Source organism: Nicotiana tabacum, chromosome 19 (genome assembly GCF_000715075.1).
Source record: "Nicotiana tabacum cultivar K326 chromosome 19, ASM71507v2, whole genome shotgun sequence".
Lineage (NCBI taxonomy): Eukaryota > Viridiplantae > Streptophyta > Magnoliopsida > Solanales > Solanaceae > Nicotiana > Nicotiana tabacum.
Window position 1 is genome coordinate 135,350,511 of NC_134098.1, and position 72,089 is coordinate 135,422,599.

The following is a 72,089-nucleotide window of genomic DNA, read 5'->3' on the forward strand; positions in this document are numbered from 1 at the left end:
TTAAAAGTGAACGGAGGGAGTATGTAGGAAGTGCAATAAATTTAATAATAAGATTTTAAATATTGGACTCATCAAACTTAAATTCTGAACTGACATGGTTACATGCATGAGAGAATGTTGGTTTTAGAATTACTACTCCTCCATTTCTTTTTCTTCTTTTAGATTTTGAAATTACTCACAAAAATATATATAGTAATATTAGTTATAAACATTTATGCATCTCTTTTCCAAATTTTAATTTCAGAAGCTTAATCTCCTGATTCCATGTAAGTGTTCTTTGAATATGTGGACGAGTTACATTGCGCACTTACATTTGGCGTTACCTTACAGCTTTTATTCTTTCCCATAAATTTTGTAGACCGAGTGATTTATTTATCTTTTCGTTTAAGCAATGTACTTTAACTTATCCAAATCTTAAATGTTAGTTTCCACAATTAAGTTCTTCGTAAGTCAAAAGCACGTTGTACCGATATTTTAGACTGGAATAAATATACTTAACGATATTTTAGACTGGAATAAATATACTTAACCCCCTCAGAAAATTTTCAAAAGGTTAAAAATGAACCCTCGACTTTATGGATTATAACTTTTTTACTAAAATTTAAAATAATTACTCCTAATAAGGATGAGTAATCCAGTTAGCTTCTTTAATCTTTATGAGTATGGAAACAATACTTCTTCTGTTTGAAATCGTCTTGGGATAATATCTACTGTGATTTTCAAAATTTTGATTCTTTTAGAAACTACACTCCTATCACCTATGACCTATGAACTCAAAGTAAAAATTCATACTGTTACTTTTATTTTTTAAACGAAAAAGGTCCAAATATATCCTTGTACAATACGAAATTGAGCACATTTGCCCTTTGTTAATACTTTAGCTCAAATATGCCCTTACCGTCACATAGTTGGTTCATATATGCCCTTAGAGTTACATAGTTGGCTCATATATGCCCTTTTCGAAACGGAATCCACCTAAACTAATTAACTCTTTCGTTAATTGTATTAAAGTGTATTACAAATACTATTTTCTTTTTATTAGTACTTTTTTTTCTTTACCTTTCTCTGTTCTTTTTTTTTTTTCTCTCTTTTTTTTCCTTTTTCTTTCTCCCTTATCCGATTTCCTCCATTACTTATATCTTCTCCATTTTCGTCACCAATTTCACTTGACAAAACTCATGAATTTCAATTACTAAGAAAATTCTCTCATAATAATATTTTTATAGATCATATGTTTGTCAATTTTTTAATTTTTACTGAACATATATTTAGTTCTAAAAAATTTAACAAAGTAAGATTGAAATAATATTTATGTAACAAAAAATTCAAAAAATTCAACAAAACCGAACAATCCAAACCGATATAATTGGTTTGGTTTGGTTTTGAAAAAAACTTAACCAACCCGTTCCATGTACACCCCTAATTTACATAGTTAATAAAAAAAATAGAAAATGTCCGGCTGAAAAAAGATGAAAAAAGACTAACAACTCAAATTTATAATATTACAACTTGTACTCTAGGCTTTTAATCATTAAATTATCTTTGTGGAAATAATTTAAATATTTTGGTCTTTTGAATATTGTTAAATGTTGAGATGTTTTTATTATTTTAAAGTTTAAACCATAATTTTTGGATAATTTAATTTCGTTTATTTAGAGGGCCAGTGAAATTGGAACTTGATTACTTTATGGGAGAATTTTCTTAGTAATTGGAATTCATGAGTTTTGTCAAGTAAAATTGGTGACGAAAATGGAGAAGACATCAGTAATGGAGGAAGCGGATAAGGGAGAAAGAAAAAGGAAAAAAAAAGAGAATTAAAGAAAAGAAAAAAGAAGAAAGAAAAGAGAAAGGTAAAGAAAAAAAAGTACTAATAAAAAGGAAATAGTGTTTGTAATACACTTTAATACAATTAACGAAAGAGCTAATTAGTTTGGGTAAATTCCGTTTCGAAAAGGGCATATATGGGCCAACTGTGCAACTCTAATGGCATATATGGACCAACTATGTGACGATAGGGACATATTTGAGTTAAAGTATTAACGAATGGCAAACATGTTCAATTTCGTATACTATAAGGACATATTTGAAACTTTGCCCTTTTTAAATAGTTACTGATGAGAAAAGAGTATAGTATAAGATCTTATGGTAACATTACAAATTCACGTTTCACGAGCACTCACAATTGTCTTCCTTCTTGTATTACGCAGCGTTGTATGCCTTTTCAGCGTTGTATGTGTCTTAGTTAACTAATAGTGTATATGCTATTTTATACTTTCAAGATAAGTTGACCTACAAAAGCAATTTTTCATAACAAACATGACAAAGAAACATAAAAAATAAAGTAGTAACATATTATAGCCACTTATATTACATTGTTTGATAGTGTAGTTTTTTTTACATTATTAGTATTATATATAACTTAAATCCCTTTTATGTAAAAAATACACACAAAAAAACCTCCGTCAAGAAATACTTCTTTAATTTATAAGAATGATCTCTATGTCAGTTTGCACATATCTTGATTAATCCAAAAATATTAAGTAAATTTCGAACATATATATATATATATATATATATATATATATATATATATATATATATATATATAACCTTTAATTAATTATTATGTTTCTACTCAAGCTTGATAATTACATCAACAACTTTACCAATTAAGGTAGCTCACTGAACTTTACAAATACTCCGAAAAGCTAGAAACCTTAGCAAGCCCTAGACAAGAGGAATAAAGCATTCAAATAAATTGTCATTAACCTATTATAGTATATTTTAGTCTACCATTGTGTAAAACACTTCAATAACACTTCATAAAATTTCCCAATCATGCAACTAATGCAAGATAACACAGTCATATATACCTTAACTTTGCATAACATCATTGTACCAAAAGTGACAAGTTTACTTTTTTAGTAGTCATATATATATATATATGGTCAAACGCATCTTTATAAAAGAGTAGCTAATTGATATAATGATCATCTACATTAACTGACTTAAAATCTTGAATCAAATTGTATTCATATTATTGCCAATGCATCTCTCTTCTTTCTTTTTGTCTTCACAATTTTTTCTAAAATATAGAAACAAAAGACACACACACACACACACACACACACACACACACACACACACACACACACACATATATATATATATATATATATATATATATATATATATATATATATATATATATATATATATATATATATTTTTTTATTTTTTTTATTTTTTTTTGGAGAGGGAAGGTTCAAAATACAATGATATCTCCTTTTCAACATGGAAAAGAAGCCATAGGAGGATTCTTGAATTAGAAAGGGTTAATACGTAAGCTCTTTTGACGCTGCAATTCCACAAATACAAGCAATCTCCATTCTCCAATGGTTTTAAAAACCAAAAAAAAATAAAAAAAAATGGCAGAACTTGTTTTGACTCCCAAAAAGAAAAGATGATTCGGGTTTTGTCAGCGGTAACGGAGGACTCGGAAACTCCAAAATCCAATTAAGATTTTTATAAAACCAACATTTTACAGAGTTTAAACCCAACTCGCACCTTGAGCACAACGATCATCACGCGCTGAGAGTTATGGGTCCAGATCTTGACCCGAATCATTGACCCGGTTACCCGTATTTAATTACAGGTTGTACCCACACCAACAACCTTTTGTTTAGAATTCAGAGACTAGTTAAAAAGGTGGGTCCTACAATTGTTTTTCTGGGGGGGAGTGGGGCCCAAGGCCAAGACCAGACAAGACAGGGAAACGTTTATGTTTGGGAAAAAAAGGTGGGACCCAAGGGGGGGAAATAGCAATAATGAGTTAATGATAAGGAGGTGTCACTCTATCTTTGCCAGACTTTTGAACGACAGCTCACTACATCAACCTCCCACCCCCTACACTTTACATTTAATTCCTTTATCCGACAATTTGAAAAGGATGAAATCAATTCTGTAAAAGGAAAAAAAATTTAAAAAAAGAATGTTACCCTTTTGTCTCGATCTTGGATATAACTTAACCCCAAGAATTATTTCATAAGTTGAGAATCATATTCAAGATGATTTAAGGAGAGGAAATAATCCATTGTCATCGATGTGTAAACTCAACACCCACCGCACACGCTTAGTTCTGAAGATTTAGAGCGTGAAAAATATAAAAAAAATGAATCAACATCGAGTAATAATTGAAATGAGTTGGACTCCGAAATACGTTAAAGAAATAAACGTTGGACTTAACTTTAAGTCATTCTCAATTTTAAGCACTAACGTGTAGAACCATTTCCTTTATATAAGTTAAATTGAACATGTTTTACAATAATCATCTCATGTTGAGGCACTATAGAAAACGATTGCACCATTTTGTTCTTTTTTTCATGTTTCAAATTTTTTTGTCAATTATTTTTTCGTGTTTTTTTTTTCAGTGCTCTCCTCTGGTAAAAAAAGATATACACTAACTCAAATGAAATAAGATAAAAACCTCTTTTTGTTATAAATTTATACTATATTAAAAGCACGAATACACTTAGCAAAATATCGTTCGCTTTTTTTTACCCTTTAACACCGAATTTTACATTGGACAAAATTGTAATTTTAGTTATTTTTTTTATATTTAGGACTTTAGAATCAAATAAATTTTACTTCTTAAATCTTTCCTTATTGATTACTATGTGAAAGCCCTAATATTTAGGATATTAAAATTACTATACTGAATTAATAAATTGTAATGCTTATATTTCAGAATTGTCTATTAGGACAATTCCTTCAAATTAAATTTGAGCTCTTCTTTTTCATTTGGTAGTATAATAAATTCTTAACCGAAAATAGAGTCTCTCCGTCATTACAAACTAGGTTTGAAACTTTTATAAATTTAACTTTCAAATTTTCATGGCGAAATTGTCTTTTTGTTGAACATAATTGAATTTGTTTGACCAAAAAATACAAACCTTTGATTAAACTAATTAATTTTATATAAAAAGGGATTAAACCTAGTTAATAATAATGTCCCCAGATTTATAACCAGTCAACTCAAATAAAATCGGACAGTGTTGGTGGAGGATTAAATGCTAGGTACATTCAATGTTTCAAGATTATTAATGATAGAAGAATCTCGGGCAATAAATAATAATAAATGACATTAACGTAAATAAGGAGAATGATTCACCCAATATTGAATGGGGTGGACGATTCTTCCTTCTGACAGTGATGAGTGATAGGCAAATGCTATAACATTGGAACTATTCTCGGATCTGACGGGAAAGTATGGAATAATATATAATCGAATCTTCTCAGAAAGGTAACGTTTATATCTTTTTCAGAGAGAAAGTCTTCTTCTCAAAAAGTGTTCTTATCAGAGAATGTTACATACCTATTTTCCCTATCTTTTTTTCTATTTATATGGGACATACTCTAATCAAACCTAAAAGTACAGACAGCAAGAATATTCCATGAAATTTTCTCTTGAATATCCTATTGCAAAAACTAGTCGTTAGCATTGCCCTTGATGCTGGACCTCAGCCGTTATTGATTGCTCGGCTATGAGCCCCGTTATCTACTAGTCAACCTCGACCATATCATTTTTCACGATATCGCTCCATGCTAAATCCCATTGAGGCAGATTTTAACTTATACAGTTAGTCCCTCCGCTTATTGATGTCGACCCTGGGCGACCTCGATGAGCGGACTCTGTGAGTTAGGGTTGAGAAGTTTTATTCGAGCAGGTCGAGTAGTAGCGCCTCGGATGGGATGGAAACGTGGCCTTGTGTGAGCCGCAACCTAGGGTCACATCATTTCAGAGTGACGCCATGTCATAATACGTCATTTTATGTATTTTTTCGATACCCTGTATCGTTTCCCGCGCCTCTGCCATTTTGATTCTTGTGCTGGGCAACGACGGTTTGCTTCCTCGATATTGACGCCCTAACTCTTATAAATAGGGATACTCAATCCTTTGATTCACTCTTTGCATTCTAAAAATCAAATTTTCATATCTTCTTCTTCCTTCCTCAATCAGAATCTCTGTTTTCTTGACCTTACTTCATACTTCTGCCTTCACTGATTTTGGTGGCTCCTGCTACTCTTGACACTTCAGTGTTTACACCCCCTCTATTCATAAACCAAAATGGTTAATGTGTCTTCCAGTTCTGGGGGGTACCTGACCCTGTTCCTTTGGCAGTGCACATGCCTCCCCATGACGATGGGGCTGCCATTGTTGCAAAAGATGAAAGATTTCCTACGGTGAAGGAAATAATTTCCCGGAACGAGAAGGCTCGAATTTACTTCTCAAAGCTACCCGAGGATGACCCTGAGGTCGTGGAGTCTGAGATGGACGCGACTGCCCTTGCTAATTTCAGGGCGAAGTTCAAAATTCCAGTCCACATCGATCTGGTCCCGGCTGGACGCAATGTGGTGCAGATTCATCGCCCCGAATATTGCGCGTTCTACGCATTCTACGTGGGATACTCTTTTCCTATTCTCCCATTGGTAGAGGAATTCTGCCGCTATTATGGCATCGGCTCGGCTCAGCTTTCTCCTTATATCTACAAGCTCATCCTCATGTTGACGAAGTACGCAGAATTAACTGGCCGCGGGGTCTCTCTTCACCACCTCCATAGGGGGCGATGTTGCACCTTCGTCACCGTGGAGGCAAAAGCTTGGTAGTGAAGATGGACGATAAAGGAAATCGTCGATTCTGGTTTAATTACTTCTACGTAAAGACTGAGGACGTGGTAGCGAACGCAAATGGAGTTCCTGAGGCGTGGAATTACTCCCGTAAGTATATTTACTAAGTGCTCATTTTGCTCGTTCTGGTCGTAGCCTAACCGTTATGTTTTTTTTTCGTTCAGCCGAGTCCGAGCCACCTCATTTGTTCGCGGATATTCACGATTGGGTTAGCCAGGTCTTGCCTCACACAATGGGGATTCATGGGTGGCCGACCTTTTTCAAGAAGTTCGGGCCCAAGCTTTCAGCGACCGGTGAGTTTGTATGTCCGTACTCATATATATAGTGACTTTTTACATATGTTGTCCTGACCTTGTGGTTGCATGTTCGTTATGACTAAAAGTTGACATTCTAATCTCTTTCGCAGGCCGAGGGTCTTCGAAGAGGTAGAAAGCTCCTGCTCCGATATTCCGCAAGAGGAAAGTCATTTTTGTTCCTGCTGCTACGGTGAGACGTGCTCGGTCGTCGACTACTGCGGCGGGTGCTTCCACTTCCCCTCTGTGTCATCTAATTGACGAGGACGATGAGGAAGGATCATCGTCGAATGATGACAATCTGCTTCCCCGCAAGAGGCGATCTGTCGGTATCGGCGAGGGAGATATCCGCATGGGGAGTTCGGTAATGGAGGGCTTTGTCATCAGAGAAACGATGACCATAGATCTCGGAGATGATGCCGGGTTGTTGTCCATGATTCCGCCGTCGTCGGGGGTCGAGGGATGTATGTTGTTCCCTATGGTCAAAATGGGTTTTGAAGGGTCATCGGCGCGAGTCCCTGACGCCTTACAAGGGGGCAAGACATCAACCTCGTTACCAGCAGAGGATCCTTCCTCTCGGGTTGATATCAAGGGCAAAAGTGTAGCCGAAGAGGATTATGAGACGGGCTCCGATATGGATGTCGAGGAGGTTAGGATAATGGGGGAAGGACTCACCCGGCTTGAGGTGAGGTTGGAGGGGAGCACGCGGACTATTGCGTTCCCTTTGGACCGAGATCTATTAGTTGACACGGAGGACGTGGTCCCTTCTCTTGGTCCACTCTGTTCCGTTGTGGAGGGTAAGACCCTCGAGAAGCTGAAGGATTCCACCTTGTCGAAAAGCATAGACAGCCTTACTCTTAGGGTAAGTTTGGTATTCCATTTCCATATTCATTTTTCATGTCGACTCTGACTTTGTTCTTACTCGCTCTGGCTTTCTTTTCAGATCGTGATCTTGGAGATTGAAAGTTCCCATCAAGAAGAGAGGCGTAAGGCCATCTTCCAAAAGATGGAGCAGAAATATCGCGAATATCGTGATAAGCACCGTGAGCTTTGCCGGCGACTTGGTGGCAGTAGCAACTTCCGGGCCCTTCAAAACGAGCTAAAGGAGAAGGATGACAAATTGGTGAAGGTCATTAGAAAATGTAGTGGGCTCGAGGGGGCATTGAAGGACAAAGAGGAGGAGCTCGAGGTGAGTAGGGGGGTCGAGGCCCAATGCGCCGACCTTCAGGCCCAAGTGGTCTTGTTGCATGCCGAGCTGGAGGAGTGTCAACTTCGAGCGGCCATTTTGAGTGGCGAGGTCGTCGAGAAGGTAGCGGGTTTGGAGAAGGCGGAGTCGGCCCAGTTATTAGCTGCGCGTAAAGCGACATCTTTAGAGGACACGATCCGTGTTATCCATTCTGAACGGGATTGCGCCATGGAGACGGCTAGGCTTAGAGAGGAGCGGATTGATGAGCAAATAGGGGAGTTAGAAAAAGATGCTGCGGACCTTAGTGATCAAGTTGTTGCCCTCGAAGCCGAAAAGGCACAGTTACTAGCTCAACCGTCCTCATACCGCACTTCTACTTTTCCTGATGTTCCTCGGTATCTGTATGAGGAATGGATTCACACCGAGGCCCAGCTAGATATATTCATTGATCTGATGGGGACGGGGGATGTTTCAGAAGCTGACTTAGAGAATGCACGTGTTAAGGCACGTGAAGCTCGATTTGCTTGTGGCTATGACCCCGCTATACCACAAGCTGGTGATGATGAGGAAGACGTGGAAGGGATTGAGCAGGATGCTTGGTACGAAGATGAGTATCCCGACGGCGATGGCGATGGTGGAGAGACGGGTGGGGATGGTGCTGCTGAGTTAGGTAGTGCGTAGTTGCTTTTCTTTCTTTTGCTTATAACTTTTGTACATACTTTTGCTGGCATCTGCTTTAGCCTTTGTAAGGAATATATTTTAAGTATGAAATGTCATTTTCGTTGTTTCGTATCTGATTCTTTTCTTTCTGTTCGACCTTGCACACTTCTTTCTTTCGTTTTGTCCTTTGGTTACTTCAATCATAAAAATTTGGTTTTGGTCATGGCCGGGGATTAGTATGTGTTAATTCAAACGAGGTCGAATGTATCCTGTATTGAGTTGGTTCGAGCGAGGTCGAATGTGAGTTAATTCGAACGAGGTCGAATGTTAGTCAATTCGAACGAGGTTGAATGTTAGTTAATTCAAATGAGGTCGAATGTTAGTCAATTCGAACGAGGTCAAATGTTAGTTAATTCGAACGAGGTTGATTGTGAGTTAATTTGAACGAGGTCGAATATTATTTACTTAATTATGGCTGGGGGCCGAGTAGATATTGAGGGAATGTTGTTCTGGCAAAAACATGGGCGAACTTCATACATTTGTGTTTTGCTCATATACTTGGAGAAATTTACATGTGTTTGGGGCTGGCATTCCAGTCTCGGTCTATCTAGTCCCTTCATTGGGTGACCTGGAGACGTGTTGAGAGGTTGGGCAATGAATTGTAATGACCCGACCGGTCATTTTGAGCTTTAGCACGTTGTTCGGCGGTTTGAGGCTTTGAGTAGCTTTACTTCAAGTATTATGACTTGTACGTGTGGTCGGAATGGAATTTTGGGAAGTTCGGAGTAGATTTAGAAAGCAAATTCTAATTTTGGAAGCTTTGAGTTGGAGAAATTGACTAATGTGTGACTTTTAAATAAACGACCTTGGAATCAGGATTTGAAGGTTCCAATAGGTTCGTATGATGATTTTGGACCTGGACGTATGTTCGGGTTGAGAATCGGGTGGCTTGGGAGTATCTCGGTGCTTATTACGGAAGGTTGGTATTTTGAAGGTTTAAGAATTTCTTAAGTTTGGGTTGGAGTGGATTTTGATGTGATCGATGTTCGTTTGGGATTCTGGGAATGGTTCCGTATGGTGATTTTGGTCTTAGGAGCGTGTTCAGATGTTGATTTAGAGGTCTGTAGGTCATTCCGACATCAATTGGCGAAACTTGGAAATTAGGATGATTTTTGAAAAGTTTTATCGGGAGTAAACTTTTTGATATCGGAGTCGGATTCCGATTCTAGAAATTTGGAATAGGTCAGTTATGTCATTTATGACTTGTGTGCAAAATTTGAGGTCAATCGGACATGATTTGATAGGTTTCGGCATTGAATGTAGAAGTTGGAAATTATTAGTTTTCATTAGGCTTGAATTAGAGTGCGATTTGTGTTTTTGATGTTGTTTGATGTGATTTAAGGGCTCGACTAAGTTCTTAAGACGTTTTAGGATTTGTTGGTACATTCGGACGGGGTCCCGAATGGCTCGGGTGTGTTTCGGGGTGAGTTTTGAGTGAGACTGGTCATTTTGGCGCTCTGATGTTGTTTTGGAACTTTGGAAGTGCGGGGGGGCACATTTTGGAGTGCTGAGGCAGAGGAAAAGTGCAGACAGCAAAGGAAAAGTACGGACCGCAGAGGAATTGTGCGGACCGCAGAATTTCTCTCGCGGCCGCAGAATTTAGATTTCTGCAGATTCGATGGTCTGACTTCTGAAGCTTATATATATTTTAATCTACAAGGAATTTGGAGATGATTTAAAACGAAAGTTGTAGCCCTTTGAGTCTAGTTTTCAGAAAGATATACCGTTAATCATTTGGGCATTTGTACAGAAAGTTATGGTCAATTTACTAAAGCCTGGTAGTGCAGAGCTGCTGAAGTGCGGCCGCACTATTTGGATTGCGGCCGCAGAACCTGGGATGTGCGGCTGCACAAAACAATGTGAGGTCAGCACAATGAGGGATCAGATTTTTGTACTATATGAATGAGGGTTTCATCTCATTTTGCATTTTTGGACTTTGGGAGCTCGGTTTGTGGCGATTTTTCGTGGGATTTTCAAGAAATTTATTGGGGTAAGTAATTCTAACTCGTATTTGGTTAATATACATGAATATATCATTATTTTCATCATTTAATTAGTATTTTGAGATGAAAATTTGGGGAAATTTATAGAAATTTCATAAAAATAAATTTTTGGGATTTGAATGTCGATTCAGAGTCGGATTTGAGTGAACCTAGTATGGTTGGACTTGTAATCAAATGGGTTGTCGTATTTTATGAGTTTCGTCGGATTTCGAGATGTGGGCCCCACTGCCAACTTTTCAAGCGGAGTTGGAAATCTTTATTAATTGTTAAATTTTAATTATTGAAGTATATTTTGATTAATTTGCACGTTGTTTGACTAGTTTCGGATTGAATGGCACCAAGTTGGGGCTTTAGAGCGAAATTGTGATCGGAAAGTGGGCTTTGAGACGAGGTAAGTCTCATGTCTAACTCTGTGAGGGGGAAACTACCCCTAGGTGATGTATATGATATGTGTTATTTGTTGCGGGGGCTACGTACGCACGAGGTGATGGGAGTCCGTATGTAGCTAGATTCATGTTACTGTCCGGGTAGACTTAGGTTCACACGATGCTATACTTGTACTATAGGGGTTATCTTTTCTCGTTTAATTCCTTTATTTCACGTTACGACTTGAGACTAGACGTGCGTAAAGTGATAGACTTGCTATTGTAGAGATTTGACGAGTTTCATGATTAGCCGCGGAATTATTGTGTTCCTCTTACGGATTTCTCCTGCGCTATACGTTTTCATCGAAAGATTTTCCTTAAAATTATAACTCACACTTTTATCCGTGAGTGTGGTCAAGGACCCGTTAAAGCTTCTTATTCTAATAGGATCGGGCCGTTCGCCTCGGCAGGATTATGTACCACACTCTCATGAGAGCGGGTTGTTCGCCTCGGTAGTATAATAGATGCATCTATGGTTCGTTCCGTTCGATCCTCGGCAGTGCACAAATTATAATGGGATCGGGCCGTACGCCTCGGCATTTTTATAAAATACTCTCATGGAATCATACGTAATATTTGACAAGAAGTCAGTGTATCTATGAGTCTTCCTGATTTGAATTATGAACCTATCTGGTGAGGTCCATTATATATATATTCTCCGGTTGAGGAGGTAATTGCTAATTGAGAGCTTGAGCCTATTGTAGAGAGGAGGATTGTATCACGTATTTACATTTGTTTATTTCGTTTGTTTACTATGCTTCATATCTGTCTACTTCTTATTATAACTGTCTTATTGGACCACTAGTAAGTGTCGATGTCGACCCCTTGTCACTATTTCTCTGGGGTTAGGCTAGATACTTACTGGGTACGCATTGATTTACGTACTCATGCTACAATTGCTATGTATTTTTGTGCAGGTACATATATGTCGGGTGGTCTTTTGGGCGCAGAGGCGCGGCTATTGCAGAGACTTGCCGTGAGCTGCATTTCATGTTACAATCCGTAGTCTGCAGAGTCTCCATCAGAGTTATTTATATTCTCCTGTCTAATTTGTATTCCAGACAGATGTTGTATTTTATTATATTTCCTAGTTGAGGCTCATGCACTTGTGACACTGAGTTTTGGGGGTGCTTACGGGTTGTTCATTATTGTAGTTATGAAATTATTATCATTTTCCCTGTAAGTTCTATTTCTCACTATTTAATGATAAAAACTATGATTTCAAAATACTAAAATGAGTAATTAAGTTAATCATTCAATGTTGGCTTGCCTGACGGCGGTGTTAGGCGCCATCACGACCTTTAGTGGACTTTGGGTCGTGACAAAACTGATCGTCCGGTGTCTCTTTCCGTTCGTATATCGACTCGAAGTGTCCCCATTATCGCCTCATTAAAAACCTCATTGAGAAAACCCAATCGAGACAAAACTCAAGTGAGGGAAAAAGAGTACGACTTGGAGGACGATTTTTCTTAAAAGTTGAAGTACTTGAGGTGGGCAACGTTCCAGTTATTTGGTAGTAGTTTTCCTTCCATTATTGCTAGTTGGAATGACCCTTTATTTGCTGCTGCCGTGATTTTGTATGGGCCGTCCCAATTCGTCCCTAGTTTGCCTTCTCACGGGTCTTTGCTTGCTTGTGTTTTGGCCTTGACCATGTAGTCCCCGACTTTAAGTGGTTTGATCTTGGCCGTTTTATTATAATAGCATTCTGCCTGCTATTTTTGGGCGATCATCCTTATGTAGGCCATATTTCTCCGTTCTTCGGCTTCCTCGAGCTCTTGCCTTCTGCTTTCATCATTCCCCGGCCCGCTCTCATGGGAGTATCGCAAACTAGGCTCTCCAACTTCGACTGGTATTACCGCATCAGACCCATAGACTAAAGAGTAGGGCGTCTCTCATGTGCTCATCTTTGGCGTTGTGCGATAGGCCTAAAGTGAAAGTACAAGAGGGGGTGAATTGCTTATTTTAAAATTAGTTATTATAAGTTAACTAGTTTACCAATTAATCAACTAGAAATAAGAGCGAGATAGTAAGAAGTACAAAATTAAAATACAGAAGTAAAGTACAGGAATTAAAGACACCGGAGTTTTTATACTGGTTCGGATTCAATGTGAATCATAGTTCAGTCCCCTTGGGTTGCAAGGGTGTTCTCTTTCAGTGATTGAGTTTCTTGAGTACAAAGTGAATGGTGTAGTTTTACACCAACTACTCAGTTTCTATGTCTCTCATCTTTTCTTGATACAATGCCTCACCAGTGATTTTATCTCTTTCTTCTCTAACTTGTTACACAGCAGATCTAGTAGAACTACAATGTTTGTTTGAAGTAGAACAAAGAGAGAGTAAATGGTTTAATCAAAGTATGTCTCTTCAAGTATGAAATAATCGTATATATACTTTCCAGGAGGCCTTAGAGTCTGGAGAGATTAGCGAACCCAAGAGATTTGATCCTTGAAAGGAATCACAGATTGATTCTTTCCAAGAATAAGGTTGATTCCCGTTATACTTCCTTGATGAGTGGACTTTGATAGCTTTCCATCTTTAAGCCTTGATATCCGCCGGATTTCCAGTGTTGGCTATGCCTTTGACGAACCTTTAGTACTTCTTTCCTTTTTATTGTTGATAGCTTCAATCATCTTCTGATTGATATCTTCCTTCAGCTTTGATTTCTCTCCTTGATGGCTTCAATCATTCTCTGATTGATATCTTCTTTCAGCTTTGATTGATTATCTATTTCCGGACCTTTATTGCTTCGCTGATTCATTGATTGCTTCAGTCAATCTTTGATTGATACTTTCCTTTTTACTTTGATTCTGATTGATTTCCTTGAGTCCCTACATCAAACAAAATTATATTATTTTTTCATCTTTCGCATTGTGTGTTAGGTCCAAAGCACTTCTGGTAATAGCTCCGGCCATAATCCCTTGGCGTCCTCAAGCTTTTTCTTCATGATGTTCAGTATTGATTTATTGGAGGATTTTGCTTGCTCGTTACCCGCGGGGTGGTATGGTGTCGAGAGTATTCTTTTGATATGCCACTTCTCAAAACATTCAGCGACCTTTTTTCCAGTAAATTGGGGTCCGTTATCGCAACTGATCTCTTTGGGGAGGCCGAAATGGCACACAATGTTTTTCCATATGAAGGAAATCACTTCATATTCGCGTATTTGGGCGAATGCTCCTGCTTCTACCCATTTAGAAAAATAGTCATTTAAAACTAAAAGAAATCGTACGTTACCTCGCCCCGCATTGAGGGGGCCGATGATGACGATGTCCATTCCCCATTTGATGAAAGGCCAAGGGGAAGTGACCGAGTGGAGATGCTCGCCCACTTGATGGATCATTGGGGCGTATTTTTGGCATTGCTCATATTTTTTCATGAAGTCTGCGGCCTTTGTTTTCATGGTAGGCCAGTAGTAACCTGCCCGTATGAGACATCTAACCAGAGCTCGATTGCCTGAGTGAGCTCCGTAGTGGCCTTCATGGACTTCTTCTAGGACGCGCCGCATTTGATTCGGGCATAAGCATTTCGCTAGGGGGCCACCAAATATCCTTTTGTATAGGTCGTTGTGAATGATGATGTACCTGGCCGCTTGCATCCGGAACTTCTTGGCTTCCTTCTTATCATCTGGGAGTACGCCGTCCTGCAAGTATGTAACAATAGGGTTGCACCAGTCCCAAGTTAGATTTATAGTCCTTACCTCGATTTGATCTATCGATGAGTGGAGGAGGGTGACCATGTTTCCTTCTCTGGTTATTCTTTTAGTTGCTGCCGCTAATTTGGCGAGGCCGTCTGCTTCGATGTTTTGTGCTCAAAGGATTTGGTCGAGCGGACATTCGTCGAACTCGGGCATTAGTTTGCAAATCTCGGCCTGGTATTTTGTAACCTTTGCTCTTTGATATGGAAAGTTCCTGTGACTTGGTTAACGACGAGTTGAGAGTCGCAGCATAGGATGACCTGCATCGCTCCGGACTTGAGTGCTAGACATAACCCTGCAATCACGGCCTCATACTCGGCCTCGTTGTTAGTCATGCCCGGGCACCTTATGGACTGGCGAACAATTTTGCCTATCGGGACTTAGAGCACAAGTCTCAGTCCGGGCCCCGACGCATTCGAAGCACCGTCGATGTTCAAAATCCATAGATTTGATGTTCGTGGAGAAGCGTGGGCGGCTTCTTTTTCAACTTCGGGCATTATTTTTGCGCTGAAGTCAGTGATGAAGTCGGCAAGGACTTGTGATTTTATCACTGTACGTGGTCGATATGTGATATCATGCTCACTTAATTCTATGGCCCACTTGGTTAACTTGCCCGATATCTCGGGCTTATGCAAAATACTTCGCAAGGGGAAAGTTGTGACTACCGAGATAGGGTGGCACTGAAAGTAGGGTCTAAGATTTCGTGAAGCAACGACCAAGGCCAGGGCTAATTTTTTGAGGTGGGGATACCTCGTCTCGGCGTCGATTAAGGTTTTGCTAATGTAATAGATGGGAGATTGCGTACCTTTATCTTCTCGGACCAGGATTGCACTCACTGCTACTTCAGATACGGCGAGGTAGACGAGAAGGCGATCCCTCGGTCTGCTTTGGAAAGCAACGGTGGTGACGAAAGATAATCCTTTAATTCCTTCAGGGCTTTAATACACTCGGAAGTCCATTAGAGGCCGTTGTCTTTCTTGAGTACACCGAAAAACTTATGGCATCTGTCAGATGATTGCGAGATGAATCTCGACAGGGCGGTGATACGGCCGGTCAACCTCTGAACCTACTTTTTGCTGGTTAAGTGCTCTGGTATTCCTTCTATGTCTTTAATTTGGTCGGGGTTGACCTCGATACCTCTTTGTGATACTAGGAAGCCCAAGAATTTTCCTAAGGTCATGCCGAATGCACACTTTTTAGGATTTAGCTTCATTCCGTACTGCCTGAGTATATCGAAGGCCTCTTTCAAGTGGTTGATGTGATCTTCTTTCCTTTTGGACTTGACCAATATATCGTCTATGTAGACTTTCATGGTTATGTCGCCCCCGCATTTTTCAGTCCGAAGGGCATCACCCTGTAGCAGTACGTTCCTTGGTGGGTGATGAAGGTGGTCTTCTCCTGGTCCTCCTCTTCTATGAGGATCTGATTGTAGCCCGAGTAGGCATCTAAGAAGCTCAGCAGTGCATGCTCGGCCGTTGCGTCAATGAGCTAGTCGATATGAGGTAGCGGGAATGAATCTTTGGGGCATGCTTTGTTTAAATCTGTAAAGTCTACGCACATCTGCCATTTTCCGTTCTTCGTTTTCACCATGACCACATTGGCGACCCATTGGGGGTATTTTGATTCCCTGATGGAGCCATTTTCTAGCAATTTTTTTACCTCCTCGCGGACTGCATCGTTTATTGTGAAATTGAACTTCCGCCTAACCTGCCTTACCGGGGGGTAGAACGGGTCGATGTTCAACTTGTGTATGGTGACCTCCTTCGGGATACCTGGCATGTCTGCATGGGAAAAATAAAACAAGTCTGCATTAGTAGTTAACAATTGACAGAATGTACCTGGTTCTTGAAGCTTGCAGTCGACGTAGGCTTTCTTGTTGTGGTCGTTATCATCTAGTTGGACGGGGTCGAGATCTTCTACGGTTGATCCAGTGGCATCTATTGTTTCGGGATCTCTGATGACGTCTGCTTTTTTGTCACAGCTCGACCTCGACCCTGTTAATTACTATGCATCTTCTGCTTTGCTCTTCATTTGTTGGGTATATGTACAATCCTGGGCGATGTGATAGAATTCTCGAGATGTTCGTTGTTCTCCTCGTATGTTGAATACTCCTCACGGGGTTGGAAATCTGATAGCTTGGTACAAGCTGGAGGGGATAGCCCTAATGGCGTGTATCCAAGGTCGACCTATTATGGCGTTGTATGTCGTATCCTGGTCCATGATATGGAATGTGGTTTCTAGAGTGACACCGCCGGCCAGGACAAGGAGTGTGATTTCCCCTAACGTTCGTTTAACTGCATTGTTAAAACCTGTTAGCGTGATGCAACATGACACTATCTTATCCTCGAGTTTCATTTGTTCAAGTACCCGAGGGTGGACAATGCATGCTCCGCTCCCATCGTCCACCATAATGCATCTTACATCTGTATCTAATATTCGTAAAGTGATAACAAGGGCATCATAGTGAGGGAAAACCAAACCGTGGGTATCTGACTTATCAAAGATGATCCTTTCTTCGAGTTCGTCATACCGTTCATGAGTGATTGACCGTTTGAGCTTGTGGGTTATGGTGAACTTTACGTTGTTGATCAAAACGTCATCACCGCCCTCGATGATCATTTGAATGGTGCGAGTTGGTGAGGGTGGTTTCAGCGGTTTCACGTCCTCGGGCAAAGTTGGTCCTCCCTCGGTCGCTCAACAATTCTTTGAGGTGTCCTTGATGAAGCATGTTCACGACCTCCTGCCTTAGGGTGATGCAGTCCTTAATTTTGTGACCTCGCTCTTGATGGAATTCACAGAGGGTGTTTGACTTTCTAGTGCTTGGATCTGACCTCATCTTTTGTGGCCACTTTACTTTTCGTCCGAGTTTCTCCAATGCGTAAACTATTTTTGAGGGCGACACACAAAAATTATGAGCGGATAGTAAATGGGGCATACCTCTCTCGTTCCGGTGAATCCCTGTCCTTAGCCTAGATGGGCCTTCTTTGTGGCTGGTGGGGGGCATGATGGCGCTTCTGACATATTGCCGATGCTTTTCTCGGTTGGATCGTGTAGCTGCAAGATTTCTCCTGGCATCATTTCTTCGATCCTTCCTAGTTTCGGCTTGTACCGAGGTCAATCTATGGGTTGGCCCATTCCGGTCGTCTTCGTCTGCACAGACCTCGGCACAATTGGCGTTGTGTATTTCATCCCAAGTGGTTGGAGGATATTTCATAAGCCGACTTAATAATTTTCTGGTCGCCTTTGAGCCATTCTTGTTCAGCCCGTTCTGGAAAGCTGCTACATCCATTCCTTCCGATACATTTAGTAAGGTCATCCTTACTCTGTTGAATCGAGCGAGGAAGTCCCTCAATCCCTTTCCGAGTGATTGTTTGATGGCAAATATATCGTCCACTCTTACCTCTTCCTTTTTAGCCCCAGCATGGGCCGTTACGAACTTGTCGGCCATCTCTTCGAATGTTTCAATGGAGCGCGCGGGCAGTTGTGAATACCAAGTTAATGCTCCTCCGGTAAGGGTCTCGCCGAACTTTTTCAACAAGATGGAGGAGACTTGTTCTTTGGCGAGATCATTTCCCTTTACCGCAGTGACATAGTGAGTCACATGATCTTCGGGGTCGATCGTACCGTCATATATTTTCAGATAAGGCGACATCTTGAAGGTCTTGGGTATGGCATGTGAGGCGGCTTCATCGATGTAGAGTTGCTCAACGAACCGACCAACGTCTCTTTTTGGCAAGAGTTTTGGGGCACCCAGTATTTTGTCGACTCTTTCTTGGTGCTCTCTCTTTTGTTCCCGAAGTATTTTGTTTTCATTTTCCATTTCTTCCATTTTTCTCAGAATGGCCGTGAGGGTGTCATTACCTGTATTATTAATATTGTGAGTGATACCTGTTACTGGAGGAGAAGGGCCGTGCCGCTCGACCGTTGCTGGCGTAATGCAAGTCCTTGCATTTTCTCTAACTGCCTCCTGAGCGGGCTTGTTGAGGATGTCGGTCAGCGTATTTGTCAGCCAAGCCTCAAGTAGTTTCTTCACCGCTGGTGGCGCCTCTTCCGATGTGGACGTAGATGCTCCTTTACCACGGGATGTTGTGATACTGCTGTGTGGGAGGGGCGACCCACTTCTCCAGGGAGAGGCATTAGGCGTTATGTCTTCGCCTTCTGTTTCGGAGACCTCATTGATGGTGTTTAAGAGGTTGGTAGTGAGATCGGCCACTGCCTTTATTCTTTCTTCTTCATTGCCTGCCATGTCAGATCCGTGTGTACAAGGAAGAAGGAGTTTTTTTTTTTTGTGAACTGTGCTAGTTATAGATCTAGAAGAAACTAAAAACTTAACTAGGCAATCCCCACAGATGGCGCCAAATTGTTTGACGAAAAAATACAAACCTTTGATTAAACTAATTAATTTTATATAAAAAGAGATTAAACCTAGTTAATAATAATGTCCCCAGATTTATAACCAGTCAACTCAAATAAAATCCGACAGTGTTGGTGGAGGATTAAATGCTAGGTACATTCAATGTTTCAAGACCATTAATGATAGAAGAGTCTCAGGCAATAAATAATAATAAATGGCATTAACGTAAATAAGGAGAATAATTCATCCAATATAGAATGGAGTGGACGATTCTTCCTTTTGACAGTGATGAGTGATAGGCAAATGCTATAACATTGAAACTATTCTCGGATCTAACGGAAAAGTATGGAATAATATATAATCGAATCTTCTCAGAAAGGTAATGTTTATATCTTTTTCAGAGAGAAAGTCTTCTTCTCAAAAAGTGTTCTTATCAGAGAATGTTACATACCTCTTTCCCCCTATCTCTTTTTCTATTTATATGGGACATACCCTATTCAACCCTAAAAGTACAGACACCAAGAATATTCAATGGAATATTCTCTTGAATATCCTATTGCAAAAACTAGCTCTTAGCATTGTCCTTGATGCTCGACCTCAGTCATTATTGACTGCTCGGCTATGAGCCCCGTTATCTACTAGTCGACCTCGACCATATCGCTTTCCACGATATCGCTCCATGCAAAATTCCACTGAGACAAATTTTGACCTATATAGAATTGTTAGTATCCGTTTGGACACATCTGATTATGATGGATCAATATTAACTTTTCTTCTTCTTCTTATAGTTGATGTTCTATATCTCCAGAAGGTGAGATCTCATGCATTCTCTTTAAGCTCGCTTTTTTTAAATAAATAAAAAATCCAATTTGCTTCTTGTTTCTTGCTTATGGTATATATAATAGAAAGAATTACAAGAAAATATACATGACTTCACACCATAACAAAAAATAGCTCATATTTTTAAGTTTTACCCGACCTAGCCCATATTGTACATATTTTGAAAGCACTAGCAAATTCAAAATTTGTGTTCTTACAACCATTGCTTCTAAAAGCTATAGAGTTAAATTTGTGTTCTCACAACCATTGCTTTCACTCTCTCTTCTTCTCACATCTTCTACATATGCTTCAAGGGGCCGTGTATTTTCTACTCCCCCTCCCCCCTGTGTCACCTGATTGCAACGTAAGAAAATTGAAGAGTAGAAATCCATCATTGAAGGCCATTCAAAGCTTTGTTTTCGAAAATAGATTTTTTTGAGTTTGTTAGTTGTTTGGATTGAGTGTTGTTCCAATTGATTGAAAATATCAAAATAAGTTCAAAATTTAAATTTAAAGTGATTTGGAGTAGATTTGAGCAAGATTTGAGTTAAATTTCAGAAAAGACGCAAGGAAGAAGACGAAATCAGTTTTTTTGTATAATTATGTATAATCTTATATAATAGTGTATATGAGTGTATAAACACATCTTATACAATATTATACACCTTTATACAAGCGTCTGTAGACGAACTTCTTCCACGATTTTTAATTACAATTCTTGTTCAAAACCAGTCCAAATCTCCATTAAATGACTTCAAATTTTATATACAACCTTCTTATACTATTTCTAATAAGTCTAAATAACACCCCACTCCAAATTTCTCACAAAATCAAATTCAAAATTTAAACCCACATATTTAAGCTTATTAAAAATCTAATTTTTACCACCCAAATGGATTTGGTTTGTTGAACTAATATTTGAGTTACAGTTATTGATTCGAAAATTAATTTAAAAGTTTGAGCAATCTTTTTTAAAAATTAAATAGTAATTTCGAGAACCTATTGGAGTTGGATGTTGAATCTTAGCCTATTATTTTTGGGCTAGTTGGTTGTAAATTGAAATGTGGGCTATAAAATTAAAAAGTATGGAGCCGAGTTGTTCTAGTATGAAATTTTCCCTATATAATATGGTTTGATTATAGTTTAGGTTTAATCTTGCATAGAAAATAGGTTGTTAAGCTTTAATTAAAAAATCTGCAGGCTATGCGTAACATAGGTGGTTGGACAAGACACGGACCAAGTAGCTTTTTAAAAAGTTGCATTTTAATGTAATTCTTTTTTTTTTTCCCTACACAAACACTAATTCAAAGTCGTTATTCTTTTATTTCATGATCTACATATATGTATATTCATATGATCTAATTTCCTATGTAATTTGTTAAATTTTGTTTCTTTGAGTCATAAGTCCTCCATCAGCTCATCTCCTTCCTTTCATCTCTATTTACATCTATAAGCTCAACATTAAGTATTGATCCACCTTTTTTAGCTTTTATAATTATAATTAATCATTTATGTTTGGTAAAATTAAAATTTGGGACTTTATCAGTTACGAATTTGTTACTTTGATATTCCTTTAACTTTGGTAATTAAGTTACACTCTAAGTTGGGTAGAATTATTCTAACAAGTTCGACGAATAAAATTAAAACTCTTCAATATGTTCAAGACATAAAAGAAATTAGAATTCAACGGAAGGTATTTGAGTTTAATGGAATTCATATTAAAAGGAAACCTAATTTATTTGTTGGTAGAATTCTGACTGAAATTAGAATTTTAAAGCTATTGCATTCAAAATACACTCCCCGTTTTTGGTTTGCATGCTTTTTTCTTTAATTAGAATATATATTTGAATTTGGAACTAGATACTTTTCAAATTACGAGAACAAATAAGTGCAAAAATCTAAGTACTATTAAATCACTTACCATGTGTATGCGAAAACGAAATAGTAAAAAAAAATCTAAATACATCTACTGATGATCGAAAACTTCTTCTTTTTTTTTCATTATTAAGTTAACTATATAGGATCAACAATCATCTGGTACATACATCTTTATTTTATAACTCAAAAATTTAACTTTTTAATATTATATTTATGCGATTTTTTATTTTAGAAAAAGGGTACACGCGCAATGCGCGTACGTATAAACTAGTCAATAAAAGAAGAGGGAGAATATTGCAGAGAAAAATATGGAATAAAACCACTCTATTTATAAGGAAAAAGTGACTCCCACAAAGCAACAAACTCTAAAATATAAACATTCACCTTAAATATAATTCTATTTATAACATTTTTTAACTATTTGTACAAGAACTCTTTCCATGCTATTGCTAGCTCGCAATCTTGCCGATGAATCTAAGCCAGTTTTGGCGATGAATAACATGGTGTTCCGAGCAGTTTACTCACCTCAACTATTCTATTGAATACTTGCAATCTTCCACTAGAACAAATACCAAATAACTTTATTCATCAATTAGCCTTTTTTATCTCTGCAAAGATTTCTTGATCTCCTGTGATTTTCACCCACTTCTTAGATGAACCAAACCTCTATTGTTAGAACAAAACGCCTTGTATTTATGCTTTTGATTATCAACCATGATATCAAGCACAGATAGCATTTTATACAGTCAAAAACCAACATCTATATATAAAGTCTCCCAGCAAATCTTAACGCATTTTCTTTCCCTTTTCTATTCCCTGTATTATAAAAACTTAGGTAAATAAGGAAAGACAATGAACAACGCGCAGCCAACCAGCCCAGTAGGTGGTAACTACAAGAACAATATCACAACTTGCTAGAAATAACGCCCTCAGATTACATCAGTTTAAGGCAATACATTGATCAGCTAACTACAACAAAGGAAATACTCGTGCAAGTACTCCAGAATACAGAAAAAGAAAAAGGAAATGTCCAACAAAACTTGGTTTCCAGGCCTCTAATGAAAAACCAATGCTTTGATGAAACAACAAAATCATGACCATAATAAAAAATGACAAGGCAAAGTCATTAATCATTTCAAACCCAATGCAAATGACAACTTAGGCCTGGATTTGTTCTTGCCCAACAATGTCATTTGCTTTGCACGCTCTTCCTCCTCCTCCTGTTTCTTCCTTCGCATAGCCTCTTCTTTCTGTCTTTGAAGCTCTTCCAGCTCCCTATAACGCTGCTCTTCCCTCATTTGCTGCTCCAAAGCTTCTCTTCTCTGAGCTTCTTCCACCTTTCGCCTCTTCTCTTCAAGCATTCTTTCCAACTCTTCTTTCTCTTTTCGAGCTTGTTCCTACATGAACAATAAAAAACGTCAGTTTTCACTGCTAATATTGGTTAAAATTCAATAAAAAAAATGTGGCCGCCGAGCAGGCACCGCCCACTCTTTGTAGCTTCCGGTTATTGCTTTCCTTTTATAATGGGATTATTAACAGACTAACCATTATAGCAGCTAATGATGGACGGAATGAGAACCATCACAGTGAGCGCACTACTTTCTTTTATGACAGGATGAAAATCTATATATCCTCAGAAGCACAAACATGGCAATTGAAACTATTACTCTGAGTCGTGCAATTTTTTATCTAGGGACATAACATGCTATTGCTAATATAAAGAAAGCGATTAAGACATAGGGGGGAACCAGCTATGTTAAGCAAAAAATGACTTGCCTCCTTTTGTTTTGCCTCAATAAGAGCAGCTTTCTTCTCTATTTCAAGTTGAGCAGAAACTTCAATGACAAGTTTCTTTCTACCTTCTTCTAATCGCCTACGGATTTCAAGCTTGATCTCCTCCGTGTTCAAGCTATCATCAACTTTTCTCTTAATTGCTTCTTCAACTCTTTTTGCAGTTTCTTCTTCTATTAATTTCAATTCTGCTTCCTCTTGACGCCTGAGAATAAGGAACAAAAGTTAAACATGGATAAACACTAATGGAGAGAGCAAACACTCGTTTTATTATGTTCCCCAGATTTATAAAATAAAGGAAAAACTGACTTTGCAAATTATTGCCCTTTTTTCCTCCTTAATCTATAACTAAAGGAACAACAGACTGACCTCCATGTTGACATATGTACTAAATATACATGTTATTGCTTTATAGCATACCTCTACCTGAATTCTGTCCAAACAAATGAGAATCAAAACTGGTGAACAGTAGATAAACGAGGCACCCAATTGATCATCAAAATTAATAAGTTGAACTATAGCAGTAACTTCCTTCAAATAAGCCTGTGGAGAAGAATGTCAAATAACCTGTGACAGTTACAAAGCTAATCACCAAATTCATGAAGCCTTACGGCAAAAGTAGAATTGTGAAAGGAAAAGTTTCCACTTCTCAAGTAGATGACCCAAATTGTCGACATGTCAGCTTAAATAGTCAGAAACAGATAGAGAAAGAAGCCTGAGAAATCCACAAGAGGTTTGAAGCAAATAGCTATGTACTATCATCCATTTAGACTAAGAATGACCGAAGCAAATCTTGTCAAATGTTTCTTATTACCGTGTACATTCATGATTATGCCTGTCTATTAACTTTGTAAGGCTAGGTATGAAAATATCATGTTTTAGCAAAATACACGTAGCATCACATTTAGCCTTGCAGTAATCACAGCTGTGGATGTAATAAAGGACAGCGAAGACCAGCAGCAAGGCAGAATAACAGAACAAAGATCAAGATGTCAAGGTTGCCTTTTTTTTTTTATAAGGATGTCAAGGTTGCCTTCTCTCTTTCTTTATCAGTCATAAATAGTTAGCAACAGCGGAACCAATTAAAAGCAGAACTTATTACATGCAGCACTCTTTGCTGTATGTTGGTTTTGCTTCATGGTGATCCAGCTGCATTCTTTGCATTTATGTTGCCTTATAACATGTACTATAGCAATTTGCAATCCACTTGCAACATAGAAAGATTCAACTTCATCAATACTAGAGCCATCCCCCTATTATGAGATATAAAAAGGCAAGAAGAAGAGTGTAATGAAACCCAGATCAGCAAGCATAGCTAAAGAGCTCCCACAAGCAGTACTTATTTTTATATCTTCACCTTCTGGGGATATTGATTCATGAAAACTCTCCACTCCAGGAGGAATGTTACTGTCTTTATGGTGAATTAGATGGATAGGGAAGTTAATAAATGTAAAGCATAAAAGCTTTAAACTATCTTGCTACATTAAACAGTAGATACACAATTAACACAACAAGAATTCATATTAGACCACATTCCACAAATATCTACTACTCAAGACTCCAAGACAATTTATTTTAGAGCTGAGCTTTCAATAACAACAAAAATCCTCTCATCTTAAACAGCAGGAGTTAATACATTCCACAACCCAATCCTACTTCTACCTTATTAGCAGGCCCTTAACAAAATCTTTCAATTATGGACCTGAATGACATTCTGAGTCGTAGACGTCTAAAGGTCAATCCATCAGGTCTAATCAGAAAAAACATCCAATGTCCACACTGTAAGCATTTAAGGATCATTGTCGAAAACTAAAGGATCAGTGTCCTTCCGGTCAGCATTTCAAAACAAATTGTCCATTTATTCATGATTAGTTTCAGGAAAACAGTACAGAAACTAGAGGTGTATGATTCAAAGTTGAAAGTGTATCAAAGAACTTTAAAACTAGGGGTAGATTCTCAAAGTAAAAGCATAGCTTGCTCCTAGATAAGAAAGAGATAGAAAGGGCAGAAAATGAAAAGATTACGTATACAGTTATACCTTTTCTTCTCCTCTTCCTCAATTCTAATTTTTTCACTGACATCCTTTTGCTCTTTCGATCCAATACTTGAAGCAGGTGATTTACCAATAGGAGACAATGATATACTCCTACTTCTTTGTCTCCTATAGTTCCTTGGAGAGCGACTTTTATGTCGTCTGGTGGCTGGAGAACGACTTTTGCGGCGCCTTGGGGACAGTGAACGGCTTCGTCTCCTGTATAACAATGATTAACATTTAAGCAACAATATATATAGGCAGCAGAACACATAGAAACCCACAGATATACTAACCCATCTTCCAAATCAGTTAGATACTAAAGCATGTACAGTTACCTCATGAATTGCAAAGAATAAACTCGAGCTCCGTCTTTTATCATAGGGAACTGCTAATATCACAATTGAGCAACCAATGGACACTCATCGGCACCCATGACCTGCTTGCCTCCCATGAAGGGAAGCAATTACTTCTTTTAATTCCTCATTGAAGAGCATAGTTTGCACCGGATATTTCATTTAGGTTTCTATTTATTAACTCTACTCATTAGGATCATGCACATCTTCAGAATAGTAGACAATTTCCAAATGGCCGCCTGACCGAGGACTAAATTTGCAACTGAACAGCGACATCACCAGATTAGGATATGAGATAATACAAAGACAACCACAAGGATATCAACTATTGTGATTACAGGTATTGAAAACTTTTAGTAGCAGTAACAGTTCAATTTGACAAGGACATAACGTTTTCGTACACATCTGGTAACTCATATAATAGAAGGCTAGTGGACTTTGATGAGAAAATATCAATCTGAACAAAAATGAAGCTGATATTGGCAACAGAAGTACGAAACAAGTCCGCACCCCCCTATCTCCCTGCTTGGGAACAGAGCTAGATATCCAATGAAGGGAATCGAATATATGAAATGAAGAATAAAGGCATTTTATCGAAACAATGATTAACATTTGGAATTTGATCCATGACCAAATAGTAGATGGACAACTTTGCGGTATGCGAATACACCAATCACTAGAAGTTCCTCTTAAAGTCTTTAAGATACAAGCAAAAATGATCAATCATCAATCCTGCCACAGCTTAGACCAATGCTGTCACTATGAAGTCCTAAATTCATTTTTGAGCAACCGCGCAAGTCGATCCAACAAACGGTAGATAAATACCAATACTTTTTCAAGAATCAAACACGTAGACAATACCTGAACAAACTGTAATTGAATCAGCAAAACGTGAGCTTTATTAGAATAATAAAAAACAAATCCAAGTACAAAAAAACACAAAGATCAGAGATATAACACAAGGGCAAAATCCATATAAGTCAAATCCATATATCAATTAAGCAAATGGGTATCACCTGCTATAGGAATAAGGTGATCTGCTTCTATCTCTCCGGCTTCTGCGGCTATGTCTGCGTGCCACAGGCGAGGGTGACCGTGAATATCTCCTTCTATGTGCTGGCGACCTCGATCTAGACCTTGAAATATCCTTATCTCTACCCCTACCCATCTCTTCCTCAACTAGTTATATCAAACACAACAATTCACCTGCAATGATAAATTCCGTCAAAACCCACATGCTCTAAACAATTTCAAGAGCATATGTAAGCTCAGACCAATGGAATACAAAGAACAAGCATCACAGACTACAAGCCCAGAGGCCAAAACAATTTAAGAAAGAAAAAAAAAACTTTACGCCAATCAAAAAACAACGAACAAGAATCAAAACCCACATGCCCAAAACAATTTAAAAAACATGTATAACCTTAGACAAAATGAAAAACTAAAGTATCAAAAGTTATATGCTAAAAGTTGTATTGCAGTTGACAAGGCATAAACAAATATTCGCATAAATGGAAAGCCGAAAATTACCTATTACAACAACGAAAGGATAGATCTTCCCCGGTGCATAACGATTGAAATAGAATAAAACCCTAAAAAGTGGAATGAAGTGAAGAATAGAGAGGAGGAAGAGAGACTGACGGCAGAGAAATTTTCTGGATCTAATTATTTTCCTTTCTCTTTTGAGTTTTTAGACGATTGATTGATTTCAAGGTAGAAATACCAAAGGAGGGGCTTTGCTTAGTTTTGTCGTACGAAAAGCACCCACGGGAAATACAGAGAGATGAGGAATGGAGTCGCTTGCAAAGAAAGAGATGAGCGATGCCAATATTACCCAATATTCTTTCTCAAAATATAAAACGACAACGTTTATTTTTTCTTTTCTTTTTTAACATAATTAAAAGAAATTAAGAAAATTATTGAACTTGTATAATACCTAGACGAATTATGACTCTCTTCTTCGTTGATTTTGTCTTAATGGATAACAAAATACTCAATAATAAAGCAGTTAATTTGACTACTTGACCAAGCAACAATACTTTAATTCTGTTTAACAACGACTAGTGTTTTATCAAATAGCATTTCAATTGTTCGTTTGAATACTTTCTGCTTTCTTTTTTTCCGTTTTTGGATGCTTGGTTGCTCCTCGACACAACATCGAATTCAAGCTACCAAAATTTTGAACACGAGCAAATTGGTGAACAAATATCTTGATTCCGAAGGGAAATAAATTAAAAACCAGGGGCTCAAATTGGTCTTTACAAGGCGAAATGCAGCAATAGCCACTTTTAAGCTCACTATTTAAAATATATTTACAATTTACAATGTATTTAAAGATTAACTGAATATGAAAATTCAAAATTTAGTGTATTGAATTTTTGAACTGCTAATTTAAAATAAAATTCAAACTTCAAGACACAATTTTGAACTTTCTCTAGAATGCCAAGTCCTAATGTTCGAACAAAATTAGCTAATCTTTAAACACATTGTAAATTGTGAATATATTTTAAATATCATGCTTAAAAGTGGCCACCTAGTGTCATTTCCACCATCTTTTATCTCTATAATATTCAGATTTCATTCTCGACTGGATATATTTTGAAAGAGAGCCTTGACGTAACTGATAAAGTTGTTGCCATGTGACCAGGAGGTCACGGGTTCAAGCCGTGAAAACATCCTCTTGCAAAAATACAAACTAAGGCTACGTACAATAGATCCTTGTGATCCGGCCATTCCCCGGACGCTGCGCATAGCGGGAGCTTAATGCACATGGCTGCCCTTCACCGACATCGACCAAAACAAAGCCAACTACGGAAGTTTGATAGACAATTCGAAAAAAATAGTTGACAGTTAATGTAACATTGGTGATAACGATGTTACAAATACAAAAAAAAAAACAGGAATCTTTTGAACAGGCAATTCTTAGAAAAACACCAAAACTATAAATGATACACCAGCAAAGATAACTTAAGAAGCAAATCAACCATGAATAAGACCCCTTAGTTCCTCAAAATACTGTGGCTCGACAATAAAACCCTGTGACATCCCTCCCCAGTTCACAGAAACACATCTTTCTCGAGCAGCTTCAGGACCTCCTGCTGGTTGTTGAGTTTGGCCACATCGATCGGTGTCTTACCATCCAAGTTTTGGAGAGTTCTGCGCAAAAAAAAAGAAAATTTAGTAGACAGCATGAGAAAACAAAGCATAACACGACAAGTGGGCCGAAAATGATGATAATATATCAGCAGGATCAGAGAGAAGCAGGCATACACAGCGGCTCCATTCTCTAGCAGCAGCGCGACACACTCCTTCCTACCATATCCAGCAGCATAGTGAAGAGCAGTATTCTTATTCTTGTCCAAGGCATCAACCTTTGCCCCAGCTTCCAGAAGAATCTGAGCACACTTCACCTGGAATACAATTAAAAACTACTTTAACTGAAAGAATATTCGAGAAACATTGGCTTACTTCAATGGGAATATACTCTAAAATAGCACTTAGCCAACCTTAAATCCCCTATCTCGTCAACGTGGAGATTTCCATTTAGATGGATGTTAAATAAAAAATCATATTCTTTTTAACTGATTGATGATTTCTAGTAACTGGTAACTGTGCCCCCCCTTCCCCAACCCAAAATAGTATATAATGCTTTCCTCGCACTCTGAATCTGAAGCAAACTGAGAGCTTTCCGGGACAGTTTTAAAAGGAAAAGAAACAATATATCATAACTCTATGCCAAACCCATGACATCAAGTGTGGCTAGACATCATTGCAGCCCAACTTTAAACATTGTCAAAACTGCTCAGCGATTCAGACTAAATTGCTAATGTAAACAAGCCCGAAAAGAAACTATACAATCAAAGTGAAAACTATACAATCTCAGGTTACAATGTCCAGAAGTAAAAGAAAAAAAGGTCAAAAATGAAAGTTCCAAAGTCCAAAATTCTGAGGGATAATTAATTGGTACTTTTAGAAAGAACTAATCCACCCGGAAATGAAGCTTCCAAGCTTTGTTAAATAAATAAGATAGCCAAATTGGATATCCTAGAATGCTGGATATATACAAAATGGCAAACTGGAACATATTTGTGTACATGAGTATACTACAGGTCCTAGATGAAGATCATATCGAACAACTTCTTACCTCGCCATATCCACAAGCAAAATGCAATGCCGTCCTTCCTTCTGAGTCTTCTTCGTCTTTATCAGCACCAGCAGTTAGTGCAGCCTTCAAGCCCTAAAATTCAAATACAAGCAATTATATATTTAGATGGACGATACCAAAGTCTCTAATGAGATCATAGAAACAATTCGACTTGAAAAAAAAAAGGAAAAATAGACATATTTACACAGAATACAAATGAATAGGATTGTTCATGCTGAAAAAGTACAAACAATGTTATATCACAGGGATCACACAGTACACGCGCACATAGTTGGCAGCGGGGTAATTTCAGACAAAAAGGGGAAGGAACTTTTGAACAAGAAAAAGGTTTCTGAACAAAATTGCACAGTGAAACATGACATCCCTACATTTAATCCTCAAAGTAAAAAGAAGTTGAATTAAAAAGTCACCTCTGCATCACCAACACTAGCACACTGGTGAACAACAGATTCATCTTCATTAGCCTCTTCGGTTTCATCGGTCCCAGGTATTGCGGAAGAGGTAGCACCCTCTCCCCCAGCAGCAAAACCCATTGCTTCACCAATTTTCTTCAGTGTTTCTTGATCATTCCAATACCTGAGAAAGGAAAGGGAAAACATTTGAATTATGCCCCAAAAAAGGACAAAATACGCCCAAGAAGGATTGAACATAACATTAAAAGAAAAAACGACAACAGATAGTAAAGATCAAGGACCAAAGTGCAGAACATAAAATTCAGCAAAGCTATAGTTATATGTGATCTACTAGTCAAAAGGTAGAGTATTACATAAAACTTTTTTTGATGAAATGAGTATTACAGTAAACTTGCAAACAAAGGAAAGTGCTTATAGTGCATATAGCATGCTGTAAGCGTCATAAAGCCAAAATGCTATAAAAGCACAGGATAGAACATAAAAACATATAACAATTTGAGATATTAACACTATAAGGGCAGCCAGGAGACGCTAAAACAAACTGATGGAACCCAAAATAAACTGTTATGTGCTCAGTGCTCAGTGACGTTCCATCTGAAACTCTCTTCAATAGGACTAACTGCAAACTTTTTCCTCTGTCTGCTGCTGCAGTAGACCAAATTGAAAGGAGATTCTTTTATGAAGAAGGATTCTCCTCTTGATTCCAGTCACAAATGATACTTAAACCAAGAATGGAAGATCTAGCCACAGAGCAAACTTGATTTCTAAGAATTCTTTATTTGTGAATATCAGGAAGCAATGTCCTATCTACTAACCAGATGTCTCGCACCCAACACACATACATATCCTGAAGCTTAGGAAGTCAAAATATGACATGTTCATTTTTATTACTTAAGCTTGCAGAAGAAAAGGTCTCCCACAAAATTAGTATTCGTGGCGGTCTGTTCATTTTAGATGGGAAATAGTGAAAAGGAATCTGCATACGTTCTGCAACATCAAAGGTTGGGATGTGGATAGATGCCTTTAAATTAGCTGGTGAAGTGTTCAACAAAGTACAGGATATCACTAAATTCTGGTCTGACCAGAAATGAGGAGAGAATAGTTAATGCAACCTAAATCATAACAAATAGGAGATAAGACCTCATCATTGCAGCTGGTCCCCCGCTCTCTATCTCTTCCAAAATCGGTTTCAGCGATGGGTCTTCTTTGATGCGTGCCATTCGTTCTTCAATTTGCTCCTTCTGAGCAGGGTTTGACAAACTCTCAAGCATGCCAGACATGGATGGATCCTGAAGTTTAAAGAGTAAAGAAATCATGTGCCTATCACTCAAAGAAGAATCATTTCTCATCAAGAAATCCAGGGCTCATACAACATTTACCTGCATCAACGCATTACCAAGCCGCTCAGCCATTGTCATAAATTGAGGATTTTGCATAACCTGTTGCATTGTGGAATAGTATTGTTGGCTATCAAAGTTGGGGACGCTCTCTTCGACTGCAGCACCTTGAAAGGTCTTCTGAAGCTGCTCCGCCATCTGATTAAATGCAGGATCTTTCGCTATCTGCTCCGCTAGTTCTTTGATACTTGGGTCCTACATCAGCCACAGCATAAAAGAATTATGCAGAATAAACCAAAATACAGTATACAAATAACTCAAAGTTTATCAATCAACAAAGAAATGACAAAAGCAAAGCAGCAAAATTACAATAAAATTGGTTTTCACCAAGTGTTAGGGCTTTGTTTTCTGTCAAAGTAGTTTGCGAATCCTCCACAGTTTCGTGTCTCAAGCACCATGTATTCAACCAAAAAGAGATTTAAATATGTAATTACTTTTTAGTCTACCTAATAACTCCTCCTTTGATCAATTACTATCCTATTAGTCAAAGGTAAGTAATTAACATCGTATGTTGGAGAAGATTTGTCAATGTGAAAAGAAATAGTCAACTAGAAGTCCAGGACACAAATAAATATTAGTATGAAAAAAAGTTTATCAACTGGAAGCCTGGAAAACAGCAAAACTTCTATTCTACATAGTAACATGTATGTACATTAAGTAGTCCAGACATGGCTGAGAAATCAAAGGGATTTTGAAGCCCAGCTCCAGCCGCAGCCGTAGAGGTTGTTCTCGCCTCTCCTGATGGTGCTTCTGTGGAGGAAGACTCAGAAGATTTTTTATTCTCAGATGCCCCAGACTTCTCATCTGAAAAACGAAAAAAAATTGAACTTTCTTCAGCAACTTAAAACTGTGTCTTCCACTTTGCAATTTCTCTTTCAAACAAAAGAATACACAATCAAGACAATTTTGTAGAGCACTCATTATCGGTTATGCCATAGAGTTTCATCTTTGGTAAGAGATACAACAAGCTGTAAAGCTCAGAATACCAGTAACGTAATACTTCCAAGTCATGAGAAAATATAAGATGCAGAAATCTAGACAAAACTGTGCCAAAACAATGACAGTAAGCAGGCAAAGGATGATATCAAATTTTAGCAAGATCAAAACATTCAAACATGTATTATGACCGGCCATCCTGATTCCTGACCAACAGATATATGAAAGTGCACACGTCCATAAATTTAGTTTCATAGAGAATTCATATAGTCAACCCCAACCAGTTTGGGACTGAGGGGTGGCTTATTGCATGCATGAATAATATATGGCCGTACTCAAGTTTCTTGGATAAGTCATATGCACCAATTAAGAAGGTAACATTATTGGAGGTTGCTTAATGGGTTCGATGTCCCATATATCTTGAAAATATGGCTTTTGAACTAAAACTTTATAGTACTTCCAGAACCTTTGGTATAAGCATCACTATATTTCCGCGCCTGCATCTAAGTGCTTTTTTAATCAATCATCACTAGCACGTTTTTAGCTTGAATTCTACAACATCCAAATACACCCTAGCTTTTCACATAACTAATTCTTCATTCACCATACATTAAGTAAAATTCGATTAAATAAGTAATATAGCTTATGCAAATATCAACATCCTACTTTCAGCCACATACTTCATCCCATTTCACCACTCTTGCTCATAATCTCAACAATTTTCCTCTTGGAATATCATCATTCAAGAATCCCTGTTTTGTGTTAGGTTCATACATATACTAAAACGGTAAAACCCACATACAGATACTAAAGCCCACATACAAATATGCACATTAAAAATTCAATATAAACATGAAGCAGCCATAATAGTGACGAAATATACCTGCTGATGCAGTAGGCAAAACTTTCTCTCCCTGAAAAAAATTGAACAGATAAATAAGTGCTTGAACCAAAAAAAAAAAAAAAAAGCAAAAACTTGAAATATAAGGAACAGAAATCAAATACTAGAAATATTTACCAAAGCAAAAACAATCCCCACACACCCACAAAAAAAATCTCAAAACCCCAATTTAAAAAAATCCAATCTCTAATAAAATTGCAAATTGACGATACAAGAAATGATTGGATTTGAATCAAATTATTAATCAGTAAACTATGAAATTGAAGTGTACACAGTGATGCACCTCAGACATGACTACAAAGAGTTGTGTTGGGGTAAGAGTAAAGTTGAAAGATAGGAGGAGATTTGGGGGTATACGAAATCAAAGCAGTAGCCAAAGGGTTTTTGTGAGAGAAAATGACGCAGAGATAATGATAAAATGACAGATGGACACACCTTTTTTTTTCCTCTCTAATTTTCCTATGATTTGTTCAGTGGGCCACCTTAATCTTGAAACGAATGGCACCGATATGCTTTCTTCAGATTCTCGATTCCCTGGGCTTTCGCCTTCTCATTGCATAGTGACAGTCCATTGACTTATTGGGCCTTGGATATTAGGCCCAATTATCTATTGTTCTTAAAGAGAAAACAGAGTAGGAACGACACCAAGTAGCCACTCTAAAGAGCTGCTATTTAGGAATTAGCCAATATATTCTGAATTCAGTTTTCCAGTACAAATTTTTAGGATACAAATATTTTAAATTTATCCTGAAATTAAGATCTTTAGTTGAAATTTTCAGGATAAAATAAGTATTAGCTAATTGCTAAATAACAGCCCAAATAATGGTTGGTGGTATACATCCCCTGAAAAAGGATGCTCCCTGTCTATGAATTGGATTTGATGACAAAAGTAGTCTCTTTACTTTACGTTAATGCATTTTATGAGTTTTTATGCATTTATGCATTTTATTACTTTCTTTAATTTGAGTTTAATTAGCGATTGTGTTGTGAGAGATTAATGGTAAAAATCCAATTATTGCCTTTTGACTTGCCCTTGTATTTGCAACAGGAAGCATCTCTCTTGAGGATACTATTAGATCATGGTTACAATTAAATGGTTCTTAGAGTTAATTTAGGATTTCTTTAGTCTAAATTGGTCATAGCTTCTAATTTATTGTGGTTCTAGCTTCTATATTTGATTCGGTATTATCTTCATATCCGTTGCGTAGAATTTAATAGAGATGGCTGTTACGCAAAATATTACGCAGATTTTTGAACTCTTTTCACCATAAATTAATCGTTATGATACTAATTATAACACAAAAAATCAGAATATAAACTTACATGTCTTTTTAATAAATATCGAAAAAAACATGCACGTGTGACTTATTTTAATAAATCATTTCTTGTCTAAATACAACATATTGGCTAATAGGTCAGATGGTGTAACAAAAACTAAAGCAACTCTAAATACTTCTTATAAATATTCTCTAGCTACTCTCTCTCTATATATATATATTAGAATCAACACTTAGACATGCTATGGTAACTTTAAATGTTGTGGTAATTTGTAGGATGATGTCGTGTGTGTATATATATCCTCATTTTATATATCGAAAACACTACTACAACTAGTTAATTTCGAAACACACAAGAAGCTTCACAAGGTCATGATCATTTGCTTTATAATATATATATATATATATATATATATATATATATATATATATATATATATATATATATATATATATATATCCTCATTTTATATATCGAAAACACTACTACAACTAGTTAATTTCGAAACACACAAGAAGCTTCACAAGGTCATGATCATTTGCGTTAATTAGTTAGTAGCTCGGCGCTGAAGTTTTATTAACCCGCTTCGAAAGAGGTGAGGACAATACAATCGAATGAGATGGTCGAGGGTGAAAGGCATCCCCTCGATTTTGTTCACGAAGTAACGGATCAAAATAACGATCCGCCAAAAAGAAGAATGGATCTAGCCTGAGGTTATTTGGTATTGACGGCAGAAATCAATAATAATAGGGTCGAGGGGACCTAACGTGAAAGGATAAGTATACAGACTTAAAAACCCTTTCACGTAAGTGGTGATATCTTCTTCAGGAGACGAGATTACTATTTCTTTGTTCTCCCAATTGCAATCTTTCTTTAGCTGTTTGAGGTGCCCCTTGGTTATCGAACACATATACCTCGATACTAGCTCACATCGGCCGGGAACCGACGAGCCTTTGTTGACCTTAAAATCAGAGGTAAGAACACACACCCCAGGAACGCACTCCTCGGACCGTGGCTCCACCGGTGTTTTGTCGACGGCAGGCTATGAAGAAGAAGCTTTTGCTTTCTGAGGAATGATTTTTGATGTTTTCGCCATTTTGGATTTAAAAATCGAAAATAGAAGAAGGTAACAAAGATTCAGTATTTTTTTAGAAAGATTTTTGCAGTAAAAAATCACAGATTTACAGATGAACTTACAAGAAGAACTTGGAAAATTTGGAGATTGAAGATGTAAAAGTGATAATTAGTAAAAGGAGAGGCTATTTATAGATTGAGCAAATGGCGATTCAACATCAGCGGTGGTCGACCACCGTCTGACACGCATTAAATGCCTTGAAAAACTGAACCGACGGGACAGCTATCACGTACGTCATGGTCGGGCTCGATGCGAACATCAATGCATATCCAATCGAGTCGTTGGAAAATCATATCGTTTCTCGCCACATCCTTCCCGAGAAACGAGGGGACTATCTGTATATGGTCGAAACTGATTTCGGCCTTCGTACGACTGATCGAGGTAGGATCATAATGGACCGAAGAAAGTATTCATAAAATCGAAATGGATCCGAAGATGGCACAAACGAGCTTCAAATTTCAGGTACAAATCAAATACCGAGCTCGAAGTCATTATCGAGCTCGGGTCCGAATCGAACTATGATGAGATATGATGGAATCGAGCTTAAAGGCCAGAGGCCAACCAATACCGAGCCCAAGTCATTACCGGACCCCGAGTCAGCATCGACCTCAAACCCGCGTCGAGCTCCAAAGCTGGAAACCGACCAATATCGACCAATACCGAGTCCGATCAGGATCGAGCTCATAGACAAGAGTCGTTGCAGCCGCAATAAGGGAGAGAATCTCGATGGGAATTAGGGAAAAACTAATTTATCATGGGTTCCCCACTATGTATTTTTAATTATATCTAAAGTAGGATCCCCCGCTATAAAATGGATGGCTATATTTCTGTAAAAGGACAAGTTTTTGACATACATTGTAACTCAGATATTATACACCCCTCATATTGAAGAATTATCCTTTTTAGCTTCATAGATTGATTCATCTTGCTTAATCCATAAATCATCCTCTTTTCAACTTTGCTTATTTTTCATTCTTTATAGTTAATATTCGATATTTCTATTTACTCTTAAGATTTGTGTCAAGTTATACCATATACCCTTAGAACTACGTACAAATTCAACTCTATCCATTTTTCGAGTAAACAGTTTGGCGCCCACCGTGGGGCTAAGGATAACAGTAGTTATTTGATACGAATATGCAAAACACACAATTTTACGCTTGTTGTTGAAAGTGTCTTTGATTTCGGATTAGCAACAACGAACTCTCAATTAATGGCCTTACCTATCGACAACGAAGTTGGCCTTCAAGGTGAGAACAACAACTTGACTCCCAGGGCCGAAAGGCCTCTTGTCGATGTCGTTGGGGCCCGAGTCGAAGTACCATTAGACATTAATTCGCATGTGGCTATTGAGGCAAACCAACGTTCTGAACCTGAAAATAGTGCTCATGATGGTACTCGATCTGCAGCTCGAGACACCCACAACGTTACCGAAGACGGAATCATCTTGCATATAATTTTTGAAATATTGCAAGCTCAACATGTAGCGATAGCTCAGTTGCAGAGTCAAACCTATGTGCCGAGCAGACCATAGCCCAGTCCACCCCGAGAAATCACCCACGGAACGGAGCCAGCTATATTAAGGTCAAATGAGAAAGAATCGGGGACTAATCCCGAAACTACTAAGATGTTCGAAGAACTGACCAAACGAATAAAGTGAGGAGAAAGTAGGATCGAGGCAAATAACAAAAAAATGGAAACGTATAACTCCAGGGTTGATCATATCCCGGGGGAACCACTGATATTGAAGAGCTTAGATTCCAAAAAATTTACCCAAAAGACTTTCCCCCCGAGCGCGGCTCCTAAATCGATCCCAAAGAAGTTTTGCATGCCCGAGATTCCTAAATATAATGGAACGACCGATCCCAATGAACATGTCACCTCTTACACACGTGCCATCAAAGGGAATGATCTAGAGGACGATGAGATCGAATATGTATTATTGAAAAAATTTGGTGAAACCCTGACAAAGGGAGCAATGATGTGGTATCATAACTTACCGTCTAACTCTATCAATTCTTTTGCTATGCTTGCAGATTCTTTCGTAAAAGCATATGCTGAGGCCATAAAGGTCTAGACCAGAAAGTCAGACATATTCAAGGTAAGACAAAAAGATAACGAAATGCTAAGAGAATTCGTATCTCATTTCCAAATGGAACGAATGGATCTACCACCAGTCACAGACGATTGGGCTGTTCAAGCTTTCACTCAAGGTCTAAACAAACGAAGCTCGATGGCTTCACGGCGGCTGAAGTATAATTTGATTGAGTACCCAGCTATTACTTGGGCCGATGTGCACAATCGATATCAATCCAAAATACGAGTCAAAGATGACCAGTTGGGTTCTGGGTCCGTTATTAAAAGGGCTACCAACCAAAGGTCGATCAGAGACCGATACCAGCCGTATAGTGAAAATCCTACAAGCTCGGTGTGATAAAATGACAATCAACTACCAAGAAATTGAAACGTGCCACGCCTAAAATGATATTACTGCTAAGGTACGACCCACTCCCTCCCGTTCAATTATATTTCGAAACTAACCCTTGCAGGTGTTCGACCAAAAACGGACGGATTATTCAACTCGAAGCCTTTAGGCCAGAGAGCAAGCACTGCACTCTTTTTTCCTTAGACCGGTTTTTGTCCCAAATGGTTTTTTCGGCAGAGTATTGGGGGACATTGTCATTGAACATATCAACGATGATTATCAAGTTCGGTGCAAAGGAAGTTACTTCGTTATTTCATGGCAACAGTGTCTCGACATGAAAAATTGTAAGGGCCAAATGGTCAAACGATCCATGCCCATGTAGTTAGCCCGAGCATTGACACAAAACATGAACACATGGGCTACGAAGAAAAATTTCTTCTTTACCATTCGAGTTCGAGCAATCACTCACTCGACCGTTAAGCCTACGGGCTACATTACTTCGAGTTCGAGCAATCACTCACTCGACTATTAAGCCTAAGGGCTAATCTTACTTCGAGTTCGAGAAATCACTCACTCGACTACTAAGCCTACGGGCTACATTACTTCAAGTTTGAGCAATCACTCACTCGACTATTAAATGCCTACGGGCTATATTACTTCAAGTTCGAGCAATCAATCACTCGACCATTAAGCCTACGAGCTATATTACTTCGAGTTCGAGCAATCACTCACTCGACTACTAAGTCTACGGGCTATATTACTTCAAGTTCAAGCAATCATTCACTCGACTACTAAGCCTACGGGCTACATTGCTTCGAGTTCGAGCAATCACTCACTCGACCATTAAGCTTAAGGGCTATCCTACTTCGAGTTCGACCAAATCACCTACTCGACCATTAATCCTACGGGTTACATTACTTCGAGTTCGAGCAAATCACCCACTCGATCATTAAGCCTACGGGTTACATTTACTTCGAGTTCGAGCAAACACTCTGTCACGACCCAATTTAACCTATAGGTTGTGATGGCGCCCAACACTACAGCTAGGCAAGCCAACTTAATAAATTAAGCATATATTGACAAAATTTAAAACCAAAAAAATAAAAAAAAACACCAAATTCTACCAATGTGTGTGCCAAGACCCGGTGTCACAAGTGAATGAGCATCTAGTAGATTATACAAAACCTCAAATACTGTCTGAAATAAAAATAGACAGAATGAAAAATACAAGGAGAGACACTAGTAGCTGCAGAACGGCCCAAAAAGGCAGCTCACCACTATGCCCCCTAGATAACGTGGGTGTAAGACGATAGGTCCCCCACTAGTACTTGCCTCAGGTCCTGCACAAAAAGTGCAGCAAGTGTAGTATGAGTACGTAAACAACGTGTACCCAGTAAGTATCAAGCCTAATCTCGAAGTGGTAGAGACGAGATGACTGACTTTGACACTCACTATGGGTCAATAATAATAACTGAAATACAACTAGAATATCTAAATCAGCATGATTCACAGAATTTACAATAATTTATTTAACCAGCGGAAATAATCTTATTCCTTCAAATGCAACAATTCTCAATATATTAATTAAATTCCTTAAATTCAAATAATTTTTAATTTATCAATTAATCTCATTTACAGGAATAACAATTAATTCCTTAACAAGCAGGAATAATAATTCATTTAATTTCAAAGATTCTCCAATTTATCATTTAGCTTCGCAAGCTTGAAATAACTATTAAAGTATCGTGTAATTATTATTATTAAGCACGATTTCTGCCGAGAACGTACGACCCGATCCAGAGTATCGTGTACACTGCCGAGGGACGTACGGCGCGATCCATAGATGAATGATCCTGCCGAGGCATTCGGTCCACTCCACAAGAAAGAAGGACATTTTCTTATGTACCTCCGGAAGGAGAGTATATTTATTATAAGATAAATTCAGGAGGAAGAACAATTTCTTTTAACAATTAATTAATTAAAACAGAAAATCAAGCATATGAGATTTCCATCCTTTAATATCTTTATCTGACAATTCACAATATATTCATATATATCAATTAATATTAATTAAACAAAGAATACAATGTACATATGTAATTCATGCTTTGAGTCCTAAACTACCCGGACTTTAGTATTAATAGTAGCTACGCACGGAATCTCGTCACTTCGTGCGTACGTAGCCCCCGCAATTAGCAATAATTATTCAATTTAATCTTTATGGGGTAATTTTCCCCTCACAAGATTAGACAAGAGACTTACCTCGTCTCAAAGTCCACTTTCCGATTACAACGTCACGTTGAATTCTTGATTCGACGCCGAAAGATCTGAAACTATCTAAATATTATACACAATAATTAATATATGCTAAATGATTTAAAATTTATCTATTAAATAAATTATCTTATCCAAAATGATAAAATTCCTAAAATTCACCCGGGCCCACATGCTCGGATTCTGGAAATTTTCGGATAAAAACGTTACCCATAATCTCAAGAACTTAAATATATAATTTCTATCTGATTCTATAACTATTTTCGTGGTTAAAATCTCACTTTTATAAAAATCTAGGTTTTTTTTTATCTAAGTCTTTGATTTCTAAGATTTACTAGTTATAATCCACCTATAATCTATGTATTTAACTCAAGGGGTGTGGAATTAACTTACCTTTCAATTTCTAGTTGAAACCCCCTTCTCAAAAGCTCTGAAATCACTCGGAAATGGAGGAAAAATGGGCTCAAAATGTCTGAGCCACGACTTTTAACCATTCTACCCAACAGTGATTTTCGCACCTGCAGAAGAGGTACCGCACATGCGGCTTTCGCACCTGCGGAAATTCCTCGCAGGTGTGCATTTTCCCTCTTTTCCTGGTTCCGCACCTGCCGAAGAAGTGCTCACTTTTGCGCAAGCGCAGGTGCGCCCATTCCTTCGCACCTGCGCACCAGGCCTTCGCACCTGCGCGTTCGCATGTGCGCCAAAATACCTCGCACCTGCAATGGCTGGGCAGGCTCCTGTCCTTCGCACCTGCGATTGGTGGCTCGCACCTGTGGCTTTCCAAGAGCAGGTGTGATTATGACAGTAGCTGGGAGCTTCAGTCCTTGCTCAATTTCCCAAAATTGGTCCGAGCCTCGTCAGGTTAACACTCGGGACCCCCGGGTCCCCGCCCGAACATACCAACAGGTTTGAAATCATAAAACGGACTCGCGCGAACTCTTGAAATGCGTAAAACAACATCAAATCTAAGAATCATACCCTAAACCAAATTGATTCAAACTTAAGAATTTCAAGTTCTTCAATTTACTTCCAATGCGCCGAAATATACTTAAACTACTCGGAATGATACGAAAATTTGCGTGCAAGTCTTAAATTACTATACGAAACTATTCCAAAACTCGAAATTCCAAACGGACTTCAATTACTCAAAATCCTACTCCAAACCAAATTTAATAAATTTTAAACCTTCAAATAGTTGATTTTTACTATTAAGCGTCAAAACGCTCACGGGTTATCCAAAACCCGATTCGGACATGCGCCCAAGTCCAAAATCATCATACGAACCTATTGAAACCATCAAATAACGATTCTGGGGTCGTTTTCTTAAAATGTTGACCAAAGTCAAACTTGTCCATTTAAAGCTAACTTAAGGAACCAAGTGTTCCGATTTCAACCCACACACTTCCAAATCCAGAACCAACCATCCCCGCGAGTAATAAATTAATAAAAGTATATTCGGGGAGTTTTATTTTAGGGAACGGGTTTCTAAAAGTGAAAGTGATCGGTTGGTTCATTACATTCTCCACCTCTTAAACAAACGTTCGTCCTCGAACGGGTTTAGAATAATACCTGGAGTACTAAATAAGTGTGGATATTTGCTCCACATGTCCTCCTCGGCCTCCCAAGTCGCTTCCTCGACTGGTTGGCCCCTCCACTGGACCTTTACTGCAGAAATCCTCTTAGACCTCAACTGGCGAACTTGTTTATCAACAATGGCAAATGGCTCTTCTTCATAACCCAAACTCTTATCTAGCTGAACTGTGATGAAATCCAACACATGTGATAGGTCAGCATGATACTTCCGGAGCATAGATACATGAAAAATCGGATGAACTCCCAATAGACTGGGAGGCAATGCAAGCTCATAAGCAACCTCCCCAATTCGTCTCAACACCTCAAATGGGCCTATAAACCTTGGGCTCAACTTGCCCTTCTTCCCGAATCTCATAATTCCCTTTATCGGCGAAACCTTCAAGAGAACTTTTTCACCTACCATAAATGATAAATCACACGCTTTCTGATCTGCGTAACTCTTTTGTCTGGACTGTGCTGTACGAAGTCGCTCCTGGATCAACTTTACCTTTTTCAAGGCATCCTTTACCAAATCAGTACCATATAACTTAGCCTCACCGGACTCAAACCATCCGATAGGTGAACGTTCATCGACGACCATATAAAGCCTCAAATGGAGCCATCTCAATGCTGGATTGGTAACTGTTATTATAAGCAAACTCGGCCAAAGGCAGGAAACGATCCCAATGACCTCCAAAGTCAATCACACATGCCCTGAGCATATCCTCCAAAATCTGAACAGTTCGCTCTGACTGCCCGTCGGTCTGCGGATGAAAGGCTATGCTAAGCTCTACACGGGTCCCTAATTCACTTTGTACTGCTCTCCAGAAATGTGAAGTAAACTGAGGGCCTCTATCTGATATGATGGAAATTGGCATACCGTGCAATCGAACTATCTCCTGAATATAAATCTTGGCCAACCTCTCTGAAGTATACGTAGTCACAACAGGAATAAAATGTGCCGACTTGGTCAACCTGTCAACAATCACCCAAACTGCATCAAACTTCCTCAAGGTCCGCGGCAACCCAACTACAAAGTTCATAGTAATTCGTTCCCATTTCCACTCTGGTATGGTCATCTGCTGAAGTAGGCCACCTGGCCTCTGGTGCTCATATTTAACTTGCTGGAAATTTAGATACCTAGCTACATACTCAACTATGTCCTTTTCATTTGTCGCCACCAATAATGCTGCCTCAAGTCACGATACACCTTCGTAGCACCTGGATGTAAAGAATACCGAGAACTGTGTGCCTCCTCCAGGATCTTTTTCCTCAGTTCATCCACATTAGGAACACACAGACGATCCTGGAGTCGCAGAACACCATCCACACCAATAGTAACTTCCTTGGCACCACCTCGTAGTACCGTTTCTCGAAGAACTATTAAGTGTGGGTCATCATACTGGCGAACCTTGATCTGCTCAAATAGTGAAGACTGAGCTACGACACATGCAAGAACTCGGCTGGGCTCTGAACTATCTAGCCGCATAATTCTGTTGGCTAAGGACTGGATATCCAAAGCTAATGGCCTCTCTTCTGCTGAAATGAAAGCCAAACTACCCATACTCTCCACCTTTCTATTCAAGGAATCTGCAACTATATTTGCTTTACCTGGATGATATAGGATAGTAAAATCATAATCTTTTAGTAATTCTAGCCATCTGCACTGCCTCAAATTTAGGTCCCTTTGCTTGAACAAATGCTGCAAACTACGATGATCAGTATAAACTTTACAAGGCACCATATAAAGATAATGCCTCCAAATCTTAAGGGCGTGAACAATCGCAGCTAACTCCAAATCATGTACAGGATAATTCTGCTCGTGGGGCTTCAACTGATGTGAAGCATATGCAATAACTCACCATTCCTAAATTAATACACAACCCAAACCAACGCGTGAAGCGTCGCAATACACTGTATACATTCCCGAACCGGAAGGTAACACTAACACTGGTGCTGTAGTCAATGCTGTCTTGAGCTTCTGAAAGCTTGACTCACAATCATCGGACCATCGGAACTGAACACCCTTCTGGGTTAATTTGGTCAAAGGTGCTGCAATAGATGAAAAACCTTCTACAAACCGACAATAATAACTTGCTAAACACAGAAAATCCTAATCTCAGTCGCCGAAGTGGGTCGGTGCCAATTCTGAACTGCCTCAATCTTTTTGGTATCAACTTTAATACCTTCGCCCGATACAATATGTCCCAAAAATGCTACAGACTCTAGCCAAAACTCACATTTAGAGAACTTAGCATATAGCTTTTGTTCTCGCAATGTCTAAAGCACTACTCTCATATGCTGCTCATGTTCCTCCTTACTGCGCGAGTAGATCAAAATGTCATCAATGAAGACAATGACAAACAAATCAATATATAGCTTGAATACCATGTTCATCAGATCCATAAATGATGCCGGGGCATTAGTTAAACCGAAAGACATTACCAGAAACTCATAATGACCATATCTAGTACGAAAAGCGGTTTTTGGAACATCCGAATCTCGAATCTTCAACTGATGATACCCCAACCTCAAGTCGATCTTAGAGAACACCCTAGCACTCTGCAACTGGTCAAATAGGCCATCAATACGTGGCAATGGGTACTTGTTCTTAATAGTAACTTTGTTCAATTGGCGATAGTCAATACACATTCGCATTGTGCCATCTTTCTTCTTCACAAATAATACTGGGGCACCCCAAGGCAATACACTCGGTCCGACGAACCCTTTAGCTAGTAACTCTTCAAGCAGTTCTTTCAACTCTTTCAATTCTTTCGGAGCCATGCGATACAATAGAATAGATATAGGCTGAGTATCTGGAGCCAAGTCAATACAGAAATCAATATCCCGATCAGGTGGCATACCTTGAAGATCTGAAGGAAATACATTGGAGAACTCCCGAACTACTGGCACCGAATCAATAGCCGGAGTCTCTGTAGTAGTATCCCGAACAAAGGCTAGAAAGCCAAACAACCCTTCTCAACCATGTATTGAGCCTTTATAAAAGAAATAACCCGATTAAATGAACTAACCGACGAACCCTTCCACTCCAGCCTAGGCAAAGATGGAATAGCCAAGGTAACGGTTTTGGCATGACAATCTATAATAGCATGATATGGAGATAACCAGTCCATACCCAGAATAATTTCAAAATCGGTCATCTCGAGCAATAAGAGATCTACTCTAGTTTCATAACCACAAAATGTAATAATACAAGGCCGGTAGATCCGGTTCACAATAACAGAATCACCTACAGTAGTGGACACATAAACAAGAGTACTCAAGGACTCACGAGAAACACCCAGGAATGGAGCAAATAAAGATGACACATATGAATACGTGGATCCTGGATTAAATAATACTGAGGCATCTTTGTTGCAAACAGAAATAATACATGTAATCACAACATCTGAGGCCTCTGCATCTGGTCTAGCCGGAAAAACATAGAACCGAGATGGAGTGCCAACTGGCTGGCCTCCGCCTGGCTGACCTCCACCTCTAGGACGCCCCCTATCCACCTGTCCTCCACCTCTTGGTGGTCAGACTACTGGTTGAGCAACTGGTCCGGTAAGCACAGGCTGCTGACCCTACTGTACTGGTCTACCCCGAAGCCTGGGGCAAAACCTCCGCATGTGACTGGGGATCCCCGCACTCGTAATAACTCTTCGGTGCGATGGGCTGCTGACTAAGAGTCTGGCCCTGGGGACCTGAATACCCACTGGGAGGACCCTAAATAGATGGTGGGTGGTAAGAAGTCTCTGGTATAACACTGAGATAAGGTCGCATTGGAGTACCCCGAGGAGGTGGTGGTGTTGGAAATGGGGGTCTGCTGGACTGCCCCCTCACAAACTGACCTCTGCCCCCAGACGGAGCACCCCTGAACTCTCCAGAGTACCTGAACCACTTATCTCTCATAATCTGCTCTCGGCTCCGCTGACGCACACCCTCAATCCTCCGGGCTATCTCCACAACTCGCTCATAAAAAGTACTCATCTCAACCTCTCGAGCCATAGTGTCCTGTATGCCAGTATGTAAACCGGCTACAAACCTCCGCACTCTATCTGCCTCAGTAGGGAGTATCATAAGTGCATGGTGAGATAATTCAGAAAACATCACCTCATAATCGGTCACTGACATCTGACCCTGATGGAGCTGCTCAAACTGAAACCGCAACTCTTCCCTCTAGGAGGGTGGAATATATCTGTCCAGGAAGATACATGTGAACCTGTCCCAAGTTATTGGAGGAGAATCTGCTGGTCTGCCAAGAACATAAGTCTGCCACCATTTACAGGCCCTGCCCTCTAGTTGAAAAGTAGTGAAGTCAACCCCATGAGATTCCAATATCCTCATGTTGTGCAATCTGTCCCTGCAACGATCAATGAAGTCATGTGGATCCTCATGTCGCTCACCCCCGAAGATATAAGGATGTAGTCTAGTCCATCGGTCCAATAGTTTCTGAGGATCGGCGGCTACAGCTGGCCTAGGCTCAGGTGTAGCTGCTGCCACTGGCTGGGCTCCACCCACGGGTAGTGCACCCTGGGTCTGATATACAGCAGCTGCATGTCCATGAGCCTGTGCGGTAGGGGTCTGTGCTCCCCCGCCCGCTTGAGATGTGGCTAGGTCTGCCGGAAATAAATCGGCCTGAGTTATATTGTCTATGAACCGCAGCATATGACCAATGACATCCTAAAATCCCGGTGCAGATGTGAAATCCACCGGAGCTGGCTCTACCACATGCACCTCATCCTGTTCCTCAATAATGGGGTTATCTGTTGGACCCATTGGCGGCATAATTGGAATAGTACTAGGACGTTCTCGCCCTCTACCACGGGCTGGAGCCTTCCCTCGGCCTCTGTCTCGGCCTCTAGCAACTGGGGGAGTAGCTCTTCCCTGGCCTGGAACCTCATTCTAGCGCGTTCTCACCATCTGAGAGAGAATAAGAGAAGGATATTTAGAACTACATCAATTTCACGATGGAATATGAAGAAAGATAATTTCCTAACACCCTATAACCTCTCGAAGATAAGTACATACGTCTCTGTACCGATCCGCAAGACTCTATTTGGCCTGCTCATAACCTGTGAGACCTACGTAAACCTAGTGCTCTGATACAATGTTGTCACGACTCAATTTCATCTATAGGTCGTGATGGCGCCCAACACTACAGCTAGGCAAGCCAACTTAATAAATTAAGCATATATTGACAAAATTTAAAACCAAAAAAATAATAAAACACCAAATTCTACCAATGTGTGTGCCAAGACTTGGTGTCACAAGTGAATGAGCATCTAGTAGATTATACAAAATCTCAAATATTGTCTGAAATAAAAATAGACAGAATGAAAAATACAAGGAGAGACACTAGTAGCTGCAGAACGGCCCAGAAAGGTAGCTCACCACTATGACCCTGGATAACGTGGGTGTAAGACGATAGGTCCCCCACTAGTACTTTTCTCATGTCCTGCACAAAAAGTACAGCAAGTGTAGTATGAGTACGTAAACAACGTGTACCTAGTAAGTATCAAGCCTAATCTCGAAGTGGTAGAGACGAGATGACCGACTTTGACACTCACTATGGGTCAATAATAATAACTGAAATACAATTAGAATATCTAAATCAGCATGATTCACAGAATTTACAATAATTTATTTAACCAGCGGAAATAATCTTATTCCTTCAAATGCAACAATTCTCAATATATTAATTAAATTCCTTAAATTCAAATAATTTTTAATTTATCAATTAATCTCATTTACAGGAATAACAATTAATTCCTTAACAAGCAGGAATAATAATTCATTTAATTTCAAGGATTCTCCAATTTATCATTTAGCTTCGCAAGCTTGAAATAACTATTAAAGTATCGTGTAATTATTATTATTAAGCACGATTTCTGCCGAGAACGTACGACCCGATCCAGAGTGTCGTGTACACTGTCGAGGGACGTACGACGTGATCCATAGATGAATGATCCTGCCGAGGGATTCGGTCCACTCCACAAGAAAGAAGGACATTTTCTTATGTACCTCCGGAAGGAGAGTATATTTATTATAAGACAAATTCGGGAGGAAGAACAATTTTTTTTAACAATTAATTAATTTAAACAGAAAATCAAGCATATGAAATTTCCGTCCTTTAATATCTTTATCTGACAATTCACAATATATTCATATATATCAATTAATATTAATTAAACAAAGAATACAATGTACACATGTAATTCATGCTTTGAGTCCTAAACTACCCGGACTTTAGCATTAATAGTAGCTACGCACGGACTCTCGTCACCTCGTGCATATGTAGCCCCCGCAATTAGTAACAATTATTCAATTTAATCCCTATGGAGTAATTTTCCCCTCGCGTTGAATTCTTGATTCGACGCCGAAAGATCCGAAACTATCCAAATATTATACACAATAATTAATATATGCTAAATGATTCGAAATTTATTTATTAAATAAATTACCTTATCCAAAATGGTAAAAAAATTAAAATTCACCCCGGGCCCACGTGCTCGGATTCTGAAAATTTTCGGATGAAAACGTTACCCATAATCTCAAAAACTTAAATATATAATTTCTACCCAATTCCATAACTATTTTCGTGGTTAAAATCTCACTTTTATAAAAAAACTAGATTTTTCATCTAAATCTTTAATTTCTAAGATTTACTAGTTATAATCCACCTATAATCTATGTATTTAACTCAAGGGGTGTGGAATTAACTTACCTTTCAATTGCTAGTTGAAACCCCCTTCTCAAAAGCTCTGAAATCGCTCGGAAATGGAGGAAAAATGGGCTCAAAATGTCCGAGCCTCGACTTTTAACCATTCTGCCCAATAGTGATTTTCGCACCTGCGGAAGAGGTACCGCACATGCGGCTTTCGCACCTGCGAAAATTCCTCACAGGTGCGCATATTCTCTCTTTTCCTGGTTCCGCACCTGCAGAAGAAGTGCTCGCTTCTGCGCAAGCGCAGGTGCGCCCATTCCTTCGCACCAGGCCTTCGCACCTGCGCGTTCGCAGGTGCGCCAAAATACCTCGCACTGCGATGGCTGGGCAGGCTCCTCTCCTTCACAGCTGTGATTGGTGGCTCGCACCTTCGGCTGTCCAAGCGCAAGTGCGATTATGATAGTAGCTGGGAGCTTCAGTCCTTGCTCAATTTTCCAAAATTGGTCAGAGCCTCGTCCGGTTAACACTCGGGACTCTCGAGGCCCCGTCCGAACGTACCAATAGGTTTGAAATCATAAAACGGACTCGCTCAAACTCTCGGAATGCGTAAAACAACATCAAATCTAAGAATCATACCCTAAACCAAATTGATTCAAACTTAAGAATTTCAAGTTCTTAAATTTACTTCCAATGCGCCGAAATATACTTAAACTACTCGGAATGACACGAAAATTTGTGTGCAAGTCTTAAATCACTATACGGAACTATTCCCAAACTCGGAATTCCAAACAGACTTCAATTACTCAAAATCCTACTCCAAAGCAAATTTAAAGAATTTTAAACCTTCAAATAGTTGATTTTTACTATTAAGCATCAAAACGCTCCCGGGTTATCCAAAACCCAATTCGGACATACGCCCAAGTCTAAAATCATCATATGAACCTATTGGAACCGTCAAATAACGATTCCGGGGTCATTTTCTCAAAATATTGACCGAAGTCAAACTTGTCCATTTAAAGCTAACTTAAGGAACCAAGTGTTTCGATTTTAACCCACATACTTCCAAAATCCCGAACCAACCATCCTCGTGAGTCATAAATTAATAAAAGTATGTTTGGAGAATTTTATTTTAGGGAAAGGTTTTCTAAAAGTTAAAATGACCGGTTGGGTCATTACACACTCACTCGACTATAAAGCCTAAGGGCCACTCGTACTTCGAGTTCGAGCAAGCACTCGCTCGGTTATAAAGACTACAAAAGTCCGAGTTCGATCAAAATTGCCTAAAGCCTCAAAACTTATGAACATTTTTCATAAGGCAAGAATGAAATCTTTACAAGGCAGAAAATAAAATATAGAAAGGAAAAAACCTTTATATATATGATAATATTTACAACGTCGGATAAGGACCCTGCATGAAAAATCAAAATAAGAAAAACCCTAATTATCTCCCGGGACAGTCTCTTCTCCATCGGTCTCCTCCCCACTTTCAGACCCGCTATTGCTCCCATCATCATCATCATCATCATCGTCATCGTCATCGTCATCATCGGAGGCCAAGACACCAGTATCGGTTTCAAACTTTTTAGCCTTTTTTATCTCTTCAGTAAGATCGAAGCCTCGAGCATGGATCTCCTCGAGGGTTTACCTTCGAGATTGGCATTTAACGAGTTCAGCAATCCAATATGCTCGATTTTGAGCGGTCTTTGCTGCCTCTCTCGCCTATACCTGAGCGGCTTTGGTATCGGCTCGATAAACGGCCACGAATGCATCTGCATCGATTTTTGATTTTTCGGCCTTGGCAAGTTGAGAGGCCAACCGAGTCTCGAGCTCCTCTATTTTTCATGCTTGAACTGAGCTTTTCTCCTTCAGACCTTGAAGTTAACCTTCAGTTGATGATAATTGGGCTCGAGCAGCCTCTTTCTCTGCATCAAAGCGGTCCATACTTTCTTTCCACTTCAAGGACTCCACATTTATCACATCGATCTCCTCACGGAGCTTCCCGGTCATCTCAAGCTTTTGCTGCAGCTGTGAGACCGAACTATTAGCCACCATTCCAGTATCGAGCCCATAGGCTTTTAATAATATCATTACCTACTCGGTCAGATCAGTCTGATCTTGGTGAGCCTTGGCCAACTCAGCTCGGAGGTCCTTGATTTCCTCCCCCCTTTGCCCTAAGAGGAGTTTAAGGGCGTTCCTCTCCTCCGTAACCCGTTAAAGGTCGGCCTCATATCGACGCAGTTCGACTCGAGACCGAGAACATGCTTCTCGATGAATCGCTGCAGCCTACGAAGAAAGAAAAAATGAAGTCAGAAAAGAAAAACAAACATGAATAAAATACCAACGAAGTAAGTTAAGGCTTACCCGATTCAAAGCCTGCTATACTCCATGGAAAAGATCTGATACATCACTAGTACTGGCAACATCCTCTACACCGGTAAACAGATCATGAAAAGGGTCCTCTCCCTCATGAGACACGTCTACCTCGAGGGCCCCCAAAGCTTGGGCTTCCCGAATTGCCCCTTCGGAAAAGGCAGGGAGAGTGGGCGAGTCTCCGATTACTATTGCCCCAAGCGACTCGCTTGGGGCGTTCTCCTCAGTTCGGAGAGCTTCAGGACCGGCCCCTTCAGATATACCCATTGTTTGTTGACTTCACTGGGAAGCATCCTCTATCTCTAACGATTTGGGGACTCTACCTGAACCTTCCTCCGATATCTCCTCAGTCCGAGATGGAGCTTTATATATCACCATCGATGCAACTACCTTTGGGGCATCGATGGTTTTCTTTATTCGGGCCACCAGCACAGACCCGTTGTTTTCTTCTTCTTCTTCTTCTTCCTCGTCTTCATCCCTTAGATGCAGAACTGATTCCATGGTTAAAGGGATGGTATTCTTCCTCGGCTTACGAGCCGTCCTCGTCTTCGGTTTTGGATCTTCGGAAGTAGAGACCCTTTTTCTCTTATTATCCTTCACCGGTTTTGGAACAGAGATCGAAGCCTCTTCCTCGACGGGTGGGGGCCTCAAAACCGCATCTTTTCCAACACCTACATACAAGAAAATTTATTTTAGTATATGGAAAGTATCTCGTTGGATCTACCAAAGATACGAGAAAGAGGATTACCATGGTTTTTGGCCTCCCATCGGCCCTTTGACAAATCACGCCATGAGCTCTCGGCATATGTGGAGGTCGAAGCTAAATCCCGTACCCAGTTTTTGAGGTCGGGAACTGCACCGGACATCCAAGGAACCACTGCATCAGAACCTTACGCTTCATGTTCCACTCCTCGAGAAATGACATCTATTCAGTCGGAATCAGGTCCGAAGTCTTCACTCGAACGAACATGCCCATCCAGCCTCGATTCATGTCCTCGTTTATGCTCGACAACAGAACCTTGGTAGCCCGGCACTGAAGTTTTATTAACCCGCCTCGAAAGAGGCGAGGACAGTACAATCGAATGAGATGGTCGAGGGTGAAAGGCATCCTCTCGATTTTGTTCACGAAGTAACAGATCAAAATAACGATCTGCCAAAAAGAAGGATGGATCTGGCCTAGGGTTATTTGGTATTGACGACAGAAATCAATAATAACAAGGTCGAAGGGACCTAACGTGAAAGGGTAAGTATACACACTTAAAAACTATTTCACGTAAGTGGTGATATCTTTTTCAGGAGACGGGATTACTATTTCTTTGTTCTCCCAATTGTAATCTTTCTTTAGCTGTTCGAGGTGCCCCTTGGTTATCAAATACATATACCTCGATACTGGCTCATATTGGCCGGGAACCGACGAGGTTTTGTCGACCTTAAAATCAGAGGTAAGAACACACACCACAGGAATGCACTCCTCAGGCCGTGGTTCCACTAGTGTTTTGTCGACGGCAGGCTATGAAGAAGAAGCTTTTTCTTTCTGAGGAATGGTTTTTGATGTTTTAGCCATTTTGGATTTAAAGATAAAAAATAGAAGGAGGTAACAAAGATTCAATGTTTTTTTTAGAAAGATTTTTGCAGTAAAAAATCACAGATTTGCAGATGAACTCAGAAGAAGAACTTGAAAAATTTGGAGATTGAAGATGTAAAAGTGATAAATAATAAAATGAGGGGCTATTTATAGATTGAGCAAATGGCGGTTCAACATCAGCGGTGGCCGACCACCGTCTGACACACTTAAATGCCTTGGAAAATTGAACCGACGGGACATCTATCACATACGTCATGGTCGGGCTCGATGCGAACATCAGTGCATATCCAATCGAGTCGTTGGAAAATCATATCGTTTCTCGCCACATCCTTCCCGAGAAACGAGGGAACTATCTGTATACGGTCGAAACTGATTTCGGCCTTCGTACGATTGATCGAGATATGATCATAATGGACCGAAGAAAGTCTTCATAAAATCGAAGTGGATTCGAAGATGTCACAAACGAGCTTCAGATTTCAGGTACAAGTCAAATACCGAGCTCGAAGTCATTATCGAGCTCGGGTCTGAATCGAACTATGATGAGATATGATGGAATCGAGCTTAAAGGTCAGAGGCCAACAAATACCGAGCCCAAGTCATTACCGGACCCCGAGTCAGCATCGACCTCAAACTCGCGTCGAGCTCCAAAGCTGGAAACCGACCAATATTGACCAATACCGAGTCCGATCAGGATCGAGCTCATAGACAAGAGCTGTTGCAGCCGCACTAAGGGAGAGAATCTCTGCGGGAAATGGGAAATGCTGATTTATCATGGGTTCTCCACTATGTATTTTTAATTATGTCTAAAGTAGGATCGCCCACTATAAAAGGGATGGCTATATTTCTGTAAAAGGATAAGTTTTTGACATACATTGTAACTCAGATATTATACACCCCATATTGAAGAATTATCTTTTTTAGCTTCATAGATTGATTCATCTTGCTTAATCCATAAATCATCATCTTTTCAACTTTGCTTATTTTTCATTCTTTATAGTCAATATTCGATATTTCTATTTACTCTTAAGATTTGTGTCAAGTTATATCACATACCCTTAGAACTACGTACAAATTCAACTCTATCAATTTTTCGGGTAAACAACCTTTTATGGATTTTTGACAGCCATGAAGCTCTAATGATGCATTATACTGTGATAATTATTAATTAATACATATGAATTTCTTGTTCCTTTACCAAGCATAGTTTCTTAAGAATAAGAATCTCGTTATTTCAGAAGAATATTTGCACCACTGCCACCAGATGACAACGTTTTTATTTCAGTTTCTTGTTTGTCTAGGTAGATATATAGTTACTAAAAGTCTTGTATTTTATTCAGTTTTTTAGATGTGCATTTGAAGCATGTAAAGTATCCTAAGTTTATAACGGAAAACATGCAGCAATGGTCATCTTAACCAATTTATTATTTGGATAGAAAAAGTTAATTTGTCCGGCAAAAAAAATAGTTCGGTGCACTAAGCTCCCGCTATGCACGGAATCCAAAAAAAAGTCGAACCATAAGGGTCTATTGTACGTAATTTATCCGGTACATGACTTCATTTATCCATGCATTAAAACCCCTTACTAGTTACTCATAAACCATATTTTGGTGAAACCATAGTTCCTTATGATTTACATGAGTTTTCTATTCCAAAGTAAATTTTTTGTCCTAGTGTGCGTGTTTACGTCATAGGTCAATTTTGAAGATCTCTCTGATGACGGCAGCCACCTGCTGCTAGAGTCGGATGATATATATTCTTGATTAGTTTTCTATCTTTTTCAATTTCCTTATTTCAAGTCCAGTCATGAAATTAATTTTGGTGGTAGGATAATTTCTTCATTTTATCCAAACCCCTAAAAATATAATCTATGTTTACTGATAACTAATAGAATAATTAAGTTGTAGATTATGAGCCCGTTTGTGTTAGCCGATGATAAATAGTTGATAAGCTTGAAGTGTTGAAAAATATTTTTAAGTAGTGAAACTGATGTGTTAAATAAGCATTTACGTATTATGATAGAATAATATATAACTCTATTTATTTGGGACGTTGGAAGCTTCCACTTGTTGTTTTGTTAAGGTGGTAAAAGATGATCAAACAAATAATTAAAAGAAGGCCGGGTTAGGGGAAATGTTTAAATTAGACTGGAAAATGAATCATTTAATTTTTCTTTTTTATTTGGCTGCGTCGTCTATTATCCTGACTCTAAAAAATATCACTTTAATATAAAAACGACTCGAACGATTGTTTTCGGGGGTAAGTGGAAATGACTCAAGCTTTTATTTTCAAAATATGTAGGCTGTCACTATTTTATATTTATAAATATCAAAATTTCTCATATCAAATATGATATAGAGCAGACATGCAACACACAATATCCAATAACTAGTTAGAAAATATATAAATGCAACTAAGCATTTAAACCTTTATGAAATCATAAGAAAGTTCAATCTAACATTAAAGTAAATAACCTCCTTAAATATCACTCCAGTAAATCGTGGATTCTTATTTATGAATACATGTGGATATACTTCCAAGGCATATAAAAGTAAAACAATACAATAGTATTATGTTTGTTTATCCAGCTTATCCTCACGGTTTTTCTTGACGTTATTGGCATACGTCTTGAAATGAAAGTTGAGAAAAAGTGCTAAAAGTGAAACATTAAAACTGATAGTGAAGAACCAGACACCAATTCCAGAGCACCCAAACTCACTAGTCAAGTGATAGTATATCACTGCACCCAAACACACAAAGCAAAACATGAACTGCACAATTTGAACGTCAGTGACCAGTTTTTTCCACCACGGCCTTTTTCCTATAGCAGATAGGAAATAATAAGCGTACATTAGTACGTGAACAGAAGCATTAGTGATCACCCCGATATGCAACATCGACTGGCTATTTTTTATAGTCATGTAACACAAAAGTGGCACCATTGCATGGTGGTACACGTGAAGGAACGAGAGCCGTCTAGATCTTGAGCTACTAAGGATTATTAAAAGGGTGTCTATAAATTCAAGAATCTTGGAAAGGTAGAATACGTAAGCCCAAAAGAAAACCGATCCTCGGGGAATGATATTAGTGTAATTATTTAATCTGTTATAGCAGACGATCCAAGTCCAATCGTGGGCCGCCACTTGGTGGACCACGGAGAAGCTGCAACCCACGACTATGAGAAGCGAGAGGGTACAGAGGATGAGGCTGTGGGTGGCGGTGATACGGCGGAGGGTGGCGGCGGAAATCATGGGAAGGAGTAATGGGAAACGGAGAGATAATATAGTGAAAGACAAGTACATGAACATTGACACTATGGGAAATAACAAGGTGGCACCAAAAGTTTGGCCATGCTTAAACTCAAATTGGCTGATAATTGGGTGACCAACTAGCCAGTAATGGACTAAGGAGTAAAGATCTTCCATTTTTATGAGATGTTGAAGAGATCGATGTAGTTTGTTATTTCTTTATATGATGAAGGATCTATTATGAGAAGGAAAGTATATATAAAGGTCTTAGGATGCAAGGTAGAACCCCTTTTGTTCAAGAGAGGGAGTGCGTGAAGTTTTATGGGTTCTGAAATTGCATCAAATTTTTAGTTCCCCTTAGTCACTAAGTTCGCTATTTTTAATGAATATTAGTATTAGTACTCGCGCACGCACAGACATGATTTATGTCTAATTCTAATTTGGGTTATTTAAATTATGTGCAAATAACTTTAAAATTAAATCTTCTATATAGAAATTACAATAACTATTAAATATTAATTAAGAAGCAGGACATGAAACCATTTTTCAAATCTCATAGTGGATAACCAGTTTTCTTTTTTCTATATCTTCAATAACCTAACCTCTTGCTTTTGGAACTTGTATTTTGTTTTATGGTCAATATTAAAGAATACTCAACATATAACGCTATGATATGTCTTGTTTGAGCATATTAAATCATATTATTTTAGCAAAATTCTTGCTATTACTTTATTTTTCATCTCAAATTCGAATAACTTTTATCCTTCTATATTTCTTTTTTCTTTTTCTAATACAAATATAGAGTTTAAGCAAAAATTATTAGATTCATCAGAACCCGTATTTCATACTCTACCTCCGCCCGTAGACAAGATTATAGTAAAGATCCCCTTACCACTTTATGTTTTGCTCCAATCTGTTGGTCCAATTATATATATCGCATTGAATCCTTTTTTGGACTGTTGCTTGTTCAAAGTCACCTAATTCCATCGTCTCTTACAAACTAATTCCAATGAGTTTAAACTCATCAGGTTAAATACAAGGTGCAAGGTAATTCTTCATAGCAAATTTTGATAACTAGACTACTAGAAACTGGGCCTATGGCAACACCTTTTTGCAACAGTAAAATAACCGTTGCGATAGATTCAATTGCAACAGTTATTACGATACAATTTGGTGCTATTGTGACACTTTTCTGTTAAACCCTTGCATTAGTGTAAGAACCGTTGCCACAGGGATACATATTGCAACGGTTCTGACAACCGTTGTAAATGATACCTCCGTGGCAACGGTTTTTTCGTAAAAGTATTTATTGCAACGGTTATTATGCTTAGTTAAAATAAAGCAATAACCTATTATGCTTAGTTATATTATTTTTGATAGTGTAAAATTTTCTTAAAGTATTAGTTTATATAACTTAATTCTATCTATGAATATGTGAATAATTGGGGGACCAACAAACTATAATAGAGTAAACAACTAGCTAGAGTAAGGATCTTCTATTATATGAAGAGATATGTAGTTACTTTCTTTATAAGAAGGTTGATCATTGATTTGGCTACTCCGTCCGTTTCATTTGCGTGACATTTTTTATTAACCTGTCAAAAAGACATCTTTTTATATGAAAAAATAATTTAATTTTAAATATTTTATTTTGTCTCGATCGAATGAATCCATTTTTTTTATAGTTATAAAATGGTATGTTATAAATTATAAGTTTTAAAAATCTTTTTGTAATCCTAAAATATATATATTAAGTTAAATACGACCACATAAAATGAAAACATAAAATATAATATACGTATAAAGAAAATATACAAAGGTCGTGGGTCAAGGAAGAATCCCTTCGAGATAAGATTAAATAGGAAAGAGCCCCACCACGCTTTATTTTGCTCCAATTTGTTGTTTCAATTTTATCACAATTTTCACAAAGAGATCATTGACGCCCAACCCTTTTACTGTTAATTAATTAAAGTTACCTAATTAAATTGTAGTTGCCATTACAACTTCCAACGAGTTTTATAAGTTTAACCCACTAATTGAACGGAGAAGCGACTTGGTTACGAGTCTCTCTATGAGTTTAACGATCTACATGCATGGAAAATGAATAAGTATTAACAATATTGTGGAGTGTTTATCTGTAAAACGGTACAGTTGAATTTGTTGCGTGGTTTATAGACAAGTGAACTAATTTGATCCCAAATTGATAAATAAATTAAATGAAAATATAAGACTTAGGTTTGAAATCGAAAGGAATAGTAGGCAGCCTGGTTCCGGGAGCAAGGCTTCCGAAGACAACGATAAGAATAATATTAGACAGAAAATAAAGTTTTATTTAGCTTGAGAATAATGCATAGCATAAGTTTTGTCACAGATTTTGTGTGTTACAATGGTTGTTGAATTCCCATTTATAGCTATACATAGGGAATAAGATCCAAGGATCAAGCCCCTCTTAAATTACAGTAATGGGGCCATTGATGAATATGTAACGGCATACCATGAATGCCAAAATTCTCTGCAACGGCTGCATATTTAATACGGAGGAATATTCTTCATTAAATGCCACTCGATGACAAAACATTCGCTTCCGTAGACTGCATTCCCTTCGGGATCTACCTGATACCAACCGAAGTTGTTGTCCTCGGTCTTGGTTTTCACTCGTTTCTCTTCCGTTCGCCTCCGGTTCCACGTGTCATGTAATAATTTGAGCATTTAATATAAATCAATTTCACCCTATACAGATAGTCCCCCCTACTTTCTGGTGGCACATCCTTGTGTCATCGGGAAGTTGGTGAAGATTCCTCTCTTGGCGGGAAATTTTCTATACCCTTCTGAAAAGTTTCTGGCACTTGATAAGACACACGTCTCCTCACATTTAATACCCCGAACACGTGTTACTCCACGATTTAGCAATATTTTTGCCGGTTCTCGAGGTAATCATAGCCATGATTTTAGCCGTCTATTCCTTTACGCATACACCTCATTCTTCTTCTTTAACTTCTAACAACTTCATAAGCTTTCTTAACTTCTTTGTACTTAACTTCTTTCTACTCTCTTCTCTCTTTGTTCTTCTTCAAAAAACTTTACCATCTCCTTACCATTATGGCTTCTTCTAAAATTTTCAAGAACTCTGGTCTTCTCTTTGGTGGGGGCTCGAAGAAGAGCAAAGATAAAGAGGTTGATTTTGATGTTGATCATCCCACGGTGAGTACCATCATACCCAAGCATCTGAACACTGCCAAAGATTTTGAAGAGAAGCTCCCCCACTTCAAACCCTCGAACATGGGTTGTTGGTAAATATCCTTCTTCTATTCGTCCTTCTAGTATTCCTGATGTGAAGGAGGACTATGACTGCCATGTCCTAAATATTATTGCTCCCGATATGGTGGAACGGGTAACCTTCACCAAGAAGGGTTTCACATAAGTTTACACGTACCCCTTCACTTTGGACCTATTCTCATTGAGCGGGGGACTTGACCCTATGATCTTGGAGTTCTGCCACTGGTATCAAGTATGCTTGGCACAAGTAGGCCCCTCTGTGTGGCGAACAATGGCTAGTTTGCAGCGGCTGTGCTTGGAAAAGAAGGAGCCCCTCACTCTGCAAATATGATGAATCTCTACTCCCCCAAAATCTTTCATGAGGGAGTAATAAATTTCAGCAAGCGTGGTCACCATGCTTTACTTACCACCATGGATGATGACAATGACTGTGGATGGATGGAGCGGCTTATCGTTATTGCTACTAGGGATATCATCCCGGCCATAACTCCATCTCTGAAAAAATGTTGTTTCATGTCATTGTTAACCCTTCTTCTTTCATTATTTCAGCTACTCGGTGGAAACTACTAAGGGTTGAATGCCTGGATCGATGGGTTCAGAAGATTCTGAATATCATTACGCCAGAGACTCGCCGGTGGAAGGAGTTGGCCACCAAATACTGGTGGAGGTCCAAGAACCACGGTAAACTGACCTTTCCTTCATTCCACCTTTGTTCATAAGAAAACTTTCTAACCCTACCATTTTGTTTGATTTAAATCTCCCGCAGGGTTCTGTTTTCTGCTCTGAGGATGATGTTTTTGTCGATCCCGTAGAAGCGGCGAGGTTGTTGTAAGAGGCTCTCACCCGGACGGGTGCCCTCGGGTCTGATTCTGATGTAGGCATTTCTTCTTGGAGTCCCCGGCTAGAGAACAAGCAACCAAAAAGGCGGCGTTCTTCCTCGGCCGGGGATAAAAATAAGAAAGTGAAGAAAGTTGCGTCCGAGCCAGCCGCAACCATTGTGGTCATTAACGATAACAGGGAAGCTAGTAATGGAGAGGCTTCCCTCCAAAGGAGACGATGATCTTCATCAGCTCAATATAATGCACAATCTGGAGAGCTTAAAACCCCAACCGAAGGCGAGCTCTTTGAAGAAATGGATTTGGTGGAGAATGTTGATTCTCCCTTTCAGGTCCCAGTTGCTGCTTTTGGTCCTATGAGGCCGGATACCGGGCTTCTTCTGCCTTCGGTTGGTGAGCAACCAACAAACAGCACCGCCTCTGCTGCAGCTACTTCTCAACCTATAACACCATCATCTTCATCTCCCTCCACCCTAGCTATTACTTCATCACCATCAACTGCTACATCTCTTCCCCCGGCCGCAGACGCCCGAGAGGAAGTCCCCCCTCCCCAGTACCCTGACTATGGGAATTTAGGGCACAACTATTCACCCCCTTATACAGATCCTCAAGGGAGGAGGAGCGTCTCTCTCTCGGTCTCAAAAGAGTGCCACCTGCTATTCAGGCCGGTGAACCTTACCAACTATCTGAATTCGCTAGCTTCAGAAAAAGATAAGAAGAAAATACACTCTCTTTCGGAGGAGTGTTTGTTGAATAATTCCATGCACAATGCAGCAGCGGTACCGAACTTGTTCTTTTATTGCTTGTTTCTACTTGACTTATTATGATAGGGTTTCTAACTTTGGTGTTTGCTTCGCAGGCCAACTTCCTCGCTTCCGCGGACCTTCAGAGATTGATCCTCTACAAAGAAGGACTTATGCCCGAGTGGGATCAAATGTTAGCCGAGAAGAATCAACTTGCCGCTCGCCTCCCGGAGCTAGAGCTCGAGGTATGGTTGCAACAGAATGAGGCAGATGTGATGGCTCATATTCAAGAAGCCACTCAGCTTCATGCACAACTTTAGGATGCAAAGGCAGGTGGGCTGAATTTCAAGATGTTGCTCTTGCTGCTAGCGAGTGCGAGTCTACCTCCATTGAATGAGCAAATAATTTGGAGGCAGCTTTGAACTCCAAAGCTGAAGAGGTTGCTGCTGCCGAGGAGAAGCGGGCCTGGATAGAAGATAGGTATAAGCAGATCATAGAAGAAAATAAGGTTCACATAACTACAATCCATGATCTCGACCTTAGCCTCAATGCCATGAGATCTTAGAGGGATGGCCTTTTGACCGAGGTTGATAGGCTTAAAGCAAAATTTTAGCACCAAGGGGATTCCCTCATCATTGAAATAACACATTCTATGTGCCATATGAGGAGGAAAACCTTGGAAGAGGCCAAAGCAGGTGTTATTGATATCGAAAATGAGATCGCCAAGGCCCGAACGCTGGAGATAACTGCTCGAGAATGCCTCGCGGATTAGCCTGATGCAACTAACTCTCCCAGTGTTGGTTCCGAGTTCTCAAGAATTGAGGAGGAACTTGAAAAGAACAACGATGAAGGCCAAGATCCTGCGCTGGTGACAGATCCGCCTACTTCTCCCGGGGGCATAGATGCCTCTCTTCCCCCGAGTTCCGGTGGCGACGTAGTTTAGCCTTTTTGTTTTGTTTTCTTTTGTTGTTTTCCTTTTGTATTTGTTGGCCCAAGTAAAGTTTTTAAGATTTACAAAAGAACTCAGGGATGAACCAGATCCATCACTGGTAGGCATAGACACGGGCAGATTCAAAGCACGTGAGATGCACATGCAGGAAATAAACGAAATTTGGCATAATAATAGATATCCCCTGATCGAAAAGATTGCATAATTGATAAGAAAAAGGTCTCCTTACTCAACGAGAACATTATCCAAGATAAGAAAGGAGTTAGGAGTTGAGATTAACTAGAACTCTTCCAAAAAGGAAGAGTAGCATTAGAACTCTAGTTATTTTCTACTCTACTAACTCTATAAATCGCAAGATGTTCTCATTCTACAGGTGATGTACAAAAACAGAAGTTAAACGTGAATTGAGAGCAAAATAGCAAGGCATTTTGCAAGCAGTTCGTGTGTGATTCAAGTGTGCGAACCTGAAGCTACATGAACAAGATAGAAGAACCGGTTCCAAGTGTCTGTCTTTTATTCTAGTTCAATTGTAGTAGGTATTTTCATATTATACCTTTCAGCTTTATATATTGGTAATTGTAATAGGTACTCAGAGTATTCAAGTTAGAGTTAACTTGAAGTTGTTGCAACAGTTAGATGTTTGTGCCATAACGGGATTAGAGTTAATCTTAGGTTTACAAAAGTATTTTGTAAATACAATTTTTGGCTCAGTGATTTAGTGGAGAGTTTGGGAAAATGCTACTGGGAAGTAGGTCGTATTTTTTTCACCTTTTGAGCCAAGTATTTTCCACATAAAATACTTGTGTTCTTTAATTTTTACATTTATTATTCTGTAATAGTAGTATAAGGAACTACATAGAAGAACCAGGTCCTTCTATAATCTGTGCACGCGAAAAATTGGACACCACACAAATCACCTCCCTTCTTGTGTGGTATTGAAGTTAAAACATCAATTGGTATCAGAGCAGGTTATCCTTGAAGAGGCTAACACCTTAGGAGAAGATCAAGATGAGTGCACCACCTGGAAACTGGGAAGGGCAATCCACTACTAGGCCACCACTCTTCAACGGCCAGTATTACTCTTGGTGGAAAATACAGGATGAGAGATCACATCATAGGAGAAGGCTATGAGCTATGAGACATTGTCACAGATGATCCACTGGCAACCATGAAGATAAATGCCGAAGGAGAAGAGGTGCCAAAAATAAGAGCTGACTGCACTGCTAACGACTTGAGGAAATGGGAGAAGAATGCCAAAGCCAAAAATGGCTTGTTTATGGACTCGGTCCAGATGAGTACAGTAGAATCCAAAGTTGTACCACTACTAAGGAAATCTGGGACACTTTGCAAGTGGCCCATGAAGGAACACCTCAAGTGAAGAGGTCTAGAGGAGCACTACTGTATTCTCAATATGAGAATTTCACCATGAAGGAAGGGGAAACCATCCAAGAGATATATACATGGTTCACTACACTTACAAATGAACTTAAGTGTATTAGAAGGATTATTTCTGAAGAAGACAGAGTTGAGAAGATTCTGACAAGGGTTCTGCCAGTTACTTGGGAGAGCAAAATCACTACCATTCAGGAATCAAAGAACATTGCCACTCTTAGGTTGGATGAGCTAATTGGAAATCTCACTGCTTATGAACTTAGAAGGCAAACCATGAAGATAGATGTACCCAAGATGGAAAGGAGCCTGGCACTCAGAATCACTCTGATCTAGAAGATGATGAAATGGCTATGATCACAAAGGACTTCAAGAAGTATCTAATGAGAGGAAAGGTTTCTTCAAGAAGTGGAGGCTACAACAAACCAAGGGTTCCTGAAAAACAGACCAATGAGGGCTGCTACAAGTGTGGGAAGACTGATCACCACATCAAAAATTGCCCTCAATGGGAAATTGAATGGAAGAAGGAAAGAGTTGAACGAAGAAACAGAAAGAAGGAACATGTTCATCCCAAGAAGAACAAAGGATCAATAAAGGCTATGGTTGCTTCTTGGGGAGAAAGCTCAGATGAGGACTCAGATGATGAAGATGAAGATGAACAAGCACTTATGGCAATTGGAGAATCCGATGATGAATCTGAAGTAAGTATAATCCATCTAAAAGAAAAGATTAAGTTTTTGTCTAAAGAAAGGCTATCTGAGTTACTTCTAGATTTCATTGATGAATATGAGGATATAAACAATGAAAAGAAACAACTGTCTAAGGAATGTGTGATTTTAAAAGAAAAGTGTAAGAACCTGGAACTTAGAATAAGTAAGACTGTAAGTGAAAATACTGCACTAAAGAACCAGGTTCATGCATTTGAATCAAATGTCCTAGAACTTAGATCTGAAAACCTAAAACTGAAATTAGGAACAAGTAAGAAGACAACTGATTGCACACAACTCACTTTAGAAGAAAATGTAGGTAAACTAAAATATGAGTTGTATAAGAAGGATGAGCAGGTAAGAATTTTGACAGAGGATCTAGGCAAGGTCAAGCATGAACTAGACAGAACTTGTAAATGGAACAGGTCCTCCGATGCACTGTCATGGCTACAAGAACATTACAATAGCAATAGAAGAGAAATTGGCTTTGAGAATCTGCCACCTAAATGGGATCCTAAAAGCAAGTATCTCACACTTCCTGAGAACAAAATTTGCACACACTGTGGTAAGACTGGTCACTATAAAAGTGAATGCATTGCAAAAGAAAAGACTAGTCAAAAGAATAAAAAGTTTGTTCAAGGGAAAAATAGGTTGCCAGGTTGGGCTAAAAAGAATTTGATTCACCCTTTTGCTTATAGAAAAGGACCCAAACTAGTTTGGGTTCCTAAGACTAACCCCCGATTTCCCTTTGCAGGTCCAAGTAAAGGGGAGCAACCAAATATGGTACATGGATAGTGGCTGCTCAAAACACATGACAGGAAGCAAGAACCAGTTCATTTTACTTGAGGACCTTAAAGGAGGTAATGTCTCCTTTGGAAATGGGAAGAAAGGTGATATCATTGGGGTTGGTAAGGTAGGTAAGACTGACTCTTACTCGATTGAGAATGTCTATTTGATAGATAGCCTAAAATACAGTCTAATTAGTGTATCACAACTGTGTGATAGAGGTAACTTGGTAGCATTCACCTCTACTAAATGCTTTATGATTAATATTACTACTGACAAGATTGTTTTGCAGGGAAAAAGAGTGAACAATATATATATTGTAGATCTGTCCACACTGTCAGAAAATGAACTCACTTGCTTAAGTATGTTGGACAATGATCCCCTCCTTTGGCACAAAAGACTTGGACATGCAAGTCTGAGTCAACTCAACAAATTAGTCTCCAAGGACTTGGTGATAGGACTGCCTAACATCAAGTTCAAGGAAGACAAAGTTTGTGAGGCATGTGCAAGGGGGAAGCAGGTAAGATCTTCCTTTAAATACAAGAAAGTGGTAAGTACCACCAGAATGATGGAACTGGTCCATATGGATCTCTGTGGTCCAATGAGAACATTAAGCAGAGGTGGTAAAAGATACGTGATGGTGCTTGTTTATGATCACTCTAGGTTTACTTGGACATTGTTTTTAACATCTAAAGATGAAGCATTTGACATGTTCACTTTTTTTGTTAGAAAAACTCAAAAACAACTAGGTAATCAACTTGCATCAATAAGGTCTGATCATGGCACTGAATTTGAAAATGCTAAATTTGCTAAATTTTGTGATGAGCATGGCATAGATCATAATTTTTCTGCTCCTAGGATTCCACAACAAAATGGAGTAGTTGAAAGAAAGAATAGGACACTTGAAGATATGGCTAGGACTATGCTTGTTTCTAGTAAACTGCCCCATAGCTTCTGGGCAAAAGCTGTAAATACTGCATGCTACATCATAAATAGATGCATGACTAGACCTCTTATAGAGAAGACTCCCTATGAGTTACTTAAAGGGAGAAAATCAAATATTTCCTATCTTAGGGCATTTGGATGCAAGTGCTTTGTGCACAACAATGGTAAAGACTCCCTAGGCAAGTTTGATCCCAGAAGTGATGAGGGAGTATTCTTGGGATATTCTTCACATAGCAAAGCCTATAAAGTCTATAACAGAAGAACTATGTGTGTTGAAGAAAGTGTTCATGTGATTTTTGATGAAACTAACATTCTTTCTGAGAGACAGGAATATGATGATGGAGCAATTGGGCTGGTAAGAAACTTAAATGAAACCACAACCCAGACTGAAGCTGCACTAAAAAAAGGAACAGGTGATGGAACAGGTTCTTCCACCCAGAGCAACATGATAGGGGGAACAAAATAAAGAGGAAATGATCCCCAAACCTCAATGGAACCTGTTTATAAACTTGTTCCACAGCAGCAAAATACTGAAGGAACATCAAGGGGAAACCAGTTGGTTGTGAAACCTTACAAGTATCAAAGTTCTCATCCCATTGAGAACATAATTACTGATCCAACCTCTGGAATCAAAACCAAATCTTCATTAAAGAATCTTTGTGCATTTGATGTTTTCTTATCTCTTATTGAACCTAAAAATGTTGCTGAAGCTTTGCAGGATGCAAACTGGGTAAATGCAATGCAGGATGAACTCAACCAATTTGAAAGGAGTCAAGTTTGGCATCTGGTACCAAGACCCTTGGACAGATCAGTGATTGGCACAAAATGAGTCTTCAGAAACAAACTTGATGAAGATGGAACTGTTACAAGGAACAAGGCAAGATTGGTGGTTCAAGGATATAGCCAGGAGGGGGGCATAGACTATGATGAAATCTTTGCTCCAGTTGCAAGGTTGGAAGTAATAAGACTCCTTATAGCCTTTGCTGCTTATATGGAATTCTTCAAGACATGCTGAAACTTCTCCAAGCCAAAAACCAAGCCCCCAGTTCTTCCAAGCCTTAAACTTCTAGCCCAGTGTAGACCTTTCAGTGACCCAGTTTGGGATATTTTTTGTTTCCTCATGTTTTCAGTATTTTTATTTCTTTTTATGCTTTATGGAAGAATCTTATCAATCATCATGAAATTCACTGTTTTTGCTCTAACTGTTTGTTTATATTTCTTTGATGGTTAAAATTCTTAGCTTGATCTATGATGATTAATCCATGATTGCATTTGAAGTAGCCCCAGTGGCCATGAGTAAGTTTTAAAATCTGGTTATCTCACATTTTTTATGCAACTTTTCGATGATGCCAAAAGGGGAAAAAAGGTTGTGCTTTACACTTTGAACAGTGATGTTTATAACCTAATGAACCTGGTCCTTGATGATAAGTGATAAAAAAAAAATATTTCTAACATTGTGTTGATGTTGAGCTAAGTTGAAACAGGACATAAGCTTATAGAAGCACAAAGTTTGTCATCATTAAAAAGGGGGAATTTGTTGGCCCAAGTAAAGAATAGTTTTGAAGATTGACAAAGGAACTCAGGGATGAACCAGGTCCATCACTGGTAGGCATAGACACGGGCAGATTCAAAGCACGTGAGATGCACATGCAGGAGATAAACGAAATCTGGCATAATAATAGATATCTCCTGATCGAAAAGATTGCATAATTGATAAGGAGAAGGTCTCCTTACTCAACGAGAACATTATCCAAGATAAGAAAGGAGTTAGGAGTTGAGATTAACTAGAACTCTTCCACCAAGGAAGAGTAGCATTAGAACTCTAGTTATTTTCTACTCTACTAACTCTATAAATCACAGGATGTTCTCACTCTACAGGTAACGCACAAAAATAGAAGTTAAACGTGAATTGAGAGCAAAATAACAAGGCATTTTGCAAGTAGTTCGTGTGTGATTCAAATGTGCGAACCTGAAGCTACATGAACTAGATAGAAGAACCAGTTCCAAGTGTCTGTCTTTTATTCTAGTTCAATTGTAGTAGGTATTTTCATATTGTACATTTCAGCTTTATATATTGGTAATTGTAATAGGTACTCAGAGTATTCAAGTTAGAGTTAACTTGAAGTTGTCGCAACAGTTAGAGGTTGTGTGCCACAACGGGATTGGAGTTAATCCTAGGTTTACAAAAGTGTTTTGTAAATGCAGCTTTTGGCTCAGTGATTTAGTGGAGAGTTTGGGAAAATCCTACTGGGAAGTAGGTCGTGGTTTTTTCACCTTTTGAGCCAGGTGTTTTCCACGTAAAATACTTGTGTTCTTTAATTTCTGCAGTTATTATTCCGTAACAGTAGTATAAGAAACACATAGAAGAACCATGTCTTTCTATAATCTGTGCACGCGAAAAATTGGACACCACACAAATCACCCCCTTCTTGTGTGGTATTGAAGTTAAAACATCAGTATTTTTGTACTTTTTCGTTTGGCATGTTTGATAAATAAAAATGACCTTTTTGTTTAAGCATTGCGCAAAGTTCATTCCTTTTGCGTCGAATTAAGTAAGGCTTCGGGTGTGTTTTATTTTGATAGTCTTTGGGTTTCGGGCATAAACTCTTCCGGAACCAACCCTTTACTATGAGGGTTTTATAAGAGAGGGTCCTCTTATGTTTACGTTGCTCTTGAAGAGAATGTCTCATGTTCATTCCGACACTAACATTTAAAGTTTTTAGTTAACTTTCAAATAATAAAATCAATTCATCGTTTGGAAAAAAAACAAGATAAAAATAAAAGGACTTCATTTTATTCCTTCTATCTTCAAAAGTACATAAGCATTCGTTTGCTTTAAAAAAGAAAAAGAAATTGCCAATACATGTGGCTAACTTGTATAACTTGTTCTACGGGGCTAGCTGTGCAGTCCCCTGTCCCGACGAGACATTATTGTTCCTGGGTCTCGTATTCTCGGTTTTCATTGCAATCAAGTTGTCGTATTCTCATACTATTTCCCTACCAGTGCTCGAATGCGAATAATGCGAATTGGGACACTGGAAATCTTGCTCTTTTGAGGAAAAACACTTGTGAACCGTTTTTGATAATCTTTGGTTGGATGGCAAGCTTCATTTCCCGTTAGGAACTTTGCCATCGAGCCAAAGATTATCTAACCATCCCCTAGTGGCTTGTTGTTTCAATGCCTTGTCATTTAAAAGTCTTAACTTTGTTGATGATGCTCCTTTCGTAGTTTGCTTTCCGTTGCTGCCTCATTAAAAACCTGCCAGAAAAACCCAATTGGGACAAAAACTGGTCGAACGAAAAAAGAGTGCAGCACATACTATCAATATAAGCAGGATCTATCAGCAGTAATACTTTTTGAGGTGAGTCACGTTCTAATTGCTAGACAATTTGACTTCGTCTTGGTTCTCTAGTTCGTATGATCTTTTGAGAGGCGACTACGAGAGCTAAGGCTAGTTTTTCAAGGTGCGGATAACGAGTTTCTGCTCCCGATAAAATTTTGCTAACATAATAGACAGGAGATAGCGTACCTTCATCCTCCCGGATTAGAACGACACTAACCGCTACCTCTGAGGCTGCTAAGTATATCAGCAATTGCTCGCTCTCCTCCAGTTTTGATAGTAGCGGAGGGCTTGATAGATAACGTTTCGGGTCTTTTAAGGCCTGTTGGCATTCTGGAGTCTATTCGAAGTTCTTCTTCTTCTTCAGAAGTGAGAAGAAGTGATGACATTTTTTCGAAGACCGAGAAATGAACCTGCTTAGAGCGGCCAATCTTCCGGTTAGCCTTTGAACTTCTTTCATGCTTGTTAGCTGGTCTGGGATGTCCTTGATGTCTTTGATCTTATCGGTTCCCTCTTTGTGACACTAGAAAACCCAAGAATTTACCGGAGCTAACTCCGAACGTGCATTTTTCGGGGTTGAGCTTCATGTTGTGCTTCCTTAGGATATCAAAGGTCTCTTGGAGATGTTTTAAATGGTCACATGTATTCAAAAACTTGACCGACATATCATCTATGTATACCTTCATTATTTTACCTATTTGTTTTTCGAACATCTTGTTCACGAGCCTCTGATAAGTGGCTCCAGCATTTTTAAGCCCGAAGGGTATCACATTAAAACAATATGTGGCAAAACTTGTTATGAACGAAGTTTTTTCTTGATCTTCCCGGTTTATCTTAATTTAATTGTACCCGGAATAGGCATGACGGAAACTCATTAACTCATGCTCGGATGTGGCGTCGATCATATGATCGATGTTTGGCAGTGAGAGCGAGTCTTTCAGGCACTCCTTATTCAAGTCCTTATAATCTACGCACATTCGAAATTCATTACTCTTTTTTTAGAACTACAACTACATTAGCTAGCCAGTCGGGATATTTTATCTCCTGGATTAAACCAATGTCAAGTAACCGAGTCACCTCTTCTTTAATAAACATGTTTTTGACCTCAGCTATTGGGCGCTACTGATGCCTTACCGGTGGGATGCTTGGGTCCAGGCTTAGCTTGTGCACGACCACCTCTAGCGAGATATCTGTCATATCCGCGTGTGACCATGCGAAACAATCAACGTTAGTTTTAAGAAAACCAATAAATCCTGACTGAGCTAGGGGTTGAGTCCTGTCCCCAAGTGGAATTTTCTCTGTAGGAATTTTTTGAACAAAGCCACTTGATCGAGTTCTTCTGCCATGGACTTGGTCGCGTATGTTTCTTCCGGTACCTGAAAATATCTTCGTACATGGTGGGATTCTGACGACTCATACCCTTTGTCATCTTCGCTTGGTGCGGGAGCAGGCGTTGGTTCCTGTAATTGCTATGTGTTGAGTTCATTTCCTTTACTGCTGGAAACCGATACCGCCTTCATTTCCCTTGCTGCCGATTGATCTTCTATTATTTGTTTAATTCCCTCCGGAGTCGGGAATTTCAGCAGTTGGTGATACGTTGACGGTATGACCATCATCTCATGTAACCATGGTCTGCCGAGAATTATGTTGTAGCCCATGTCTTCCTCCAGCACTTCAAATAAGGTGGTCTTTGTGACCCTTTTGGCATTCGTATGCAGCGGGATCTTCCTCCGGATTATCACACTTGCTGAGTTGAATTTGGCTTGGAGTTTTGTTACCGGAATGATGCTTCCGGTTAGCTTGGCTTGTTCCATAATTCTCCATTGAATGATATCGGCGGAATTTCCTGGGTCAATCAAAACACGTTTAATTTTAAAATCTAGAATGTTAAGAGAAATTACCATGGCATCGTTGTACGGCAGGAGAAGTCCATCTGTGTCTCCTTCCGTGAAGGTGATGTCGTCTTCGGCGACTTTTCGAAGTTTCTTGCTATGGGTCACCGATACATTTTTCTTCTAGGCTACCGAGAAAGTTACATCGTTGATCTCGTTCCACCTGAAAATCATGTTGATACTTAGTCAAAGAGGGTCTTCCCCTATCTTCGAAGGTTCTACGTTATCTCGGCTGCGACCGTAATTGTTCTTGACCCGGTTGCTTAAGAATTTTTTGAGATGGACATTCTTCAACAGCGTTGCCACCTGCTCACATAGATATCGGCAGTCCCTAGTTCGGTGTCCATTAGTCCCATAATATTCACAGCATAAATTAGGATCTCTCTAGCTGGGATCAGATCTCATTGGCCTCGAGAACCGTGCTTCCTTGATATTTCTCATTGCCGATACCAGCTCCATTACGCTAACATTGAAATTATACTCTGACAGCTTGGGATAAGTGGAATCTCGGGAATCCGATACCTCTCTGTCCTGTAACGACCTAGTGTTTCGGTCGTGGTCAGCTCTTCTATCGGGGGCGGACCTTTTCACTGACTGGAACCCTTTGTTGATGTGTCCTTCGGC

General features: G+C 39.1%; 3 protein-coding genes across 5 annotated transcripts; all 3 read right to left on the bottom strand.

Moving 5' to 3' along the window:
* Positions 1-22,947: 22,947 nt before the first annotated feature.
* On the bottom strand, positions 22,948-28,037 carry LOC107793889 (uncharacterized). Of its 2 annotated transcripts, XM_016616333.2 has the most exons (5): positions 27,766-28,037; positions 27,252-27,441; positions 25,886-26,098; positions 23,833-24,052; positions 22,948-23,453 (listed from the first exon to the last, which is right to left on the bottom strand). In XM_016616333.2, exons 2-5 carry the CDS (start codon positions 27,401-27,403, stop codon positions 23,187-23,189), a joined length of 852 nt encoding a protein of 283 aa, XP_016471819.1. In that variant the 5' UTR covers positions 27,404-27,441; positions 27,766-28,037; the 3' UTR covers positions 22,948-23,186. The 2 variants fall into 2 exon arrangements, with proteins under 2 accessions (XP_016471819.1, XP_016471822.1); XM_016616336.2 differs by lacking the exons at positions 27,252-27,441; positions 27,766-28,037 and adding an exon at positions 26,218-26,608.
* A 999-nt stretch (positions 28,038-29,036) lies between these two features.
* LOC107793888 (ankyrin repeat domain-containing protein 2B-like) lies at positions 29,037-34,480 on the bottom strand. 2 transcript variants are annotated; one of them, NM_001325568.1, is given in 9 exon segments: positions 29,037-29,391; positions 29,506-29,645; positions 30,380-30,472; positions 30,811-30,976; positions 31,954-32,102; positions 32,193-32,405; positions 32,863-33,014; positions 34,030-34,060; positions 34,331-34,393. In NM_001325568.1, coding segments are annotated over 9 exon segments (1,053 nt in total). In that variant the 5' UTR covers positions 34,340-34,393; the 3' UTR covers positions 29,037-29,291.
* A 21,356-nt stretch (positions 34,481-55,836) lies between these two features.
* LOC107778053 (uncharacterized) lies at positions 55,837-56,841 on the bottom strand. Its single transcript, XM_016598232.2, has one exon. The coding sequence runs from the start codon at positions 56,776-56,778 to the stop codon at positions 55,924-55,926; it is 855 nt and encodes a 284-aa protein (XP_016453718.1). The 5' UTR covers positions 56,779-56,841; the 3' UTR covers positions 55,837-55,923.
* Between the last annotated feature and the right edge of the window lie 15,248 nt (positions 56,842-72,089).

Coding starts and splice junctions, on each gene's coding strand:
- LOC107793889 (XM_016616333.2), bottom strand. CDS start 27,403: ATGGGTAGGGGTAGAGATAAGGATATTTCAAGGTCTAGATCGAGGTCG. Junction 26,099..27,251: donor TCACCTTATTCCTATAGCAG/GTGATACCCATT, acceptor ATTGTTATACAG/GAGACGAAGCCGTTCACTGT. Junction 24,053..25,885: donor GAGGAAGAGGAGAAGAAAAG/GTATAACTGTAT, acceptor CCTTATTCTCAG/GCGTCAAGAGGAAGCAGAAT.
- LOC107793888 (XM_075237629.1), bottom strand. Junction 30,977..31,953: donor GGACCAGCTGCAATGATGAG/GTCTTATCTCCT, acceptor TTCCTTTCTCAG/GTATTGGAATGATCAAGAAA. Junction 29,392..29,505: donor CTAGAGAATGGAGCCGCTGT/GTATGCCTGCTT, acceptor TTTTTTGCGCAG/AACTCTCCAAAACTTGGATG.
- LOC107778053 (XM_016598232.2), bottom strand. CDS start 56,778: ATGGAAGATCTTTACTCCTTAGTCCATTACTGGCTAGTTGGTCACCCA.